Source organism: Panthera leo, chromosome B2 (assembly GCF_018350215.1).
Source record: "Panthera leo isolate Ple1 chromosome B2, P.leo_Ple1_pat1.1, whole genome shotgun sequence".
NCBI lineage: Eukaryota > Metazoa > Chordata > Mammalia > Carnivora > Felidae > Panthera > Panthera leo.
The window spans coordinates 2,588,936-2,661,024 of record NC_056683.1 but is presented as its reverse complement, the minus strand read 5'-3'; the positions used below and the strand labels follow the sequence as shown (position 1 = coordinate 2,661,024).

The 72,089-nt window shown below is 41.1% G+C and overlaps 5 protein-coding genes across 5 annotated transcripts; 4 read left to right on the top strand and 1 right to left on the bottom strand.

Annotated features, from left to right (window-relative positions):
• Positions 1–988: 988 nt before the first annotated feature.
• LOC122219381 (putative olfactory receptor 2W6) lies at positions 989–7,725 on the top strand (the record flags this gene model as incomplete). The annotated part of the gene is made up of 2 exons (XM_042937615.1): positions 989–1,908; positions 7,716–7,725. Coding segments are annotated over exons 1-2 (930 nt in total), but the record flags the coding sequence as incomplete, so codon positions are not given.
• A 4,060-nt stretch (positions 7,726–11,785) lies between these two features.
• On the top strand, positions 11,786–12,329 carry LOC122219400 (peptidyl-prolyl cis-trans isomerase A-like). Its single transcript, XM_042937643.1, has one exon. It carries the CDS (start codon positions 11,786–11,788, stop codon positions 12,266–12,268), a length of 483 nt encoding a protein of 160 aa, XP_042793577.1. The 3' UTR covers positions 12,269–12,329.
• Positions 12,330–36,794: 24,465 nt separating this feature from the next.
• Positions 36,795–37,730, top strand: LOC122219441 (olfactory receptor 2W3-like). The gene has a single exon (XM_042937692.1). The coding sequence runs from the start codon at positions 36,810–36,812 to the stop codon at positions 37,728–37,730; it is 921 nt and encodes a 306-aa protein (XP_042793626.1). The 5' UTR covers positions 36,795–36,809.
• A 12,700-nt stretch (positions 37,731–50,430) lies between these two features.
• LOC122219367 (putative olfactory receptor 2B8) lies at positions 50,431–51,421 on the top strand. Its single transcript, XM_042937598.1, has one exon. The coding sequence runs from the start codon at positions 50,431–50,433 to the stop codon at positions 51,373–51,375; it is 945 nt and encodes a 314-aa protein (XP_042793532.1). The 3' UTR covers positions 51,376–51,421.
• An 8,263-nt stretch (positions 51,422–59,684) lies between these two features.
• Positions 59,685–60,623, bottom strand: LOC122219370 (putative olfactory receptor 2B8). Its single transcript, XM_042937603.1, has one exon. It carries the CDS (start codon positions 60,621–60,623, stop codon positions 59,685–59,687), a length of 939 nt encoding a protein of 312 aa, XP_042793537.1.
• Between the last annotated feature and the right edge of the window lie 11,466 nt (positions 60,624–72,089).

Genomic DNA, 72,089 nt, shown 5'->3' with positions numbered 1-72,089 from the left:
CATCCTCGATTCCAATTATACACCTGTCTTTTTACGAAGCCAGCTCTTTTTATTCTTTTGAGCCTTATGAGGGTCCATCTTTTTCCATCTACTTTTTAAATCACTCTCTTTACCACAGTCTCTTTCCTTCTCTCTCCCTTCATCCCTATGGCCATGCGCCTCTCTTCCACAAGCTAATTATGCTGTTTCAATGTTTCTGAAAGACGACCAGAAGACCAATGTGCCCAAAGTTGCCATTTTATTAGTGGACGTGATATCTCCCTTGATCCTCGCAATTCTACACTACAGAAGTCTTTTTCTTTCAGAGAAACGAATGAAAGAGATTTGACTTGACAGCATTTCACAGGAATCAGTAAATATTTGGCAGATTCAATTATAACCTAAATAAAAAGGTGACATTGACACCATGAAGTAATTGTACGCTTATTCCCTCTTAATAAGGATCTAATCTCCAGGTCATGTTAGTTTCTTGTGTTTTTCCAATCATATCTTGGATACTGAACTCAGCCCTGGCTGTCACATTTCCAGAAGGTCATTGCCAACATTGAGGGTACGTGGAAGATGGTTGCAAGGTGATCATAGACTTGATAACCTTGTTATAGGGAGAATCATTAAGGGAAATTGAATGTCTTGACCTAAAGAAAATTTAGTTTAGTTCAAAACATTTAAATGGCTGTCATATGAAGAGAGATTAGATATGAAGTATATTCAATGAAGTTGAAATTCTTTTTCTCGTGAATTAGGAAGAAAATTCCTCCTTAATAAATGGATGATGATTAGAAGCTGGAATTTTCCAACAATGAAATAATTTGCATTACGTGTTTGAACAAATGATAAATGGCTTCTATAGCTGGGCAGAAGCTATTCTGATATCGGACTTGGTGGCTTATCTGTTCCTTAAAGGCCCCGACATTCAGGGGCTTTAGAAAATATCGATTCGGTGTTTGTTTTATTCTTACAGGTATACAGATGATGTGAAAGGAAGACCATGGAAAAATCCAATGACAGCTCAGAGTATGGTTTTATCTTAGTGGGCTTCTCTGATCGTCCGAGGCTGGAGCTGGTACTCTTCATGGTCAATTTCACTCTGTATTCAGTGGCTGTGTTGGGAAACTCAACCATAATCCTTGTGTGTATTTTCGACCCTCGACTTCATACCCCAATGTACTTCTTTCTGGCCAATCTCTCCTTTCTAGATCTCTGCTTCAGTACGAGCTGTATCCCGCAGATGCTGGTGAATCTCTGGGGCCCTGACAAGACCATCAGCTACGCTGGCTGTGCGGTCCAGCTCTTCTCCTTCCTCTGTGTGGGGAGCGTGGAGTGCATCCTCCTGGCCGTGATGGCCTACGACCGCTTCGCCGCGGTCTGCAGGCCCCTGCACTATCTGGTCATTGTGCACCCCCAGCTGTGTTTGCGACTGGTGGCCGTGGCCTGGGGGAGTGGACTGGCCAATGCCATCGTCATGTCCCCGCTCGCAATGACTCTGTCCAGATGTGGCCGGCGCAGGGTCAACCACTTCCTCTGTGAAATGCCAGCACTGATCAAGATGGCTTGTGTGGACGCCCGCGCGGTGGAAATGCTGGCCTTCACCTTCGCCATCCTCATCGTCCTCCTGCCCCTCGCTCTCATTCTCGTGTCCTACGGCCGCATCGCGGCAGCCGTGCTGAAGATCCAGTCGGCCGCTGGGCGCCGCAAGGCATTCAACACCTGCAGCTCCCACCTGACCGTGGTCTCTCTGTTCTACGGGAGCATCATCTACATGTACATGCAGCCCGGGAACAGCGCTTCCCAAGACCAGGGCAAGTTTCTCACCCTCTTCTACAACCTGGTCACCCCCATGCTGAACCCACTCATATACACCTTAAGGAACAAGGAGGTAAAAGGAGCGCTGAAAAGGGTCTTGGGGAGGCAACCATGAGCAGGAGCGACCATGTGCTGAGTTATGAAGCCGTAGGTGAAACATTTTTTTCCAAACACTGCCATTTACTTTGTGCTTGCGATCAATTCAGCCCGTGCGTCACACACTTGGATTTTTAAAAATATGGGTAAATACTGGGGTGCCTGGGTGGCTCAGGTGGTCTGACTTCAGCTCAGGTCATGATCTCACACTCCATGAGTTTGCACCCCGCGTCGGGAACTGTGCTGACAGCTCAGAGCCTGGAGCCTGCTTCGGATTCTGTGTCTCCCTCTCTCTCTGACCCTCTCCTGCTTATGCTCTGTCTCTGTCTCAAAAATAAATAAAAACATTAAAAAAAATTTTTAAAAATATGGGTAAATACCCTGAAGTGTATCCAGAGTCAGTAGCAATCAACCAGAGCCACACATAGTATGCAGCTACCTTAGCAAAATAATGTTTAGTAGAAAGAATGAAGTCTTGGAAGAGAGGTGAAAAGATTTTATTCAACTCAATTAATGAAGGAATCAGGCAAACATAGTGACCAATTAAAAAAAAAAAAGTCAAAAAGCACAAATTGGTAGGAAGAAGTGAAGGAGTGTCGGGGCACCTGGGTGGCTCGAGTCTTGATGTTGGCTCGGGTAGTGAGCTCACGGTCGTGAGGTTGTGAGATGGGTCCTGTGTTGGGGTCCACGCCTAAGAGCCTGCTTAAGATTCTCTCTCCCTCTCCCTTTGCCCCTCCCCCATGTTCTCTCTCTCTCTAAAATAAATAAATAAATATATAAAAATAAAAGGGAAGGAATGTTGAAATGAATGTACAAATGGAGACAAAACATTGCTGTGGGGAGAGAAGCCAATTCAGCTTCTGCCTGACAGGACTGAATTCGCTTGTCACCGGCAAGGGTTACTTTGCACTGTTGTGAGTTCGCCGTAATTTACAATGTTGCGGAACACCGGCCACAGAATCAGAATCCAGTAAGCTCTAGAATCGGGACGATGCATAATTTTCTACGGAAGCATACATTTTTTCCCTACAAAATAAACCTTGTATCTTATTTACCTTGTAAAGCTAAGTATGCGGTCTCAAGCCTCCTATGAAAGCACGTAGGTGTTTTCATCCTGATTTTTTTCAGACGACAAAACTATGGTTTATAGATCCTGTGTGAATTAGCCCAGGTCACACGGGGGATGCGTGGCATTCAGAAGCGGTGTGTATAAGTCTCAACCTCTGCTGTCGTCTACCGAATGACACTGCTTTTGCTACACAGTGTAGACTGTGTGTACAGCCCCCCCCCCCCCATCCCCATGCTTGCACAGTCGCACCAACATCCTGGATACCCCACACACCCTCCGAGAGAATTCTACCATTTCTCCCCCTTTCCCCATGCAAATCCCCCATCCAAATCTTCCCCATGCGCCAGTGGTCAGCTCGAATTAGCATCACATTTGTACAGTTATCTGAGTTTCTTGGATTTAAGAATGCCCTGGCCCTTCTTTTAACCTTCTGCATTTTTACACCTGGAAATACAGTTTTTCTAGTTAATACTATTATATTTATATGTCTCCTATTAGGCTGTCAATTCCCTGATTGTAAGGCCATTTTTTTAATCCTTCTTGGCATCATTCCAAGTATCAGGTTGTTATTAAAATGCCTCGCAGATAGTAAGCGATCAGTAATAGCTTGGGATGATTTTTCATCTTAGCTGATTAATCACATCCAGAAATAATTCCTTCACTGTATTAAAAAAAATTTTTTTTTTGAGTTTTATTTATTTATTTTGAGAGAGAGAGCACGAGCAGGGGAGGGGCTCTGTCAGTGCAGAGTCTGATGCGGGGCTGAAACTCACGAACAGTGAGATCATGACCTGAGCCGAAATCAGGAGTTGGATGCTTAACCAGTGGAGCCACCCAGGCACCCCAATCCTTCACTTTTTAAAAAAAATTTTTTTAATGTTTATTTATTTATTTTGAGAGACAGAGACAGAGCATGAGCAGGGGAGGAGCAGAGATAGAGAGACAGAATCCCAAACAGCCTCCAGGCTCCGAGCTGTCAGCACAGAGCCCGACGCGGGGCTCGAACTCACAAACCGTGAGATCATGACCTGAGCCGAAGTCGGACGCTCAACCAACTGAGCCACCCAGGCGCCCCCCCAATCCTTCACTTTAATTGATACACCATTCTTCCAGATTACAAGTGGACCTGTCTCAGCAGACTGAGTTTACATCTGCTGTCAAATGTTTTATGCTGTTTTTCTCAATTCAGTATAAATTCTATGATGAGAGAGAAAATAATCCGTTGAGGAATTTCTACATATATCAAAAGTCATCCCCAACTTTTAGGTAACAAAACTTTTTTTTTTTTTTTTTTTAATTTTATTTCCCCCTACATGGGAATCATTAACTCAAGATTGCCATGAATTCTGCCATGGTCTAGAGGCTGTTTGGATGGTAACAACAGTTCAGATGGTAAACCTCTTCAGATTGACCTAAAAAAGCTATTTCTCCCCTCCTCATTAACATTAGTCTCCCTTACAGTGCTCTCCCATTTCATTATTCCTTATTTGTTACTCATGTCCCTTTATTAATCAATTAGTGAGACCAGTGCCTCGTGTTTTTAAAAAAGCTTCTGTAAATGTAAGCGCAACCACATATGTTCACAAGTTGTACATCTGTTGGAAAGTTAGAGGACCACCTTTGCGAATGCCAGTGGGAAGGTCATATTTACATAATGTTGAGTTTTACATTGAAAGTGGCAATTACTTTTAATCAAGGTATTGTAAGGGGTAGGTAAAAAACAAAACAAAACAAAAACGCCTTAAATAAGCATCCATTTTGCCTTTGGTACCGAGGTGTAAACGCCACTTCTCAAGACACGAGAGACTGAGTTAGGGAACACCTAGAAGTCTACTCTTGTGACAGCACGGCTTCCCATGACGGGCGTTGCAGATCTGGTGGTTGACAGAAGAGCCTGCATTTCTATGCTGCTTTTTCTTCTGTATATCAGAAAACATCGATGGCACACTTATTTTGCATAATCCGTATTTTACAGACTATTTGCCTTGACTTTGTTTATTGGGAGTGTACTTAAGACAGAATCAAAAAGAAAAAGGGTTATTTTGCTAGGAGAGGTCTAACATCGGCTAAAATAGTTTTTAGAGGTTATAACAGAGCAAATGTGAATGTGGGATGAGTGTCAAACACCCATTATAAAATAAATTCTATGGATTTTTCATGATGTAGGATCTCCCTTTATTACAGACATATTCCCTGGAGACATGCCCAGGGTTTTTCACAACCAACAACTTACTTTGTCTCTTACTGTGGCACCAAAGCAATTCTTCTGTTGGACTTCCAAAGTTTTTACTATCTTTAGAAGTGCTGTAAAAAAAACAAACAAAAAAAACAAAGAAAAAAGATAAATAAATTCAAGCTTCTTTTCACTGAAGTACTTTATTGTATTAGGGGATCAGGTTTTTTAAACTGCCACTCAAAGGAATGAATCCATAATATGAGAAAATCATTCATCATTATGAAGCTTATTAAAATAATATTTATCAACTTGCAAAGAAAGGAGGGCTCACAAAACTCCACAAAGACATAGGTGTTCACATCCCTTTTGTGTGAAATTAAATATCACAGTTGCAATTGATAGGAAAATTTAAATTAAAAGGCATATTTACTTTTTAAGTATAACAAATAACTTCCTGATTTCTTGTTAAAAATGCCCACATTTTCTTCTTTATGATTCTGAAGACAAATAAAAATTTTATTTTGCTTTGTGTAATTGATAATTTGCAAAATTCCAGGATTGACTGGCTATCTGAAAAGCAAAAATCTACCTCTATCATAATTTTTCTACCATATTTTTTCTGCCATAATTAAAAAAAAAACAAAGTTTACTTATTGACTTTGAGAGAGAGAGAGCAAGCAGGAGAGGTGCAGGGAGAAGGAGAAAGAAAAAAAAATCCCAAGCGGTCTCCACACTGTGAGCACAGAGCCTGATGCAGGGCTCGAACCCACAACTGAGAGGTCATGATCTGAGCCAAAACCAAGAGTTGGACGCTTATCTGACTGAGCCACCCAGGCGCCCCTCTGCCATAATTTTTAGTGCATTGCCTACTGTTATTGCCATGCAAACTATGCCCTATGTTAGGAGAGTACGGCAGGCTTCTTAAAAAAGTCTTATGTGAAGAGCTCTAGTAAAGACAGTCATAGAAGAGTAAAATGAGGAATTTCATTATTCTATGGCATCAAACATGTACTTCCCCAAGATAACAAAGATGTCGAGTTCTTCTAAAAATTTAAAAAAAATTTTTTTAAGGTTTATTTTTGAGAGAAAGAGACAGAGCATGAGGGGGAGAGGGACCGAGAGAGAGGGAGACACAGAATTGGAAGCAGCCTCCAGGCTCTGAGTTGTCAGCACAGAGCCTAATGTGGGGCTCGAACTCACAACTGTGAGATCATGACCTGAGCCGACGTCAGACGCTCAACCGACTGAGCCACCCAGGCACCCCTAAAAATTTTTAGTCAGATGATTTCTTAGGGACTTCCTGCAGGCGTCTTCGTGAAAGCTCTAGATGGTCACCAGGCACCAGAAAATGTGCCCACCGAGGTCTGCCATTTCTTCTGACAAATGTTGTGGGAAAGGGGGTGCTGCTGTGTGGGTTTGAAGGTGCCACACGGCGGAGGCCATTCCTGTCCCCGGGGACTGCCTGCTGGGACTTGCTGTGGTGAAAACAAGCTGCGACTATATTCTTGGGACAGTTTTCTGACAAAGGTGACCTGTGACATCAGTATCAGTCAGGTCAAGGTGGTTGATAGTGTTCAGAACATACGTGTCTTCACTGGTTTATTTTTTGCCTAGTTCTATCACTTGCTGAGGAGGCACCAATATGTGCGTTATAATTTCCAGCCATGACTGTGCAATTGTCTATACCTCCCTTTAGTACTTAAAACAATGACACAGAGGATATGTTTATTCTTGTACAGGTGAATAACAACGTCGCATGACAGATTTTGGCAAAATAGCATAAATTTATTGCACTCAGTTGCTTATAACAGCATATCACATATGTTTGAAATGCTTGTGCTGGTAGCATCCTGAACCCTGTGTAAAATATTACCTCTAGTCCGAATTCTTTCGAGGCTGACCAAATTAATTGCATCGAGGGAGGAATTATCTATCTGTTTGGATACACAGATGGAAATGTCTGGCCACGTTGGTGCAGAAATCCTTTAAGACTGTGAAGAAACAATACAGTTGACTGTTGAAGAGTGTGAGGCTTAGGAGCACTGAGCCCCTGACAGAGTTGAAAATCTGCATATAACTTTTGACTCCCCACCAAAGCTGACTGCTAACAGTCTGCTATTGACCAGAAGCCTTGCCAATAACACAAACAGTCCATTAACGCGTATTTTGTATCTTAGGTGTATTGTGTACTTATCCTCACAATAAAGTCAGCGAGAGAAAAGAAAGTGTGATTAAGGAAATCATAAGGAAGAGAAAACACATTTGCAGGACTGTCCTGTATTTGTTGAAAAAAATCCGTGTATAAATGAACCCACACAATTCAAACCTGTGTTGTTCAGGGGTCACTGTATAAAGATTTCATCATTCTAGCATTTTCTGACTTAGAAGTGTAATCTGCACATTATGCCTCAAAATGATATTCAGGTCACTGCAAATGATCAGTCCAGATGGAATTAGCCTTCAATTTGATTTAAACATCTTTTTAAAAACATTTTTTAAGGTTTATTTTTATTCATTTATTTATTTTTGAGAGAGAGAGAGACAGAGCCTGAGCAGGTGAGGGGCAGAGAGAGAGGGAGACACAGAATCCAAAGCAGACTCCAGGCTCTGAGCTGGCAGCACAGAGCCCAGCACGGGACTCAAACCCAGGAACCGTGAGATCGTGACCTGAGCCGAAGTCGGACGCTTAGCCAACTGAGCCACCCAGGCGCCCCTGATTTAAACATCTTTTGATTAAACTGTCTAAACGCTTCAGTTTATTATTTTTTTTACATTTTTATTTTAATTCCAATTAATTAACATACAGTAAACACCTCAGTGTGATTCTTTGTATGCAGTGATTTCCTTTTCATAGAATATCCATGAAATTATCAAATGCCCCAGAAATGAAGAAAACTTTTTTGCTTCTGAATAGACTCTTGTCATTAATTTCTCATGGTGTATACAGTCATTGTTAGCATCCAGATTTAGCCCTGGTTTCAGAAAATACCCCTTTTCTTTCCATTCTAGCCCTTAACTTTTATTTTCCTTCAATCGGGAGCAGCGGACAGAGCAGAGACCATGTCGTTCCTGCAAGTCAGGATGGAGCCCCAGCCCTGTCATGTTATAAATGTGAGTCCTTGTCTATACCACTTAACCTGTTTGATTCCTGGGTTGTTTAGCTGTAAGATAGGAATTGTCACAGAAGTCTAATGGCATCGTTTACATAGTTGTTAATACCGTGTTTTATTAATGTACTAGTTTGCTTTAACTATTAGAAGGCAAGATGGTTGTGTGGATGTTTGAAAGCGTATGTGATTGAGAAAAGCAACCAGGGAGGGAGGCTTCTGTGTCGTGGGCAGGGGACGGTGGACCAGCCCTGGGACGGGTGGGGGCGTGGGGGGGGGGTGTGCTGCCTGCCGGCCCACCGCCCCTGGGTGTAGTCAGTTGGCCTCACAGTCAGAATGCATCCTTGGATCAAGGAAATACACAGCTTCCTTCCGCTGAATAAGAGTGACTCCCAGATTTTGACTCTTCCTCCTTAAGTCATCAAAGCTCCAAACAAAAGGTTGAATTGCCCTAAAATGGTTCCAGAAAGGTTCAACAGCACTGCCAAATTATGTCCACTGTGAGCCTACACTTTAGTCCATGAACTTTACTAATATTATTTAATTTAATAGTCATCACTTTGGCTAATCTGGTTTTCCTGTCTTCTCAACATAAAAATTGAGGTAGGTAGAAAGCACAGTCAGACTAAATTAATCATGAGAAATATTTGAGCCCTAAAAACCTCCTGAGTCATTTGTGTGAGGAACTGTACATCTTTGAGGAAAGTCTTCTTTTCTGAAAGCTCATCTATATTCTCTTTATTAGTGTCATATCAGTTCTGTGATAAAAGCTAGAAACACCAGACTTTGTAAATCCAGTGGGAGAGACAAAACAGGCCCTGTCTTAATTTTCCCTCGGGTTCAACGAGAACATAGTAACAAGTATAAGAGGTGCTACCACTAATGATCCAGTAATAGCCACCCTAAATGCAATACCACTCTGGAGAGTAGACCCGGGCCACAGCCACTTGTCAGCTTTGGTTCAGAGAGGACTTCCAGGAATAACCATTTCTGTACTAGGACATCTGGGGCCTCAGCTAAGATGGCTTAAGAGACTGAAAATGGCGGTCACAGCTCAGATGGGGCCATGTATCTGGGGCCTCATTTCTTCACATAGCACCTTTTGCAAATAAAATATTCGATATGCTCTTTCACTGACATGCCTGGTGCTTCATCTGTGATGGTTGAAATAGCTGGGAGGTTAATGGGAGCACTCCTCCAGCAGGTAATCTCAGGGTAGTTCGACATGCGTGCTGGCTGCCTCTTGTGTGAGTGTTCTGATAGACCGTGGTGGGCACCTTAGAGGTTTTTATGACCAAACCTCCAAAGTCCCAGAATGTCTACTTTCACAACATTCTGTTGGTCATGTGAGTCACGAGGCCAGCCAATCCGGCTTCGAAAGGAAAGGAAGAATACATTGTTTCTATTATTAGGGGAATGGCATTATGCATGCAGAGGGAAGAAATTGGTAAACCTCATGGAGACCATCTACCACAAGCTTGAAAAAGGGAACACAGAAAAATGTCTTCACGGCCTTGGTAAATGAAGACTTCAAAAGGACACAAAAAGGGGCACCTGGGTGGCTCATTGGGTTTAGCATCCAACTTTGGCTCAGGTCATGATCTCACAGCTTGTGAGTTTGAGTCTCACGTTGGGCTCTGTGCTGACAGCCCAGAGCCTGGAGCCTGCTTCAGATTCTGTGTCCCTCTCTCGCTCTGCCCCTCCCTCACTTATGCTCAGTCTCTTTCTCTCAAGAATAAATAAAACATTAAAAAAATTTTGAGAGAAAAAAGGACACAAAAAGTACTGACAATATATGAAAAAAAAAGTTAGAATTCATCAAAATTTAAAACCGCTCATCATCAAAAGAACCGTTGTGAACATCAAAAGGCAGACCACTGAGTATTGGAGAAAACACTTACCTTACACATAGCTGATAGAAAGACTCATCTCCTGAACTTATAAAGAACTCCAACATGAATACTAAAAAATACTTTAAAAATGGGCAAGCAACTTGAACAAGAACTTAAAAAAAAAAGAGATCCAAATGGCTAATAAACATATGAAAAGATGCTCAACTCAGTACTCATTCAAAAAAGTGCAATAAAACAACTTTTTGTTCATTCAGTGCTGTGATAGCATTTTTATCCTTATTTCACTCATGCTTTATTATCAGCTACCTCAAAACCATTTCAGAAATAAGTAATAAATACTTTATTTTAAAATTAAAAAAAAGTGCAATAAGGTCTTCCTTACTATGAATAGTGGCTAAAAACACAAGGAGGACAATACTAAGTGTTGGTGAGGATGTGGAACAACTTGAACTCTCATCCTTTCTTGGTGGGAGTGTTAAAATGGTACAGCCACTTTGGAGAGCTGTTTGGCACTTTCCATTAAAGTTAATAAACACCATATCAGTTACCTATTGTCCCATTAACTAACCATCTCAAGGTTCAGTGGCATCAAACAACACATCTTTAATTTGTTCATGATTCTCTGGATCAGCAACTTGGACTTAGTTCAACCAGATGGTTCTTCCACTAGTCTTGCTCAGGGAAGACAAGACCGGGCAATGTTACTGCCTTATGGCTTGTCTGGGACCGGATAAAACGACTTCACTCTTATGTTCGGTGGTGGCTGTTGGTTCCCTGTCTTCAGGAAGCTAACCCAGGCTTCTTCACGTGGCAACAGTGTTCCAAGAGGACATACGCTTTTCAGATTTCTGAACATTATGTCACGTTCGCTGATAAGCTATTGGCCAAAGCTACTCGCATAACTAATGTGTGTGGGAGCTAGAAAAAGACATGGCTATAGGGAGGAGGCCACTACTTGACAATATATTCCATACTCTTATTCTATGACCTCAAGGTTCACTCCTAGGCATATATTCAATGAGAATGAATGTATGTGTCCACCAAAAACTTACACTGTATCTACTGTCAAGACCCCCAAAGACCACCATATCAGCTAGTGATCAAGCAAAGCTGAGTTTATTGCACCCACCGCAGAAATGGAAAATACTCTCTTGACAGTCCATTGGTATCTCAAAAAGGGAAAATTAGGATATTTATAAGGTTTTCAGACCTGGTATGAACGATTATGAGGTGAGCCTTGCAAAACAAAGAATTGGTTGAGTTTGGGCAGAGCTTAAAAATAGTAGCTTTATGGGGCGCCTGGGTGGCTCAGTCTGTTGAGCATCTGGCTCTTGACTTCGGCTCAGGTCATGATCTCACGGTTCGTGACACTGAACCCTGCATCAGGCTCTGCACTGACAGCACGGAGCCTGCTGGGGATTCTGTCTCCCTCTCTCTGCCCCTCTTCTGCTTGCTCTCTATCTCTGTCTCAAAATGAATAAAACAAACAAACAAACAAAAACTTAAAAAAAATAGTAGCTTGGTGGGTACAACAAGGTGAAGGTGTTGAAGGAAAGCTTGATAAGTGAGCTGTTCAGTTGGTATTTCCTGGAGCAAGATATTAAGTTATTATTACTTGGTCTCAGTGTTTAAAGTAGGGATTGGAGCTTTGCGGTTGCCAGAGCCCAGGAGCCGCCCAGTCATGACCCACCCCATTATCTTCTTCAACATCACCCTGGACGGCAAACCCTTTGGCCATGTCTCCTTCGATCTGTTTGCAGACAAAGTTCCAAAGACAACGGAAAATTGTTGTGTTCTGTGCACTGGGGAGAATGGATTTGGTTATAAAGTTTCCTGCTTTCACGGCATTGGTTCACGATTAATGTGCCAAGGTGGTGACTTCACACGCTATAATGGCACTGGCAGCAAGCCCACTTATGGGGAGAAACTTGATGAGAATGTCATCCTGAAGCATAGGGATCCTGGCATCTCATCCGTGGTCCGCTGGACCCAACACGAATGGTTCCCAGGTTTCGTCTGCGCTGCCAGCACTGAGTGTGATGGTGAGCAGGTGGGCTTTGACAAGACGAAAGAGGGCACGAATGTTGTGGAAGCCAGGGAACACTTTGGGTACAGGAATGGCAAGAGCAGCAAGATCACCATTGCCGACTGCAGACAAATCTAGTGCATTTGACTCGCGTCACATCTAAACTGCCAGGCTGTTCCTTCTGTCGCTCAGGGGAGCAGTCCTTCACCCCCATCTGCTCGAAACATCCTACAATCTTTGTGCTCTGGCTGCAGTTCTGTGGGTCCCCTAGTTTCCTGATTCCCCTCCAAGTCTAGCTGGATTGCAGAGCTACGTTTATGATTATGAAATAAAAGCTGAACAACAACAAAATAAAAAAAAATAAAATAGGGATTGGAAAATGTGTCTGGGCCCAGTTCAACACAGGGACAGAAAATTATGGCTTCAGTCCTCCCCACGCGATCAAACAGTTTGGTGTTCCTATATTAGTGAGAGTGAGAATGTAAAGCAGCTTGATATTGATTGGTGGGTTTCTTCTGGGTCTTTTGTGTTGTATGTATGCATATATGTATGTATGTATTTGAGAGAGCACAAGTCAGGGAGAGGGGCAGAGGAAGAGAGAGAATCCCAAGCAGGCTCCCCACCTAGCATGGAGCGCAACACAGGGCTCAATCCCATGACCTGAGCTGAAATCAAGAGTCAGATGCTCAATAACTGAGGCCCCCAGGTGCCCCTCTTCGGTGTCTTTGTTAACAGTGTCTCTCTAAATCTCATATGTGTTTCTGCTTGTAAGAAGGAATCAGTCCTGGTAAGTGGGAATTAAAAAAAAATTTTTTTTAATATTTATTTATTTTTGAGACAGAGAGACAGAGCATGTGCAGAGGAGGGGCAGAGAGAGAGGGAGACACAGAATCTGAAGCAGGCTCCAGGGTCTGAGCTGTCAGCACAGAGCCCGACGCGGGGCTTGAACTCGTCAATCGCCAGATCATGACCTGAGCAGAAGTCAGACGCTCAACCGAGTGAGCCACACAGGCACCCCTTAAATGGGAATTTTTTTAAGTCTACATTTCACATTAACAATTTTTTTTTTTACATTTATTTAATTTTGAGAGACAGAGAGAGACAGAGCACAAGTGGAGGAGGGGCAGAGAGAGAGGGAGACACAGAATCCGAAGCAGGCTCCAGACTCCGAGCTGTCAGCACAGAGCCCGACATGGGGCACGAACCCACAAACCATGAGATCATGACCTGAGCCGAAGTCGGACGCTCAACTGACTGAGCCCCCCAGGAGTCCCTACATCTCGCATTTTAAAGCCACATTGTATTTAATCCCAATTCCTTTGCAGTTTCTGAAGTGGCAGGAAAATCACGCTCAGCCGTAACTGGTAGGACTGTACCTGCTCTGTTCTCCTGAAAAGTACTGACCGTGTTCGTCCTTCCGCTTTAATAGCTGAAAGCAAGTGTTATAACTAAGAACTTTTAACCAAATTGAATAAATCACTTGGTGTTGAGGAGAAAAAGCCCCAGTAATGTCATCCTGCTCACTGTCCACAACTTTTCGCCTCACGTAGTCTCTTAAATGTTACCTTGCAGGACATTAACTGACTTTGGAAAGCCAAAATCAGTTCACGATTTTCATGTTAAGTAATTTAGCAGATGTTAATTTATTAGACACTGGTAGAAACACAGCGGAGAGCAATCATCATATTGTCTGCTCTCTCGGAACTACTAGATCGGGTGGGGAGGAAGCAGTAGGCCCAAGTTCACGTGCAAATGCATAGGGACAATCGCCGTAACGACAATATCCTAAAAGCTACCATACGAGTGTACTGCACGCCAGGAACTGTTCTGAGCTCTTCATAAACTGGATTATTGAATCCTCCCCCAAAATAAACACTTCAGTTCCCGTTGTTATTTTTACAGATGAAGCAACCGTGGCACAGAAAGGTCACACGAGCTATGATCCCACAAGTAGGCGGCAGAGTTGCGTCTGACCCCAGGCCACCTGGATCCAGAGTCCACATTCCCAAACAGCACCCTGCCCTCATTCTGTGAGTTCTCTTCATAAGTCTTGCGACTGCTCAATATAAAAGCTATGACCACAAAGTGTAAGACGTTGTAGTAAGGTACAGGTATGGGCTGAAGGGAGACATTATGATTAAGGGAATTAAATTGTCGATTTAAAGGATGAAGTGGCATTATTCAGCTAAAGAAGCAGAGAGAACATGAGTACCGTTTTAGAGAATGACACATTTCAAGAACAGGAGGTGGAAAAACGGTTTACCGTCCAAGAACTTGGACCAGGGCAGTGTGGGTGCAGTAGGGAGAGAGGTGACACTGGAGGAGTAGGTAGGAGTCACATCACACGGGACTCTGAAGACATGTTAAGGAGCTTATATTTCAATTATAACACAAAGCCAAAGCCATTGAGATGTTCTATGCACAGGGATAACATGATAATAATGCATCTGTAAATCTCGCTCCACTTGCCCTGTGGATGTGGGTTCCTCTACATTTATATCTGGGTATTACAGAGTAGAGTTGACATCTTTTCAGGATCTGCTCTAGGGGTCTCTAGACTATTTTCTCATTTTGCTGACTTCCAGGGAGAAAGCCCTCAATGGACCCTGACCTGGATGTCTCAGACAGCCTCAAGTCTCATGCAAGCCATCAGTCTGCTTATTCCAACCATTAGTTCTGGCAGGCAAAGGGGATATTTTGAGGGTAAGAGAGAGATGAAATGTTAAATTAGTAACTCTCCAAGAATCCTCTGTAGACATTAAATGGTTTCAAAGGCACATCAAATTGTGCTAATAATAATAATAATAATAGAGACTTCAAATATAGTTTCAGACAAGTTTAAGATTCTAAACATTAAACAAGATAACAAAGGACATTGTAACAATGGGGTTTTCTCTATACAAGAAAGTTGTGCCATGAAATCATTTAGCATCAGTCTTTACAAGGTACAGTACGAGAATTTAAAAGAGGAAGACATATGAAAACATTCTCAGTAAGAAAATTCACCTAAACCTGCACAGCCATTGGCCAATTAAGCATACAAAACTAATAATTTAAAATGTGGATCCAGGGGCACCTGGGTGGCTCAGTCAGTTAAGTATACGACTCTTGATTTTGGCTCAGGCCATGATCTCACTGTTTTGTGAGTTCAAGCCCCGCATCCAGCTCTGCGCTGACAGTGTGGAGCCTGCTTGGGATTCTCCCTCTCTCTCTGCCCCTCCCCGTTCATGCTCTGTCTCTCTCAAAATAAATAAATACACTTAAAAAAATAAAAAATAAAATATGGATCCAGTTTATAAGCTTAAATATTTATAGGCTAAAAGCAAGCAGCAGAAAAGAAAAATTATAGAGTACAAATCAAGGAAATAAAACACAAGAAAACAATCAAGAAAAATTAATAAAATCAAAGGCTGAATCAATAAAATTGACAAACTTCTAGCCAGACTAGACAGAGAGAGAGGACACAAGTTACCAAAACCATAAATGAAAGAGGGCTCATCAGCACTGACCTCGGGGACCTTAAATTGATAATAAGGGGATACTATGAACAAGTCTATGACCATGAATTTGATAAACTAGATGAAATGGACCGATTCCTTAAAAAAACAAACTAATAAAAGTCAAATGTGGAGAAATAGATAATCTGAATAACAATTTCCATTAAATAAATTATCGATAATTAACACTTTCCTAAATAATAAAGCACCTGGCTACACTGGTAAATTCTAAAAAACATATACCCATCTTCCACAACCTCCTCTAGAAAATTACAAGAAGCAGAAAAATTTCCTAACTTATTCTATGAGGCCAGCTTTACCCTAACACCAAAGCTGACAATGACACACATATATTTGCTCTCTCAACTGAGAGGGTCTAGAAGCATCGATGTCCCAAGAACTGTGAGCAAACCTCACAGTCAGGTCTTGATTTCTAATGCCAATCTCCAATAAAGGAACCTGGGCTTTCTGAAGAAATGATTGATTTTAGGACTAAGGAAGGGGATATACAAGATAATATTGGAGCATTTTATTGGACTGGAAAGCAAGGAAGTGGTCAAAGTGACATGGCAGGCGAGGGAAAAGCCTCCCAGAGGCCAAAGTGCTAGCAATTTGAGTGAAACAAAATAAATAAATTGTATTGAGCTATACCCAAAGTATACAATAAATATCTGTGATCCATATTGATATAAATAAATGAACATTAAATAAATGGGAGAAATAGACCTAAGTCTCATGCAGAAAAATTCTACATAATTTATGCAAATACTCCACCCTCAAGGAATTGGAGCCACAGCTCTTAGTGACTATGGTACATGCGTAGTGATCTACTCTCAAGGTATACGGGATGTATGCCAAGGGGGAAACGGGTAAGTTGACCGTGGAGAAATCTGGCAAATCCACCGCAGCCAGCTGTCCAGAGCAGCACGGACAGGGTGAGTCACGCCGATGGCGTGCGCCCTCGATAGGATTTTATGAGAATGGCACTTTATCTGTATGTGTTTCCTCCCAGAAACATAATCTCAGTCTATTTATAAGAGAAAAAGTCCAGCAAGTATGGGCGGAGGGACAGAACTCCTCCAAACTGTGGGCGTCATCCAAAACAAGGAAAGTCTGAGAGACTCAAAGCCAAGAAAAGTTTAAGGCGCCATGATGACTATATATAAACATATCACTAAATAAGGTGATATGCTGGATAAGATCATGGAACAGAAAAGGGACATTAGGTAAAACTAAGGAAAATATGGACTTGAGTTAATAGCAATGTATTAATATTGGCTTATTAGTTGTGACAAATGTACCAGACTGATATGTTTGGAACAGGGGAAACTGGGTATTAGTGATGTGGACATTCTCTGCACCATCTGTACAGTATTTCTGCAAACTTAAAATTGTTCTAAACGAAAATTTATTTTAAAATTTTCAAGTTAAGGGGTACCTGAGTGGCTCAGTTGGTTAAGCGAATGACTCTTGATCTCAGCTCAGGTTTTGATCCCTAGGTCGTGAGTTCAAGCCCCGTGTTGGGCTCCAGGCTGGGTTTGAAGCTTGCTTAAAAAAAGAAATAAAGAAAAATTAAAACTTACAGGTTAAAACAGAATACGCATTTGTCTTAAATTCCTATGGAGGATTTGCCAAAAGTTCCCATGTATTAGACTGTAAAGAACATTTCAATTAATCCTAACAAAACAAAACTGTTAGAGGCATCATTTTCTTTTATTTGTATTTTTTTTTAATATTTATTTTTGAGAGAAAGAGAGTACAAGTGGGGGAGGGGTTGAGAGAGGGGGACAGAGGATCTGAAGCGGGCTCAGTGGTGACCACAGAGAGCCCAACACGGGGCCCAAACTCATGAACCCTGAGGTGATGAACCATGAGGTCACCAACCGTGAGGTCATGACCTGAGCTGACGTCGGAAGTTCAACAGACTGAGCCACCCGGGGGGCCCCATGAGGCATCGTTTTCTAATCACAATAAGAAGTAAAACCTAATAAAATCTTGAAAGCAAACAGACATAATTCAAACCTAGAATTTTTTACAAAGGCTATGAATGTATTCTTTTATCAATTCTAAAATGTTTAGAAAATACTGACAAAATACTGCATATTATTCTGAGATTTGACTAAGTCAGTGCTTCCATGAAATTCATAGCCTCAAATAGTTAAGGCAGAAAATGATAAAGTTGTATCTTATTCTTCATTTCTAGGATTATTCTATTCTTTTATTTTTTAATTTACTTTTTTGGTTTTGTCAACTCTCATTTGACATCTTCCTGGGCTTTTTAAAAGTGTGTGTACAGTTTTCTTTTCAGTTTCAACCGAATAAATTTTTCCCGTACTTCTCTAAAGTCTATTTAAGCCCATTTATTATGTCTTCCATGTAGAGTATCATGAGATGTTACTTCTCTTTTGGATGAATACACTCTGCTCCTATATTACTGCAAGTTAACCATTGAACAACTGAATTAGACCTTGGAGAACAGCATTTCTTTTATTATGTAACAATTAACTAATTATTCTGTCTTCTCTATTCCCGACACACACGAAGCATTTTCAATTACATTGTTGGAGTATCTCTTGAACTGTCTCTTTTCCTTTAATCCCATTCTATTGATTACTTCATACCCTATGTCAACAGAAAAACTGAACTCTGCCTCCCACATGGTATTAATATATAATTCCTTCTAACACGTACCCCACAGTGCCACCGCAATTCATCTGATAGGTGAAATATGGTAAATTATTGTTTGAATTTGCATCACAATGATTACCATTGAATTTCAGAATCTTCCTGTATTTTATTGGCTAATAGAATTTTCTCCGCTATGAATCACACTTAACCTATTTTTCCATTTCCATTGATGTTTGTTTTGATCCTACTGAATTGTATGGTTATTTTGCATGCTTTATATACTTTCTAAACTCCGTACAATTTATTTTACTGTATTTTCTCGTACTGTTGTTCCTTTTAAAGCTTTAATTAATAAAGTATTTTTGTACTGAGTTTATAAAGCAATGTGAGGATATTTATTAATGTGCTACTGTAATATAATACAAAGAATATATTTTTTAATCTTCGTCCCTGGCTTCTGGCCAAAGCTCCCTAAATTTTTGTAATTTCCTAAGTGATAGGGGTACAAAGAATATCTTTTATTTATTTATTTTAATGTTTATTTTTGAGAGAGACAGAGAGTGTGAGTGGGGAAGGGGCAGAGGGAGCTGGGGACAGCAGATCTGAATCTGAAGCAAGCTCCAGGATCGTGCTGAGAGCAGAGAGCCCCACGCGGGGGCTCGAGCTCATGAGCAGTGAGATCATGACCTGAGCCGATGTCTGACGCTTAACCGACTGAGCCGCCCAGGTGCCCCGAGAATGTCTTTTATTCTAATGCTTGGTCTTTGAACCTAGTTCCTGACACAGAGCTCCAAATCCTTTGGAATTTCCTGGGTCTTCAGTTCTAATGTGGTGAGTCTTGCTGGGTTCCTGGGTAGCTTCAGGATGGGGGCTGGCCACCAGAAATACCACGCAATGACTATGAGCTTGGAACTTTTCAGCCTCCCCACCCATCCTCCAGGGAGGGGAGAGGGGCTGGAGATTGAGTTAGTAATTAATTATACCCACATGAGGAAGCCCCCGTAAAGATCACTGTGCACCCCAAGTCCATAGGGACAGATGCTCGCTAGTGAGGTGGGGCACTTCTGGACTTTGCCTGATGTATCTCTCCATCTGGTTGTTTATCTGTGTCCTTTGTCGTGTCCTTTATTATGTAATAAGCTCGTAAACATAGTGTTTCCCTAAGTTCTGTGAGTCATTCTAGCAAATTATGGAACATGAGGAGGGGGCTATGGGAACCCTGATTTATAGCCAGTCAGTGGGGCTGGTGGGACTGAGCCCTTAACAGGTGGAATCTGAGCCCAACTCCAGGCAGATAGTGTCAGATCAGATTGAATTATAGGACACCCAGCTGGTGTTGGAGAGCTGGTTAGTGTGGGGAAAAACACCACACACCTGGTCACAGAAGTGTTCGGAGTGAAGTGAGTAGGAAAAACATTTCCTTTAGTTGGCGTAGAGGGATTTTCCTTTACAACTGCCTGTTTTCTTTATGACTTTTGTTTTTTGCATTTTTGTTTAATAAAGCCTTACTTCCTCTAAAATTATGGAGATATTCTGCTGTATGTTCCCCTAAAGTTTTATAGGTTAAAAACTGAATTATAAAACCATCTGAAATTTTCTGAGTATTGAAAGACACATTTCTAAATGTACTTTATTTTCCAAAACAGCCGATTTCTTCAAATGCAGATTATTGAATAACTCCTACTAAAATCGACATAGCACTTGTCAGTGTGGACACTTGATTCTGCTCTATTGATCTGCTTGCCTCTTTTTATGTTAATATCACAATTTAAATATGATACATGAAATGTATTCCAAGTCCCTTTTTTATTCTTTCAAGTGTGGTTAGTCAATATTATGTCATTACTTTTTAAATACAGTTTAAATTTAGTTTGTTAAGGATTTTGAAAGGGAAAAAAGTACATTAGGTAGAATTGAAGGCAATGTGAATAAAGCATGGACTTTAGTCAATAATAATGTAAATGCATTTGTTCGTTACTTGTGATCAATATTCCATATTATCGTAAGGTATTAATAACAGAGGAAACTGGATGTGGGTGATACGGGAGCTCTCTGTACTATCTTTGTAATTTTTCTATCAATTTAAAACAATTCTAAAATAAAACATTTATTACAAAGTTAGGTTTTCAGGTTTACTAAAATAGCCTATACTGATTTTTTTACTGAAACTTCCATATATAGTTTAAAATTAGTTTGTCAAGATGATTTTAAAATCTTATAGTAATGTTTTATTGGGATGGAAAGAGATTTATAAATTCATTTGAGAGAAATTGATGTTAAACTAGTAAGACTTCCAAAAATACAGTACATTTCTGTAGTTACTCCAGCCTTTGCTAACGATATTTTTCTTCATTATTTTCATCTTTTTAATATTATTTTCTTATTTGGTGTCCAGTGGTTATTGCTGGTATACAGCCACAAAGAAGGTTTGTCACTGATTTTTCACGTTGATGAATTTATCTTACCAAATACGCACCAGTTGTCACGGTCTGAGTGCTAAACTTCTTAGGGTTTCAGGTATATCACCATAACATTAAACAATATTTTTATTACCTCAAGTATTTTGATTGTTTTATCCGTCACTTACCCATTTGCATGTCCTCAAAGGACACATACGGCCAGGAGTGGCTGGTGTCCTAGTGAGACCCGAGGAGAGGAGACGTGCCAGGGGATGAAAGTGTTATCTAACAGATAATGAAACAGAAATATGGACAAAGTTTGGGTTTTGTGATAACATTGTTGACCTCCTTCACCGAACCTTAACTATAGTTTTGCACATGAGATAAACATCTGATTGTTTCAGTCACTCTACTTGGGTTTTCTCGCAGCTTCCCTGTGACTGTGCTCCTAAATCATGGACCATATACTCTGGGTACTGATCATTGACGGATATTAAATTTAACAGAATGTTTTTTGGTATCTATGTGGTCACTTTATATCCTTTTAAGCCTCTTGAATTATATACCAAGTATGAACGTACTTACATAGAAAGAGGAGGGGAGGGGAGGGGAGCCCGGGTGGTTCAGTCAGTTGAGCGACTAACTCTTGATTTCAGCTCAGGTCATGAGCTCAGGGTGGTGAGGTTGAGCCCTGTGGTGGGCTCCACACTGAGCATGAGGCCTGCTTGGGATTCTTTCTCTCTCCCTCTGCCCCCCTCCCCTACTCGCTCATGCACTCTCTCTCTACAATAAAAAAAGAAAGAAAAAGAAGGGGTGAGAGATAAGAGGTAAATCTTTTCATATTTCTGGGAAAAGTATTCTGTTGGTTGGAAATATCTGTCCCATGATTTTTTTTTCACTTTAAGCTGTAGACGTGGTAAATTTTATTTTTAGATTTCATAATATTAAGCCTTCTTTGCTTTGTTGGAGTAAACTCTATGTGTTCATATTATAAATTTATTTTTCTTCATACTGATTCCATTTACTAAAATTTTATTTGGAATGTTCCCTTCTATGCCCACAACTCAGCCTGACTTTTTTTTCCTTTTACTATCAGTCTGATGACGATATCAGGATGATTCTTGCCTTTTCAAGGACTTGGGAGCTTTTCATATTTTTTGAAATGTTTGGGGAAATTCTCTGTTCTTTGAAAGTTTGATAACATCATTCATAAAACCATCTGTGTGTCTTTGAGACATAGATTTTTTTTATATTTCCAATTATTTTTATGGAATTCTGTATTGAATATTAATATTTTCTCACTGGGAGCCAATTTTGGCACATTGACTTCACAGAATATTGCTCATATTATCCAGTACATCACTGATAAGGAGTTCAACAATATTCTCTAATACTTGTTTTATAATCTTTGTGTACCCTGTTTTCATTCTCCTAATTTTCATTTGTGCTGCTTTGCTAATTCTTTTTTCAAGTCATACTAATCAATTACTTATTTCATGCATCCTTTGAATGGAAAATATTAATTATATGGATTAACTACTTTTCATTTTTACCTCATTTCATCAATTTCTCCTTGAGTCTTCTTTATTCTAGTCTTTCTTCTTTCATTTAACTTTCTGTTATTTTCTTTCCATTTTGAATTGAAACTTTAATTCATTTTTTCCCATTTTGTTTCTGTCAAAAGGATTTAATGCTATAAATATTTCCTCTGTGAATTCTTTTGGCCCTCAACTCTAGATATTCATATATAGTGACTTCTTTGTCTTTCAGCTTTAAATATATTATAACTTTAATTTTTATCTTCAAGCGACATTTATCCAAAAGTGTGTTTCCAATTCTTTTGGGTCCATGACTTCACAGCAGCAATCACTAGCTCATTGTTGGTGACAGGGAGCCCCTATTGGGCCCATACATGGTGCTACTTCTTACCCCTTCTGTAGTTGATGATTTCTTGGATAGTCATCAACATGTGATAGAGATGTATACCGTGTGACCCCTCTGACAGATCCATTCATGTATTTATTTACTCCTCAGACCTCCTTGTCCACAAATTCCCAATCCTGTTCCTTCCAGGTCCCTGATAAACCAGCCAAACCCACTCACCCCTGCCTAGGAATATACTAGATACCTATGTTCGACTTATGTTTTCTTGATATGAAGTGGAGGACGAAGTGGTTGGCCTGAAGCTCTGCCCATTGGGAGGATTTCCTCTCACAAGTGTCTTCCTGAGACACCCTGAGTGGGGGGTATAAATCAGCAGTAGTCTAAAATATTGGCAGGGGGACCTCGTTGGCTCAGTAGGTTAGGTGTCTGACTTTGGCTCAGATCATGATCTCACAGTCTGTGAGTTTGAGCCCCGTGTCGGGCTCTGTGCTGACAGCTCAGAGCCTGGAGCCTGTTTCAGATTCTATGTTTCCCTCATTCTCTTCCCCTTCCCTGCTCGCACTCTGTCTCAAAAATAAATAAACATTAAAAAAAAGTTTAAACCACAATTTCTTTATCCATTCATCAAGTGTGATGCTAAGTGAAATAAGCCATACAGAGAAAGACGGATACCATATGTTTTCACTCTTATGTGGATCCTGAGAAACTTAACAGAAACCCATGGGGGAGGGGAAGGAAAAAAAAAAAGAGGTTAGAGTGGGAGAGAGCCAAAGCATAAGAGACTCTTAAAAACTGAGAACAAACTGAGGGTTGGTGGGGGGTGGGAGGGAGGGGAGGGTGGGTGATGGGTATTGAGGAGGGCACCTTTTGGGATGAGCACTGGGTGTTGTATGGAAACCAATTTGACAATAAATTTCATATACTGAAAAAAATATTAAAAAAAATAAAAAAAGTTTAAAATATTGGCTTTCACCAAAATACCAAGATGACTCATCTGTTAACCAGGTCTGTGTTTTTCCTCTTGTTTCAGGTGGTCCCAGTAAACCCCCTCTTCCCCCCACCTTAGTATATTGGTGTGAGTCAAGAGAGGCATTGGTAAAACTAAGGTAAGTGACACAGCAGTCTGGACCACCTATCCCCAGACCACTTAAAAATGTCATTGTTGAAAAAGAAAACCAAAGCAGGAGGCATCACAATCCTGGACTGTAGCCTCTACTACAAAGCTGTAATCATCAAGACAGTATGGTATTGGCACAAGAACAGACACATAGAACAATGGAATAGAATAGAGAAACCAGAATTGGACCCACAAATGTATGGCCAACTAATCTTTGACAAAGCAGGAAAGAATATCCAATGGAATAAAGACAGTCTCTTTAGCAAATGGTGCTGGGAGAACAGGATAGCGACATGCAGAAGAACGAACCTGGACCACTTTCTTACACCAGACACAAAAATCAACTCAAAATGGATGAAAGACCTAAATGTGAGACAGGAAACCATCAAAACCCTAGAGGAGAAAACAGGCAATAACCTCTTTGGCCTCAGCCACAGCAACTTCTTACTCAACATGTCTCCGAAGGCAAGGGAAATAAAAGCGAAAATGAACTATTGGGAGCTCATCAAGATAAAAAAGCTTCTGTACAGCAACGAAAACAATCAATAAAACTAAAAGGCAACCAATGGAATGGGAGAAGATATTTGCAAATGACATATCAGATCAAGAGTTAGTATCCAATATCTATAAAGAACTTACCAGACTTGACACCCAAAAAACAACTAATCCAGTGAAGAAATGGGCAGAAGACATAGACACTTTTCCAAAGAGGACATCCAGATGGCCAACAGACACATGAAAAGATGCTCAGCATCACTCATCATCAGAGAAATACAAATCAAAACCACACTGAGATACCACCTCACACTGGTCAGAGTGGCTAAAATTAACAACTCAGGAAACAACAGATGTTCGTGAAGATGTGGAGAAACAGGAACCCTCTTGCACTGTTGGTGGGAATGCAAACTGGTGCAGCCGCTCTGGAAAACAGTGTGGAGGTTCCTCACAAAATTAAAAATAGACCTACCCTATGACCCAGCAATAGCACTGCTAGGAATTTACCCAAGGGATACAGGAGTACTGATGCATAGGGGCACTTGTACCCCAATGTTTATAGCAGCACTTTCAGCAATAGCCAAATTATGGAAAGAGCCTAAATGTCCATCAACTGATGAATGGATAAAGAAATTGTGGTTTATATACACAATGGAATACTACGTGGCAATGAGAAAGAATGAAATCTTAACATTTGCAACAACATGGATGGACTGGAGGGTATTATGCTAAGTAAATAAGTCTGTCAGAGAAAGACAGATATATGTTTTCACTCATATGTGGAACTTGAGAAACTTCATGGAGGACCATGGGGGAAGGGAAGGGGAAAAAATACTTTTAAACGGAGAGGGAGGCAAACCATAAGAGACTCTTAAATACGGAGAACTGAGGGTTGATGGGGGTGGGGGAGAGGGAAATGGGTGATGGGCATTGAGGAAGGCACTTGTTGCGATGAATTCTGGGTGTTATATGCAAGCGATGAATCACGGGAATCTACCCCCAAAACCAAGAGCACACTGTATGCACTTATGTTGGCTAACTTGACAATAAATTATATATATATGTGTCATTAATGTGATAGAACTCTAAATCTTATAGAGTTTATCTCCCATTCTCTGCAGTACATGTATCCTAAAGGGAAATCGAGAGTAGTGGTCACTTCCTGCTGACCAGGCCAATCAACGTAATGTCATCAACATAGTGAAGAGTATGATGTTCTTCACAATGTCCAGATGACCGAGGTCCTTTCAGGCTCTACTGTCAGTGAGGACAAAAAAGTCAACATTATCTCTAAAACACATATCCAATCTAATTGTCCTTATTGTTCGGTGTTGATAAGAATGCATTCTTATCAAGATCAATGAGTGCATAATAATGGCCAGTGTGTGTGTGTGTGTGTGTGTGTGTCTGTGTGTGTATCTGTTTTATTAAAGATGCTCTATCCGACCGCACAGGGGCAATGGTGCTGCCATTTGGTGAGTTTCTAGTAAGCCGCTGTCACCCACAGCAATCCATCTGATGTTTGCAGGAGCCAGACTGGTGAATGGAATGGGGATATGATGGAAACCGCTATCCCTATACCTTTAAGTCTTTGAGGGTAGCATTAATCTGCCGCTTTAGCCGTAATGTGGTATTGATTCTGATACACTATTGTGGCTGGGAATTCGGGGCAGCTTAATGGGCCTTTTAGCTTTTAGACAATGGATCCCAGTCAACAAGTCAAGAGACACTGTGAGAGAGCTTCTTGGTTAATCAATGTGTGGAGATTTGGGGACATTGGTGCCCCTGGAGAAGGTGTGGAAGCTCCATACCCTTTTCCCAGATCCTGCCCTACGCCTCTCTTCCACCTGGCCGTTCCTGAGTTATATCCTTTTATAATTAACCAGTAATCTAATAAGAAAAAAAGGGACCAATCTGAAAGCTTTACCAGCTGCCAAGAATATTCTTCTCAGTTTTGCTCTGAGGCATGGCAGGTAATGACCACCACACAATCTGTGGATCCACTGAACTCTGGCAGGCACAATAACAGCTCCTCAAAGATGTCATAGAATCTGTGAATGCTCCTTTATGTGACACAAGAGATTTTGAAGACATGATTAGGGATATGGAGTTTGAGATGGGGAGGTGACCCCGAATTATCTAGATGGGGCCCAATCATGTCACAGGAGTCCTTAAGAACTGAGAGTTTGTCCCAGCTGTGACCAGAGACAGTGCAAGAACAGAAAAAAAGTCAGAAGGACAATATGAGAAAAACTCAGCCAGATGGTGGCTTTGCAGATGGAGCGAGAGGACATGAGCCAGCGGGCACAGGCCTCCTCTAGCCGGTGGACCCAGCAGGGACACACATTTTCCGCTGGAGCCTCCAGAAAGAAACAGAGCCTCACCAACACCTTGATTTCAGCCCAGTGACTCCCATGTCGGGCTTCTGACCTCCAGAACTCTCAGTTAATTAACTTGCAGTATTTTAAGCCACCGAGTTTGCAGTGATTTGTTAAAGCCACAATATAAAACTAATATAGACCAATTTTGAGATGGACCTGGGCCAGGACTCCATGCATCCATTGGCCTGTATGTGTCTTCACTCTAACAGAGGGCCCACAATGGCATTTTGTGCCTCTTGGTATCAATGTTATCTCGGCCCCCCCCATAGCCAAAAATCCTTGAAAACTCTTGAGAGTTTCCTTTTGCCCATATTCAGTCAATCTGGTAGGTTACCACTCAAGTAACCCTGCCATTCAGGGAGGGACCTGGGACACTGCTGCTGAAGACCAGACAGACCACAGTTCATACAAACGCCATAGGGGGCACTCCCTTCCTCAGTGGGAACCCATCTCTTTCTAGTCCCGTGAGCTCTCATTCTGCGTGCTGGGTCGTATCCGCAAACTGGCAACCGATTCGGATTTCACCAAGTGGAGGCAAAGTGCCACTACCAGTCCCTGGGGGTTAAGGGCCCCTTGCCAAACCAGCTGAGCCCAGAGTTGGGACAAGAGAAGTATGAGTCTGGAATAATTGTGTTAAAATGCAAGAAAGTGTTGGAAGAATGATAGGGACAGGTCAAAAAGACACAGAGTGGTTATGACGTAAAATTTTAACATTAGTGGAAGGTGGGTGAAGGCACACAAACTCTGTACTATTATACTGCACCCCTTCTCCAAATCTAAAACTTTCCAAGTAAATGTTTAGGGGCGCCTGGGTGGCTCGGTTGGTTGGGCATCCATCTTCGGCTCAAGTCAGGATCTCATGGTTCATGAGTTTGAGCCACACGTCAGGCTTTGTGCTGACAGCTCAGAGCCTGGAGCCTGCTTCGGATTGTGTGTCACCCTCTCTGTGTGCCCCTCCCCCGCTCACGTTCTGTCTCTCTCAGAAAAAAATCAACATTAAAAAAAAAAAACAACTAAAAAACCAAAGTAAATGTTTAAAATGGACACAGAAGCCAGGCTGGAGGAGTTCCTGCTGTACAAACCTGGTGTAATTTTAGCATTTAAGTAAATAATGACATTAACATGTTGTAACCAATTGAATAAATAGGAGTCTATATTGAATAGAAGAAAGAAAGGGGTGGGGGGGGGGAGAAAGATGATAGAGAGGGAGGGAAAGAAAGGGGAAAGAAAGAGAGAAAGGAATAAAGAATGACTTTTTACCTTAAGTAAAATGTCAGCTCATAACTGTTGAAAGAATAATGGAATTAGAAAATCATAGTTGTAATTAATTCAGCCAATTATAAGTATTAAATAATAAAGTAGAGAAAATAATGAGGAATGGGATATTTACATTTACTGTCCCATAAAATACTTCCTTTATTTATTTAATTTTTTTTTTTTTTTTAGAGAACCTGAGTGAGGGAGACGGGCAGAGGAAGAGAGACAGAATCTTTTAAAAAAATTTTTTTAAATGTTTATTCATTTTTTGAGAGAGAGAGAGAGAGAGACAGAGCATGAGCAGGGAAGGGGCAGAGTGAGAGGGAGACACAGAACCCGAAGCAGGCTCCAGGCTCCGAGCTGTCAACACAGAGCCAAAGTGGGGATCGAACCCATGAACCATGAGATCATGACCTGAGCCAAAACCAAGAGTCAGATGCTCCACTGACTGAGCCACCCAGGCCCCCTCAAATACTTCTTTTTTTTTAAGTTTATTTATTTATTTGGAGAGACCAGATGCTTCTTAAATTACAGTGAGAAAGAAGCGTAACTTTACAGTGGAGAAATCTTGAACATACTACCTTAATCAAAGGATCAAAGTTCATACACCTGTTATGAGCCACACTGACACCATGTGCCTTCCTGATAAGATGCAGTGAGAACACAGCATCAGCTCTATGATATTTCTGCCAAAGATGTGGAAACTACCTCATCAGAGGAAGTATCAGATAAGTCCAATGTGAGGAATTGGGGTTATTGTAAAAACTAACCTGTGTACTCCTCAAAGGTGTCAAAGCCATAGAAGTCAAGTAAAGACTGAGGAACCTTTCTGGATTGAAGGAGACTGAAGACAAACGGGAAATAAACGCAATACACGATCCTGGATTGGATCCTTTTGCTACACACACTACGGTTGGGACAACTGTTGACACTTGGAGTGCGTGAATTAGGTCATCGTAACGTGTAGATGTAAGCTTCATAATTTTGGTGTCTGTATCGTGGTTATGTAGGAGAATGGCCTTGTTTGTGGGAAGTACACGAAGGTTCTCGGGTGTGACGGAGCAAACCACTCTCAAATAATGCCGGAAATAAAGTTATCTACTAATCTTACAACTCTTCGGTAAGTTCGAAATCATGACAAAACTTAAACATCTAACACCTAAAAGAGCGCTAAATCTTTTGGGATGGTCTCAGGCTTAGTTGGGTCTCTCGACCTCAGAGATGAGCTACAGGAACTTGGGATCTTGCTCAAAGTGAACACAAGGCCCCCTCCCCACCCCCCACGCAGAGTCTGAAGGAAGCACAGATGGGCGTTTTCTCACACGTGTCCCACTGGTCTTGCTTTCTGGACAGAACATCAAACTTCTCTAATTGCTTCAGTGGAACTTGCATTCCCAAAGGCTTTAGTGACGATTACAAAATATTTTAGATCTCCAATCTGAGCTATTCAGTAAGAATTTAATGTATAAATGGTCTTTATTACTTCAGAAGAGTCCTTTAGGAGTCTGAAGATGTGATCTCAGACTCCTGGCGTGAGATGGACCGAAGCCTCAGGATGGCTTCACAAATGGCAAGGGTACCGATTTAACAGGAATCCTGGAACTGTGTTTGGGCTCAACACAAGTCGAGGGTCAAAGTGACCGAGGTCAGGGTTGTAGATGTAAATTGTACACTTGTCTGGGGCACAGTTGCTGTCTCACGCTGATGTCCTCGTAGAATTCATCTGCAAGTTCAGAAGTTACAAGGCAAAGTCACAAAAGGGCAAATACCTTCAAGAACAGAGCCCAGCAATCAGCTTCCTAGAACTAAAACTGATTTGCAGGAGAGAGAAAAGAATAAGAAGACAAGAATTAGAACAGAAGTAAATCCTGACAATATTTCCTCATGGATGCTTTCAGAGGAGGCAGGTAATATTTAAATTCTATATTTTCTAACAGTAAATTAACGTTTTTACCCTGATCTAGTTTTCTGTTAACCATAAAAATATGATTGGCAGGCACACCTACTGATTTTGTTAATGGTCGTGTTTTCCTTTGACAAACTTGGAAAAAGGAGGGCAGTGTGGATAATTACCGGAGGAAGGAAATGATGGACCTGACTTTCATTACAGTTGATAATGTCAAGAAAACAGATAATCGTAGAAGTAGAATTCATGTAACAAATGAAGGAGTAAAAATTCACGCTTATAAAGTTCCAGACAAAGTTCAGATTTCTGGATTCTGACACAGAACTTCTACTCAAACTTCCAGAATTCTACATACTCATCAGTTGTTAATTATGATGTCAGAGATGTATAGGTCTACTTACTTAAACCCCTTAGCTTTCTTTATTTGTAGGCCATGTTTAGATATTGCTAATAATTTATAAAATTCTATCATTTTTATATAACCTGTATGGACAAAATATGTTTCAAAATGTTTCCTTTACCATGGAATACTATTAAAATATTTAAAAACTTCCCATAAATAAACTTCCTATAAATAGATATTTGAAAAATCCTTCACTAATAACCAATTCATCACATTGGATTAAATTTCCATCAGGCTAAGATTTCACTAATTCAAACTACAGTGGAATCTGTTTCTTACTTGCTACTGGAAAATTCTACTGATTTTCTCGGACCTCATTATTCTTACCTCTCAACATGGGCTGGTATAAGTTTGTCCGTATCAGCCTCAGTTTTGAGAACAAGCTGACTATCTTAAACCTCTTAAATAGATTGATAATTCATGCGCCTCATGTGATCAGTGACTCTAAGTACAAACAAATGCAAAACGAAATGTTAATAAAATAAACGGTTTCCCAAGTCTTTATACCACGTTCTATGTGCCATATTGCCTTAATTTGTGCCTGGATGGATTAGTCCCTTTAATTTATGCCAAAAACTCTGAAAATTCCCTAGAAGTTTTTTTCCAGATACACAAAATTGTATACATTAGGTACATATGTATGTATATATCATATTTGGCAGCAACTGAACGTGAGTGATTTGATAAGGTGGGGAGGTTGCAGATGTCCATCCGCCTGACGGACCAGCTCACTATGAGGTCCCCTAGAAACTTCGCGCTCTCTTAGTCCCCTAATTAAACCCAGATCTCCCCCTCCCCCACTTCCCAGAAGCGCTTCCTCTCCTTCCGTCTCCCCCGCCACCCCCACCCCAGGCAGGCCCAGACTGTCTCCGGCTGAATCTCTCAGGCTGGGCCGCTGTCTCTCTCCCCAGAGCCGGTGCTCACATTGTTCTGACCAAGGGGGGCTCACCCATTACTCTGCGCTGCCTTCCGGGGAACTGGGACCGCGGAGGCACATCAGCGGTGGGAGAGCATCACCAAGCAGCGTCGTCCAACCCACACTCCCAAATTTCAGACCATATTTCGCCTCCAAATTTTCAAAATTTGTCACCAGTTCTAAGCCTGACAATTTCCCACAGCCGTAACAATCTGTTTGATAACTGAAGCTTTATCGGCCCTGGAACTGGCATGTGTCTGTGCATGTCTAGAGTCAGTCTGCTTGATAAACTAAAAAAGTCCTGGTAAATAATTCAGCAAAGTAAAAGTACACATTTATTTTCTTTGGTGTCTGTCTTCTTAACCACATATAAACAAATTAACTCATTTGATCCTTCCAACAGCTCCCTGAAGTGGGAAAGTTATTATGCCCATTTTACAGATGATAAAGTTGAGGCACAGAGTGTTTAAATAACTTGCACAAAGTCTCTTATACTCACTAAGGTTTACGAGGATATGTAACCATGCTCGAGACTGGGCTCCTTGCCACTATGTTGACTCTCAACTAACTGTTGGTCACTGAAGTCAAGATATTCAGAAGTTGAAGGCACAGATCTATACATCAGAATAAAAATTTAAGAGCTAGTGACTTAGTAATCATCAACGTATGAATGGCATGTAAGTCAAGTGTAAAGAACATATCACTCAGAATAAGTGTTTGACGTAAGTGGGGTCCAAATGAAAAGAAATACTAACACCCACCCGACCCTTGTGTTGGGCAGTATGAGTCGTTGTTGATGCTGTTGTTGTTACTTCTTTTGTGTGACATATTGGCAGCATTTGATGCTTTTGTCCATATCAATCTTGAAATTCTTGGATTCCATTTCACAGTGGAATAGACAAGACTTAACAATGGAGTATAAAGAAAGATAACAATTGAATGAAAATCATACTAATAATCAGAACAAAACAATAATAGTCTCTATTACATTGTTAAGATATGGTTCAATATGCTATTCAATATAATTACATACATGACTTCATCCTTACAATATTCCTACGAGGCATACGTTTCTCTATTCCTATTTCACAGATAAGAAAACTGAGAACAGCGTGGTGAAAAATCTTGACTGATGTTATGTGACTGGTAAGGGTAAAGCCAGGACTTGAACAATTGTTGTAATATATTGCTTTGAGCTGTATGTTTGGTATTTATATTTTTTAAGTAGTAGATTGTAAGTTTCATTTTAAAAATATACATTTGTATCGAAATAATATACGCAAAAGTTGAAGCGATAAAAAGTACAAAAAGGTCTCTCCTAAAGAGCGAAAATAGTTTCACATACTATTTTCCAGCACGAAAGTCCATGGTCCAAGATGGCGCTCTTAACTCTTCCTACGTCAGTTTGTTCTAATCATTCTGAACACATACTTGTATCTTGAATCCTTGATCTACCAATGTTCGTATCTGTTGATGGTGCTTTAACTGATATTACTGGCTCTCTTGAATCGTTATTGTCATTCTTCCATTGATTGGGTGACTCTTAGGAAAAACTCAGACCTCTGTACTTTGTTTCACTACATTTGCAACTATTTCTTGTTCCTCTTGCCTTCCTTCGACCTCTCCTCTATCCTATGCCTCCCAGCTCTTTCCAGCAACTAACTCTTGCCTGTCAAATTTGACTTAAGTTTTCTAACACCTCCAAGCCTGTAATAGGTGAAGGAGGATCAGATTAGCAAGATCACTGAGCTCAGACAGAAAATCACAGATCTTCCCAGGTGTCCAGGCATGTTTCCACCCACCTGACACCTAAAGAAAATTAATGCTCAATAAGTAAGAAAAAATAAACACATAAAGCACCGTATGTTTAACGACATAAAATAAAATAGTTAAAAATAGAGTATCTGTCAATATAGATATAAAATAATAACTAAAAGTATAGATATAGAGAGATATAATATATATATAATATAACATATATAATGTAGATAGATGATAGATAACATAATATATTCTGGCTATAATTATTGATTTAAATATTTGCAAAATGCATCTAAATTTTTTTGCATGTTTAACTTGTTTCTCTGTGATCTTGGGAAAATAAATTGTCACATTGTCCTAATAATTTCAATCATAATCCTTTCTAAAAATTGTTTTAGGTTATATTTGCAAAATCTGGTTTACAAAAAAGGTTATTTTTAACTATTTATATTGGACAATAATACAGTTATGTTTGAATTTATCATTTAATTTAAAATCTAGCAACTTGCGAACTAATGAATAAATATGTACTTTTTATTTGTTTAAGAAAACTGAGTTTTGGTGACATTTCCTTAGCTTGATTTGTCTTACATTGACTTCTTTGACATTCTCCTTCAGTTAGGACCAAACTAGTCAATTGCATCAAATGGAAGGTTACTGAGGTCATGGGCTAATGCATTATGTTTCTGTTTCAGTCCCATGGTGTTTAGAAACTTGGCTTGACAGTCAAACAGGCCTGGACCCGAATCCCACATCCATAGCTTCCTAACTTTGCACCCTTGGTAAGTTATTTAGTACCTATATCCTCAAATTCAGGTATGAGGATGAAATAAAACAGCCCCCCCCCCCCCAGAAATACTTAGCACAGTGCTTGGCACTAAGTCAATGCTTAATAATATTGTTAGTCATTGTACTTTCATTGTGAGTTTTTGATGAATGTCTGTTTCTCCCACTAGACTATAAATCAGTGCGGTAAATTGCTATCTAGTTGCTTTTCTTTTTTTTTTTTTTTAATGTTTATTTATTTTTGAGAGAAAGAGAGAGACAGAGCATGAACAGGGGAGGGGCAGAGAGACAGGGAGACTTAGAATCCGAAGCAGGCTCCAGGCTCTGAGCTGTCAGCACGGAGCCTGATGAGGGGCTTGAACTCACAAACTGCGAGATCATGACCTGAGCTGAAATCAGACGCCTAACCAACTGAGCCACTCAGGCACCTCACTATCTACTTTCACAAGCAGTGTATCTCTAGGATACAATCCAGTGGGTGGCATATAATAGGGGCTCCATGAATATTTACTGAATGCAGAATTACTTTAGTAATTTTTATTTTACAGATGATAATGTTAACTTCTCTGACTTAAGGTTGTATCAACATACAGATCAGCAGAGCTCTCCTCAAATCACTTAAAATATGACGTCCAGTCAAAAGTTTGTTTCTCAAATCATCTATACAGCTATAATTGAGACTGTTTGGTCTTTGCTGATAATACTGCTAAGATATTCCAAATAGCATGGGAGAAGTTCTCGTCTTGATCATATATAACACAGACCTGGTTTTTCCTGCTTATAATAGTAATAACTAGTACCTATCACATGGTTTACTAAATGCAAGGCACTTGACAAACATGTGATGGTGTGCAAGACATCAGTATGTCTGAGCTACTGGTGCAGAGGTGGAGGCGGAGTTGTGGCTCCTTCACTCTCCCCTGCCTCTCCTGGATCTCCCTGGACCACCGGCTATAGTAGGAACTAGTTGTGTAACTAAGCAGTAACTGGCAGAGTCACAAAGCTCTTTATGCACCTGAGCAAGAGGGTGGCTCACAGGACGATCCACAGAGCACCAAGTCAAGGTCTTCTGACTCCATTTTCTGTAGATCGAGCACCGGAAGCATCTCTAATAATTCAAGGTGCTGAGAAACGTCCCTTACGTGACAGGCCATAAAATCATCTTTGAATGTTTTAAAGTATGTAATTTCGGCAGTGCCTTTGACACATTAAAATGAACCTAAAACTTTTACTTCTTTAATTACATAATCAAGGGAATCTTTGGGTCCAGGAAGTATTGAAAGGATTTTGAGAATTTTCTTGTGCATAGAAATGTTTTTATAAAGAACCCATTTATGACTTTTGAATTGATCAATCAGTTTGAAATATGAGAAATTGTTTCACTTAGCTTTTTTTCTTCATTGGCATTTGGCTCTTTCTTGGCTATTAAAAAAAAAGCAGATTTATTTTTAAAACAACATGATAGCCTTCCGTGTCAATGTATTAAAATTTCTAAATTGTATAAATAAGCATGTATATAAATTTCTAAATTGTATAAATAGAATTAAATCATTTTGTGTTTATGTCATTCATAGTTTTATCACATCATTTTAGTGTTATATAAATGTTTTATGTTTATGAAATTATTTTTAATCATTTTCTAATTTATGTCATTTTAGAATTTGATGTGATTAACAACTACAAGTCTGTCTCAATTATATCCAGTTAAAAAGTATAATTATGAACATCACTCGTACAAGGAAGAAATTGTTAAAATGCCATTGACATTGAAAACTTTACATAATTGGGCCCTTCATACAAGGAAACTTTATGAACTATGTGGATATATTTGTAGGTTAGGAAAACCAGAATTTCCTAGAGGGGACACAATAGAAGCAGGATGTTGTCATCCACAAAGGATGTTATAGGTCGTTATAGATTCAGTTGTCCAGTACAAATGGAAAGGTTGTGCCTCGAATTCCAATGACTAAAAGAGGATCAGCCTTTACTCCTGCTTTCGTTCCAATGCAAAAGGTCATTTTCTAATTCTGTTGGAAATCTTTTCTATGATCTGGACAATGTAGCTCACAGACAAAGAAATGTTTTTGCGAATGTGAAAAGCTCACGAGCATCAAAAAAATGAATCAATTCCATGGCTAATAGCTTCAAATTTAAAAACATATGAGATTTTTGTTTGTTTGTTTTTGAGCAAACAATTGCCAAAGACTTAAGGAAAAACATGTCAGGGTGCAGTAGAAACAGATGTTTCCACAATCTCTCTCAAGACCTTAAAAATATTGAAATATCCTTAACGACTAAAGGGAAATGTTTGGGGAAAATGATGACACAGCTATAGGCATATTATGCAGACATTCATGATTAGTTTTTGTAAAATTTTAAAATCTAGGCGGGGCACCTGCGTGGCTCAGTTGGTTGAGTATCGGACTTCAGCTCAGGTCATGATCTCATGGTTGGTGAGTTTGAGCCCTGCATCCTACTCTCTGCTGTCAGCCCAGAGCCCACTTAGGATCCTCTGTCCCCCTCTCACTCTGCCCCTTTCCCACATTGCCTCATTCCCTCTCTTTCTCTCTCTCTCTCTCAAAAATAAACATTAAAAAAAAAAAAAGTAAGGGGCGCCTGGGTGGCTCAGTTGGTTGGACATCTGACTTCAGCTTAGGTCATGATCTCGTGGTCCTTGAGTTAGAGCCCTATGTTGGGCTCTGTGCTGACAGCTCGGAGCCTAGAGCCTGCTTTGGATACTGTGTCTCCCTTTCTTTCTGCCCCTCCCCTGCTCTCTGCTCGCAAAAATAAATAAAATATAAAAAAGGTAAATAAAAATGCAAAACCGAGGCAAATTTTCCCAATATAAAATTGAGTGAAAGGCAATCCACAATATAATATTTATAAACATACTGAGATTTAGGTTGTATTCAAGAAAAGGCTGAAAGGAAATAAATCAATATTACAGTAGTGGTTGTTTCTGGGGTGTGGGTAATCTTTTCCTATATTTTATATATGTCTGTGTTTTCCAAAAATTCTACAATGATCTGTACTTTTTTTTTTTGATATCCAAAAAGAAATCGAAGAGGCCAATAAAAAGAGATATCCTTCCTAAAACATGCAGTCAGTGTCTGTACAAAATGTTGGAATTTACGTACTTATTTGCACTTGCTCTGACCCACGTCTCCATCAGTTCCTTAGCCTACTTTACTAAGAGAGCAGCGTGCACCTGTCTGCCTCCTTGCGGGCCTGTATTGATGGTCCGTGGTCATGACCAACCAGAGCTGCCAGGAACAGTTCGTCTTGTTGGGTTTCTCAGACAGACCCCAGCTAGAGCAGACCCTCTTCGTGTTTGTGCTCATCTTCTACCTTGTGACCTTGGTGGGCAACACCGTCATTATCTTGGTGTCCTGCCTGGACCCCTGCCTCCACACACCCATGTATTTCTTCCTAACCAACCTGTCCTTCCTGGATCTCTGCTTCACCACCAGTTCTGTCCCCCAGCTGCTCTTCAACTTGGGTGGTCCAGACAAGACCATCAGTTACACAGGTTGTGCCATCCAGCTCTTCATGTTCCTGGGGCTGGGTGGCACAGAATGTGTCCTCCTGGCAGTCATGGCTTATGACCGCTTCACTGCCATCTGCAAGCCCCTCCACTACTCCATCATTATGCACCCTCGGCTCTGTTGGAAGCTGGTATCCGTGACCTGGGGGGTCGGACTCCTCAACTCCCTGGCTATGTCCCCAGTCACCATGAGGCTGCCACGATGCGGGAACTGTGAGGTTAAGCATTTCCTGTGTGAGATGCCAGCTCTGATAAAAATTGCCTGTGTGGACACTGTGGCTGTGGAGAGCACTGTTTTCATCTTATCGGTAATGATTGTCCTGGTGCCCCTGGCCCTCACCCTCGTGTCCTACAGCTGTATTGCCATGGCCGTGCTGCACATGAAGTCAGCCACGGGAAGAAGGAAGGCTTTCAACACGTGTGGCTCGCACCTCACCGTGGTCTCCTTGTTCTATGGGAATATTATCTATATGTACATGCAACCAGGAAATAATTCTTCTCAGGACCCAGGGAAATTCCTTACCCTCTTCTACAACTTGGTGACCCCCATGTTGAACCCTGTCATCTACACACTGAGAAATAAGGATGTAAAGGGTGCCTTGAGGAGACTTGTGTCCAGAAAGTAAGGTGACGGTGACTTTTCCTGTCTGCTTCTTTTACTTAGTTAACAGAAATAAATAATTCTTGTAGTGTAATTTTAAGATTCATTTAAGCATTCCAACCTACCCAATAGAAATGCGCAGGAATGGAGTTTGGGGATAAGTATTATAAAGCCCCAGTAAGATTCTGATGATAAACTAGGTTAGACATAAATTTTAATTTGCATAATATCTTATGTCTACCTTAGAAATCATCCTTCCTTCTCCTTTCCAAACTGGTCACATCTAATTAAAATCCAACAAAACTGTGAATCAATGCTTCAGTACTGTGGATTGGCTGACTGAAGTTACGCACACATAAAATCATCTGATGATTTTTTGCTTACTGGTATTTTGTATAATTGTCATTTTTATCACGGAATTGAGCTGACGGAGTGCCAAATACAATACTTTTGTCTTCTCACATCTTTAAATTTCACTGCCTGGAGAAGATAGAGCCATTAGCCTCGACACAGCCTATATACCATTTAAATAATTTGAGCTGAACACTGTTTCACTCAGCTGTATTAAAATCACCTGGACACACTTCCAGTTAGGAGAGGGAGTCAGCATGGAGGAGAAGTAGGGGGACCCGAAGTTCTCTCGTCCCTCAAACAGCTATGTTGAGGCCAGACAGCTCGGAATTCCAGGCATCTTGGCTACAGAGTGACAGAGATGTTTTCAGGGACCCATGGGGACAGCCTGGTGGGCCTAGGGGCACGACTGCGAACTAGGGGAGATAAAACAGGCGGTGTAGGCACGGAGGGGAGGGACCTCTTCTGCAGAGAGAAACAGGGAAGAGAAAGAGCGGCGGTGGAAGTGCAGGACTGGGTCTGGACGAGAGAAAAACCACAGGTCTGGGGAGCAGAGACTGGGGTGGCACCATTCTTCTCCCCATCACCACACGCCGGGGCTTCAGGGATGGGGCAGCAGGGCCACAGAGGGGGTGGGACCCCGTACACCAAACCCTGACCGCACCCCACCTGCTAACCGCAGATCCACAGGAGTGGCATTGACACTGGCCGAACTTGATGGCCCCTCCCCCAGGTCAGCGCTGTCACCGGCTCCATGGCGCCATCGGATATCTGTCCAGCACTTTTGCATTTTCTGATTTGATTCTTGATCAATTCTTATTATATATATATTATACATTATTGTTTTCTTCCTTTTCTTCCTCTTATTTCTTCCTTTCTCAAGTCTAGCTGTTGGTTTGTTTAAGCAGACATTTTTAATCTGTTCTGTTTACACCTCTTCTGTATTACCTTCTTTATTTTCCTCTCTCCCTGGATTAAGCTATATAGTTTCCCTGATTCTCTGCTGGGTCAATTTTTTTTTCTTTTTTTACTTTTCTTTTTCCCCACCCCTGTCATTTCTCTCTTTGTATGGGATAAGGTTTCTTCCACCCTCCCCATCCCCCCCTCCCACCTTTTAAATTTTTTCCAGGGTTACTTTAATGAACAAATCACACTTGGTGGAAGGTTCAAAACGCCACTACAAGTAGGGACATAAAGCAACCAGAGTCACAACAACAGAGCACACAATACACTCCAAAAACACCTCCTGAAGGGCCAGGCCTTAGATAGCATTATGACCCCTTTTTAATATAGTAGTGCTCACAAGTGCAGGACACATAACAAGCCATTAAAACAAGTAAAAGACAGAAAACTAGCCAATATGAAATGTAAGAATTCTCCTCAAAAGAAATTCCAGGAAGAAATGACACCTAGAGAATTACTAACAACAGATGTAAAACAATATATGTGATCAAGAATTTAGAATAGTAGCCATAAGATTAGTTGCTGGGCTTGAAAAAAGCATAGGAGACAGCAGAGAATCTATTGCTGCAGACATCAAGGAACTAAGAGTTATGATGAACTAAGAAATCCTGTAAATGACATGTAAAATAAACTAGAGGCAGTGACAGCAAGGAAGGAGGAAGCAGAGGGGAAACTAAGTGAAACAGAAGGTAAAGTTATGGAAAAAGATGAAGCCGAGAAAACCATAGATAAGAAATACGAGACCAGGAGGGGAGAATTAGACAACTAGGTGATTCAATGAATCGTAGTAATATTCCATGTCATCAGAGTTCCAGAGGAAGAGGAAGAGATTGAGAAAGGGGCAGAAGGTTTACCTGAACAAATTATAGCTGAGAACCTCCCTAATCTGGGAAGGAAGGAAGACATCCACATCCAGGAGGCACAGAGAACTCCCTTCAGATTCAACAAGAATAGGCCTTCTCCATGGCATATGATAGTGAAAATGGCAAAATACAAAGATAAAGAGAGACTTCTGAAAGCAGCTAGGGACAAACGGGCCTTAACCCACAAGGGTAGACACATAAGGGTAGTAGCAGACCTGTCCACTGAAATTTGGCAGGCCAGAAGGGAGTGGAAGAAGGAAATATTCAGTGTGCTGAGTAGGAAAAACATGCAGCCAAGAATCCTTTATCCAGCAAGGGATTCTGTCACTCAGAATGGAAGGAGAGATAAAGGCTTTCCCAGGCAAACAAAAACTGAAGGAGTTCATGACCACTAAACAAACCCTGAAGGAGATCCTATAGGGGATTCTGTGAGTGGAACACTGCAAAGACCACAAAGGACTAGAGACATCACCAGAAGCATGATACCTACAGATAACACAATGACACTAAGTCCATAGCTTTCAATAATAGCTCTAAATGTACATGGTTAAAATGCCCCAATCAAAATACATAGGGTATCAGAATGGACAGAAAACAAAATCCATCTATATGCTGTCTACAAGAGGTCAATTTTAGACCTGAGGACACCTTCAGCTTGAAAGTGAGGGGATGGAGAACCATCTATCATGCTACTGGAAGTCAAAAGAATGCTGGAGTAGCCATCCTTATATCAGACAAACTAGATTTTTAAATAAAGACTGTAACAAGAGGGGAAGACAGGCATTATATCATAATTATGGGGTCTGTCTATCAAGAAGAGTTAAAAATTTTAAATGTTTATGCCCCAACTTGAAACTCCCAAATATATATATCAGTTAATCATAAACATAGCAATCTTATTGGTAAGAATATGGTAATTGCAGGGGACTTTAATACTCCACTTACAACAATGGACAGATCATGTAGGCAGAAAATCAATAAAGAAACAATGGCCTTGAATGATACACTGGACCAGATGGACTGGACAGATATATTCAGAACTCTTCATCCAAAGGCAGCAGAACACACATTCTTCTTGAGTGCACATGAAACATTCTCCTAGATAGGTCACATACTGGGTCACAAAACAGCCCTCAATGAATATAAAATAATTGAGATCATATCATAATCTCAATGCTAGGAAACTTGAAATCAACCACAAGAAAAAATTTGGAAAGACTCCAAATGTATGGAGGTTAAAGAACATCCTAGTAAAGAATGAATGGGTCAACCGGGAATTAAATACGAAATTTAAATATATATGGAAGCAAATGAAAATGAAAACACGACCATCCAAACCCTTTGGAATGCAGCAAAGGCAGTACTGGAGGAAAATACATTGCAATCCAGGCCTATCTCAAGAAACAAAAAAATCCCAAATATAAAACCTAACTGTACACCTAAAGGAACTAGGAGCAGAAGAGCAAAGAAATCCCAAAGCATGCAGAAGAAGAGAAATAATAAAGATTAGAGCAGAAATAATAACAATATGGAATCCAAATAAAGCCACTAGAAGAAATCAATGAGTCCAAGAGTTATTTTGGAAGAAATAAACAAAATTGATAAACCCCTAGCTGGAGTTCTCCAACAGAAAAGAGAGAGAACCCAAAGGGATAAAATCATGATTGAAAGAGGAGAGAGATCACAACTAACACTACACAAATACAGACAATTATTAGAGAATACCATGAAAAAGTATATGCCAACAGATTGGACAACCTGGAAAAAATGGACAAATTCCTAGACACCAACACACTACCAAAACTCAAACGGGAAGAAATAGAAAATTTGAACAGACCCATAATCAGTAAGGAAATTGAATCAGTTATCAAAAATCTCCCAACAAATGAGTCCTGGGCCAGATGGCTTTCCTGGGGAATTCTACCAGACATTTAAAACAGAGTTAATAACTATCCTTCTCAGGTGGTTCCAAAATATAGAAATAGAAGGAAAGCTCCCAGACTGATTCTATGAAACCAGCATGACCTAGATTCCCAAACCAGACAGAGACCCACTAAAAAGGAGAATTACAGGTCAATATGGCTGATGAACACGGATGCAAAAATTTTCAACAAGATGCTAGCAAATTGAGTTCAACAGTATATTAAAAGAATTATTCACCATGATCCAGTGGGATTCGATCCTGGGCTGCAGGACAGGTTCAATACTTGCCAGTCAATTGGTGTGATACATCAGATCAGTAGAAGAAAGAATAAGAACCATATGATCCTGACAATCGATGCAGAAAAACCACTTGATAAAATACAGCATTCTTTCTTAATAAAAACCCTCAAGAAAGTCGGGATAGAAGGAACATACCTAAACACCATAAAAACCATATATGAAAAGCCCACAGCTAATATCATCCTCAATGGGGAAAAACTGAGAACTTTCCCCCTAAGATCAGGAACACGACAGTGATGTCCACTCTCACCGCTGCTGTTTAACATAGTGTTGCAAGTCCTAGCCTCAGGAATCAGACAACAAAATGAAATAAAAGGCATCCAAATTAGCAAAGAAGATGTCAAACTTTTACTTTTCACAGTGGACATGATACTCCTCATGGAAAACCTGCTAGAGCTGATCCATGAATTCAGCAAAGTTGCAGGATAGAAAATCAATGTACAGAAATCAGTTGCATTTCTATACACCAATAGTGAGGCAGCAAAAGAGAAATCAAGAAATCAGTCCCATTTACAACTACATCAGGAACCATAAAATACCTAGGAATAAACTTAACCAAAGATGTAAAATGCCTGTATGCTGAAAACTATAGAAAACTTATGAAAGAATCTGAAGGATACTTGAAGGAATGGAACAACATTCCATGCTCATGGATTGGAACAACAAATATTGTTAAAATGTCAACTCCACCCAAAGCAATCTACACATTCGATGCAATCCCAATCAAAATTGCACTGGCATTCTTCTCAGAACAGGAACAAACAACCCTAAAATTTGTACGGAAACACGAAAGACCCTGAATAGCCAAAGTTATGTTGAAAAAGAAAACCAAAGGGGGAGGCATCACGATTCCTGACTTTAGCCTCTACTACAAAGCTGTAGTCATCAAGACAGTAGGGTACTGGCACAAAAACAGACACATAGACCAATGGAACAGAATAGAGAACCCAGAATTGGACTCACAAATCTATGGCCAACTAATTTTGACAAAGCAGGATAGAGCATCCTATGGAAAAAAGACAGTCTCTTTAGCAAATGGTGCTGGGAGAACCGGACAGGAACACGCAGAAGAATGGACCTGGAACACTTTCTTATACCATACAAAAAATAAACTCAAAATGGATGAAAGTCCTAAACATAAGATAGGAAGCCATCAAAATCCTAGAGGAGAAAACAGGCAACCTCTTTGACCTAAGCTGCAGCAATTTGTTGCTCAACTTGTCTCTAAAAGCAAGGGAATTAAAAGCAAAAATGAACTATTGGGACCTCATCAAGATAAAAACCTTCTGCACTGCAAAGGAAACAATCAACAAAACTAAAAGACAAGCAATGGAATTGGAGAAGATATTAGGAAATGACATATCGGATTAACGGTTAGTATCCAAAACCTATAAAGAACTTAAGATAATCAACACCTCAAAAACAAATAATCCAGTGAAGACAGGGGCAAAACACATGAACAGACACTTTTCCAAAGAAGACACCCAGATGGCCAAGAGACACATAAAAAAATGTTCAACATCACTCATCATCAAGGAAATACGATTCAAAACCACACTAAGATATCACCTCATGCCAGTCAGAGTGGCTAAAATGAACAAATCAGGAGACTATAGAGGCTGGAGAGGTTGTGGAGAAATGGGAACCCTCTTGCACTATTTGTGGGAATGCAAACTGGTGCAGCCACTCTGGAAGACAGTGTGGAGATTTCTCAAAAATTAAAAATAGATCTACCCTATGACCCAGCAATAGCACTGCTAGGAATTTACCCAAGGGATACAGGAGTGCAGATGCACAGGGGCACTTGTACCCGAATGTTTATAGTAGCACTTTCAACAATACCCAAATTATGGAAAGAGCCTAAATGTCCATCAACTGATGAATGGATAAAGAAATTGTGGTTTATATACACAATGGAATACTACTTGGCCATGAGAAAGAATGAAATATGGCCTTTTCTGGCAACATGGATGGAACTGAGAGTGTTATGCTAAGTGAAATAAGTCATACAGAGAAAGACAGACACCATATGTTTTCACCTCTATGTGGATCCTGAGAAACTTAACAGAAGACCATGGGGGAGGGGAAGGGAAAAAAAAAGTTAAGAGAGGGAGAAGCAAACCATAAGAGACTCTTAAAAACTGAGAATGAACTGAGGGTTGATAGGGAGTGTGAGGGAGGGGAGGCTGGGTGATGGGCATTGAGGAGGCACCTGTTGGGAGGAGCACTGGGTGTTGTATGGAAACCAGTTTGACAAGACAAGAAATTTCATATTAAAAAAAAGAACCATTATAGCAAAGTTTATATATGGGGGATGTGGAATTTTTGCATAATAAAAACCACTTATTAAAAATAACAGAGAAAAAGGACATGATCCTTGAGCAACGTCTTGAATTAGTAATGGAACATGGTGTATGGGAAAATAGGACAAGAGAGTACCTTTCAAATGAAGCAAAGTAATAGAATCATAAATGCATAATAGAATGCTGGCCCCAAGCTGATATGGTGTATCCAGTGATTAATACATTGTGGGTTTGTTCCCACAACTAGAGGGTCCATAGAACAAATACACCTTCGTATGTGTATGTATAAAAAGGTGTGCCTTTTATTTAATCTTGCAGACAATGGTTGCCAAAAGTATTTTTAAACAAGGAATGATGTGGTTGTGTTGCTTTGAGGAAAAATAATTCAGATAATGCTGTAGAAGTTTAGAGTTGGTTTGGTTACAAGATCTCTTAAGAGATAAATGGTTTGGCAAGGAGAAAAAGATCTTACTGACACACTGATAACAAATGGAAAATGTGTTCTGGAGAGTGAATGTATTCTAAAAATATGTCAGAGAAAATGAACAAGGCTTAGGTTCCGTGTTAGGATGAAAACAGAGGGAAGACTCAAGAATAATTAAGGGGAGGGCACCTGGATGGCTCAGATGGTTAAGTGTCAGACTCTTCATTTCAGAACAAACAGGTCATGATCCCATGGTTCACGATCGAGCCCTGCATTGGGTTCCGTGCTGATGGTATGGAGCCTGCTTGGAGTTCTCTCTCTCCCCCGCTCTATCTCTGCCCCTTCCTAGATAATGCTTTATCTCTTTCTCTCAAATTAAATAAATTAATTTCAAAAAATAGTTCAGGGGGTTCTCACTAAGGTTGCTGTCGGTTTGGTATTGAGATTCTGAAATTCTAACCTGTAGAATAGCAGTTGTTTTCAGAACATGAAACATCAGAAATTTTACAGTTCACAAATAATCCATATGTATATAGCCAAGATTCCATTTGTTTTAGGATGGAACTCAAGAGGGGGTCTAAACTGTGGATGTGGATTGCAGATTTATCAACAGAGATTTCTAGATAGACGGTAGTTCAAGCCATAGAAAAGACAAAATATCTCAGGAACAGCATAGAGAGAGAAGAGAAGCAAGGATAGAACGTTAGGAAAGCAAAACATTGAAGTTTGTGCCCAGGGAGAAAGAACTGAGAATCAAGGTCCCAAGAAATAATAGGAAAAGAGAGAGAAGCCAATGGACAGCACAGTTTCATGAAGGATGGGACACCATATTACACCAAGTAAGACAACGGTGAGCTCATCTGCTTTGTGCAATGGAAGAACAGTAAAGGTTTTACAGAAAACCGCTTCAACAGAGTGGTAGGGGGAGAAGGAACAAAGAACATTTGGAAGTGATGATAGAAGGAGAAAAAGCATGAATACTTTGTGTCCAGTCACAAAAAGATGAAATTAATGGAAGACAACAGCTAGAAGAAAATGGGGCAGAGAGAGGGTTTTAAGTCCAATTTTATTTTTCTTATAGGATAGAGGAGCATATGTTTAGATGATGAACAAACAGATAGTGGGATATAAGAAGTTGAAGAACGAAGAGAGATAACAGGGTAAAAAGGTCTCATAAAGTTGGAAGGTAATAGAGTTGATTACACCATTGGAAAATAATTTTCTTCAGTGACTCAGTAACAAAGAAAGGATATGACTAACATGAGGGGGAAAGGCTCAGGAATTTCCTCTTCTAAGTAGGAAAAGATGACAGTTCTGAAAACAAGGGGGACTCTAAAGACTGGCCCTGGGGATATAATGTACAGTATGGGAGCTACAGTCAATAACACTATCTTGTATACTTGGAAATTGCTAAGAGAAGAGATCTTAGGAGTTCTCCTCACAAGAACAAAAGGTCACTATGTGCAGGAACAGATGTTACCCAGACTTCTTGTGGTGATCATTCCACAATATATACCAGGATCGAATCATTATGTTGTATGCCTCAAACTACAAGTACGTTGTATGAAAATTGTACCTCAACTTGTACGTTGTACCTCAACTTGTACCTCAAAATTGTACCTAACAAAAAGTAGTGTACCCAATGGTATTAAATAGTACTGGTAAATGGAAGTTAGGAAGAGACAATCGTTTCACTCCTAGTCAATTTGGTGGGAAAAGATTGACTACCTGCTCATCTCCAGCGTCTTCCTTCCTCTTTGGCTGCCTCTGGGGAGCCAAATTCTGTATACTTCGACTGAGGCTAATGACTTACATTGGGCAGGACCCTCCTGGGGCCACTAAAAATACACACATCCTCAGTCCCTAGAGCACATACTTTGACTTTGGTGGCTTACAAAAAAACATCCCTCAGATTTAATATTAGCCCTTTCGTTCATGGGCAGATTCCAAAGTGTGTTTAGCTGCAGGCCCCACCGTCCACGCTAAACTACACCTCCTCGCATGTGCCAAAACACTCTGCAATGAGTGGACGATCTTCCAGGTAAACCCTGGGGATGACAGAACCTATGCTAACACTAATGATGGAGAGAAGCATTACTACCTTGAACAGAGCCTGAGCAGTGAGTAATTGTGTCTGCCCTTGCCTCTCAGAGTCACCATTTTCAAGGTTTGTCCTGTTGAAAGTTGCCATATTGTAAATTCACGAATCTGTTTTTATTCTAAGGGTTCTGTTCTACCTATTAGATCCCCTAACACTTTCCTACAGATCAATGACCACACACCACTGGGAAGTGTCTAAGTGTCCTAGCTTTCATGGGGACAGTGGTCATATACTTTCATCTGCAGGACCTTCCCTTTCCCATCCATATGCCAATCTCTTCACTTCATACAACTGTAGTGGTTCTTCAAAGACCAGTGGCTGCTTCCAAAAGTCAGGTGGATATCTGTAATCTCTGTTATTCTTCCTTGGAAGGAGAGGCCATGCTCTTACTCTAACACTCATTCAAATGTTACTAAGAAGATGTGAGATTCTTTCCTTTGCTGCTGATTCCTTACACCCAGGAAGTTGATGGTGCTACCTGCAGAACTGGTGTCTGTGGGTGAGTTGCTCTTTCCTGACAGTAAGTTCTAGATGGTAGAGCAATGTGACCTCCAGGTTAGCTGATTACCACTTCACTGGAGAGTGAAAGACTGTAAGTGTTTTCTCTTCCAGCACAAACCAAATGCTCGGTGGCAGATCCCACAAGCATGGAATCTGTGTTTATGTTTCAGATCTGTGAGTGTAACAAACAGGTCTGTAGGACAATTGGCTTCATTGGATATTCATGCCAGATACGGGGAGTCAGTGTTTCCCACTACTGTAGGCTTCTGCTTTAGGAATAAGAGAATATGAGAACTTGAAATCAGATAGAACTCATAGCTGCATCTTGGTCTTACCACTGCATGCAGGTATTTATTTATAATAAAGAACTGTTATCATTTCACAGGCATATGTATATTCTACTATTGCAATTCGGTTGAATTGTGACCCTTGCAAACCTCCCCCACCAGAAAAGTGGTTGAAACCCTAAACCTCAGTTCAGATTAATATGGGACTTTATGTGAAAACAAGGTTCCTGCAAACATATTCAAGTTCAGATGAGGTTACACTCAATCAGGGCATGCTCTAACACAAAGTGACTGGTATTTCTATAAGAAGGACAGAGTAGACAGGTGAAGGAGAATGCCATCTGCCTACAGAGGCAGTAGTTGAAATCCTGCAGCCACAACTCAACGAAACCCCAGAACTGCCAGCAAAAGAGCCACCAGAGACTAGAAAGGTCCAAAGATGTATATTCTCCCCGACAGGTTTCAGAAGCCCTGCCAGTATCTTCATGTTGGACTTGTGTCCTCCTGACATATGAGACAGTGCATTCTTGCTGTCCTGAGGACGGACCTGGTTAGTGGACCTTGGTTATCAAGACTAGGAAAATAATACAGCATATGGAAATTCATGTGAAAATGTTTATGTCAACTTAATTCTTCCCTTCTAGGCACGATGCATTTTACACACTTCCTAGCAGAATATATGTTTTCTCGGTTCCGATCACTTTCTCTGCATCACTGAGAAGAACAAAATCATTGAGAATCAAGTTCTTGGCTGAGTGATGAGCTGTTTTGTTGATCTCCCAGAAATATTGTAAACCCTGTGGGAGCCTTCTTCTGGGCACCACGATGGCCTGCAGAAGCCCCTTCTCTCACCCTTACAGCATATGGATAGAGGGAAGACGCAGAGGTAAGTCCCAATAACATGTGACAAATTCTACTGACTAGTGCCCTTTGTATGATTCTGGATATTTGGGACCAAGGCCTGATCATGTGGAAGATATAGACGTTAAGAGCCAGGCTGTTGCTACAGACAAGCAAGGACTGAGGAGGCTTCTTCAATATGGGACAATGGATCTTTTGGAACATAAACCTCCCAGGGTTCGACAAAGAGCTAAAATCATCATAACTCCTATTTCTCATTGAAAGCTAGAAACATCATGTCGTTTATTTGAAGGGGGCAGTTGGGGTGGGAGTGTAGTCTTGAGAATCTCAAAGGTTATTAGTGGTAGACTTATACTTATGATCCTGGTATTCTGTCTCTTACTTTACTGCATTTTTAAACTGATTTTCTCAAATTCATTTTACCCTTCAGCAACACAGCAACAACAGCCAAACAAGCAGTGAGAGGATTTAGGAATAAAAGGATAAATGGACCAAGAATCCTAAAGGAAGCATAGTAGAGAGGTGACTGAAGCTCCGCTTGGCTCGTCATTGATTTTGCTACTGGAAAAGTTACATTTAAAAATATAGAGTTCTGCAAGGTTCCATACAACCTAGCTTTTGGGGAAAAAAATCCTAGAATTTGAATAATCAAGACTATCTACTTGTTGTTCAGGATTTGCTTTGCTTTGCTATTGTCTCTGAGTGTCTATAAACCCTAGACTCACATTCAATAGCCTGTTCAAGTTCATAATCTTCTTTCCTATTGTGATTCATTCAACAAAGACTGTTTGGGACTCTAGTACATGCCAGATTCTTTTCAATCTCTTCATGAGATATTACTCTTGTCCAGGTTGTATTTACTATTAAACTTGCCTCACATGGCATAGGGGGAAGGGAGGTTATTTCTAAGAGCAAGCCCAGTTATTTTGCTGGAAACAGAATGATTCACGTGACGTTGGCATTTATAGGAAGTACAGACTGAGATGCTGTAAAAAATATTTCTCCACTACACTAAAAAAGTTTGAAAGGGAGTTGTAATGTGAGACAAAAGAAAATGAAACATTGGATTGATGATTTCCTGCTATGTTACTGAAATTGCTGTCAGTGATAATTAGTCAGGATTAGTCATCCTGCAAAGTGAACACTGGGCGTGATGAATTCTTCAATCATTTCCAAGATGCTTCCCAATCAATAACCACGATTTCAGGCTCCATTCCCAGCGTTCATTAGTTTATGCATCAAAATGTATTGTTCCCCTTCTATAAAATTGGTAATGGTAAATTTCTCTATCTAGGCACTTTCAGAAAACACATTTTTTCTCCCACAAATTAGAAGTAAGGGAGCGAGACGCACGTATTTCAATTCTTGATGGCAAACAAACATAGAGGGAAGGGACAGTGCAAATTTGCAGCTTACTCAGAACGACTAGATTAATTTTTTTGAGAAACTACAGTTACCTTCAGTGTTCATGCATTCACGAAAAGACAGTGTCCCTGCTGGTCAAAAGCCCAGGTTGTGGAGTCAGTCTGAACCCTGGTGAGTGCCCCTGGGAAACTTACTGAACCTCCTTCACACTCACTTCGCTCATCTAGTCAACAGAGATCAGGAACGTGCCAACCTCAGAAGTCATTGGGAGAAAGTGCACCCACGTCTAGGGCAGTGCCTGAAACACAGAAGATGCTCCCATTCAGTGGCTGTTTATCACCCCATGGCTCCCCAACAAGGAAGGGTGTGTGCAAACTCTCAGGCCTCCACCCAGACTCCACGTGCCCACTCTGGGAAAACAGGGCTGGACTGAAGCTGCAAGAGAAAACAGGGGAGTCCTGCTAACTGTGCAGACTGAGTGCCATGGAAAGAGCGAATGGCAGCACCTCCTCAGGATTCCTCCTCCTGGGCTTCTCCGACAGGCCTCAGCTGGAGACGCCTCTCTTTGTGGTCATCCTGATGGGCTACGTCCTGAGCTGTCTAGGCAATGGCACCATTATACTCCTGTCGCTGCGGGACCCTCGCCTGCACACCCCCATGTATTACTTCCTCTCCAACCTCTCTTTCATGGACCTGTGTCTGACCACCTGCACCGTCCCTCAGACTCTGGCCAACCTCAAGGGGCGGGACAAGACTATCACCTATGGCGGCTGCGTGACCCAGCTCCTCATCGCCCTGGGGCTCGGGGGCGTGGAGTGTGTGCTCTTGTCGGTCATGGCCTATGACCGCTACGCCGCCGTGTGCCGCCCACTGCACTACCTGATCATCATGCACCCGCAGCTCTGCCTGCGCCTGGTCCTAACTGCTTGGCTCACAGGGTTCGGCAACTCGGTGCTACAGACGGCCCTGACCATGACCCTGCCCCTGTGCGGGAGAAACCAGGTGGACCATTTCTTCTGTGAAGTGCCGGTGATGCTCAAGCTGGCCTGCGCCGACACCTCCATCATCGAAGCTGAAGTCTTTGCGGTCAGTGTCTTCTTCCTCGTGGTGCCTCTGTCGCTCATCTTAGTGTCCTACGGCCACATCACCAGGGCCGTCCTGAAGATCAAGTCGGCCCGGGGCAGGCGGAAGGCCTTCGGAACCTGCGGTTCCCACCTGATGGTGGTGGTCATCTTCTTTGGCACACTCATCTCCATGTACCTCCAGCCTCCCTCCAGCTACTCGCAGGATGTCAACAAAAGCATTGCGCTCTTCTACACTCTGGTGACTCCCCTACTGAATCCCCTCATTTACACTCTGAGGAACAAGGAGGTCAAGGGGGCGCTGAGGAGACTGCTGAGAGGAACCACAGGCTCCAGAGGGAGCTAATACAGGGTTTGCAGATTCTGGGTGACTACAACCCGGTTGTCACTGAAGTCAACAAATCCTTATAAAGCACCTCCTCTGTCTAGGCCATTGTTCCACTGACTTCGACCGTGATCAGCAATCACAACACTCAGCCCTGTCTCCATGGAGCTCAGTATTCTAGTGGGGAGAACATGGGTTCAATAAAAGAATGTAAAAATGACTATGATGTATCCTCTTTGGAATGTATACAATAATGAGAATCAACAAATAATAGCTACATACATCAGCATGAATGCCTCTTGCAAGCACACTGCTGAGTGAAGGAAGCCAGCTGCAGAACAGTTCATACTGTTCGAATTGAATGGTATAAAATTTACTTTTAATTCATGTGAAATTCAAAAGCAGGCACAATGAATCTGTGGTATTGGAAGCCAGAATGGTGGTTGCCCAGAAGAGTCACGATTGGAAGGAGAAGTGGGGGAGGAGAATTCGGGGTTCTGCTTATATTCTGATGATGGATTTCAGCGCGGTTGATAGAAGGTGTACAACATGGGAAATGTCATCAGACTTTACCCTGAAGCTACTTCCACTCTCGTGTGCATGATGTACTTCGAATCACTTAATTTTAATCAGTTTGAAGCAAGCCTGATATGATCAGAATAGTATGATACTGAATAATCACATAAAGATTTGTGTTCCTTTCACACGTGATTGGCTTTGTATTGCAAATGAGCCATGTTACTTCTTTCCAGTGTAGTGAACCAGTGGACTATATAGTGCTTATGACCTTAATAATATTTAGTCTAGTAGAATGAGCCTTACCTAACTTTCCTTTGAAGACCTCAATCCAAGATCATTTGTACAGTGAGTTCTGGTTCTCTTCTTCCTTCTAAGTTGATTTGCAATTGTTTTATGGTGTCCATTTCATTTATTTCAGCTCGATCTTGGTTATTTCTTTCCTTCTGCCAACTTGGAGCTTATTTTGGTCTTTTCCTAGTTCTTGGAGGAGTAAAGCCAGGTTATTTGTTTAAGAATGTTTTTCTTACTGTAGTCCTTTAAATGCTGTAAACTTTCCTTTAGCATTGCTTTAGCAGCATCCCATAAATTTGGTAAATAGTGTTTTCTTTTCGTTTTTTCAAGATGTTACTTGATTTCCCTTTGATGTCTTTGACACATTGGTTTGGGGGAGGTATGTTATTTAATTTTTACATATATGCAAAATTGAGCTTTCCTTTTTTTTTTTTTTTGGCTTTCCTTCGTTGTCGATTTTCATTTTCATAGGGATATGATCAAAAAAGACACTTGCATGAGGGCAATTTCCCCCAATTTGCAAACGCTTGTTATATACTTTATCTTACGGTCTATCCTGGAGAATGTTCCTGGTGTGCTTGGTAAGAATATGCATTTTTGCATTTTGCATTTTGCATGAATGATTTGTCCATTGTTAATATTAGAATATTGAAGTCCCTACTGTTATTATATTGTTGTCTATTTTTCTCTTCATAACTGTTAGCATTTGCCTAATTTATTTGGGTGCTTCCGTGTTGGTTCCCATATATTTACCCTTGTTATATCTTCTTGATGAATTGACCCCCTTGTATACTGAAGTTTTTTCACTTGTTTTCATTTTTAGCTTAAAGTCTATTTTGTCTGATACAAATATAGTTACCTCTTCCCTCATAAACATTTATAAAACAACTAGCACCAGTCCTTCTCAAACTCTTCAAAGAAATTGAAGGGGCAAAACACTTCCAAACACATTTCACAAGATTAGCATTAACCTTATGTAAAACACAGATAAATCATACAAAGAAAAAAAGAAGGAAACCTATAGACCAGTATCTCTGCAAAATACAGATGCAAAATTTTCAACAAAATATTGATAAATCAAATTCAGCAGCACTTTTAGTTTCAAACACCATGATCAAGAGGGGTGTAGTAGGGATACAGGACAAAGAAACATACACAAATCAGTCAATGCAATATATCATATGAGTAGAGTGGAATAAAAAACGTATGTTTTTCTCAATAGAAGCAGTAAGGCATTTGAGAAAACATGATATATTTTCATGGTAAACACTCTCAACAAATTAGTTGTAGATGGAATGTGCTTCAACATAAGAAAGGCCATATATGAGAAACTCGTGGTAACATACTCAGTGGCAAAAGTTTGAAAGCTTTTCCTCTAAAATCAGAACAAGACAAGGATGCCCACCCTCATTACTCTTACAGAACATAGTACGGAAAGTCCAGGCATTTGCTGAAGAGACTCTCTTTTTTCAACTGGATATCTTTCCTGGTAGGTTGAAGATTAATAGGCCACTGATTTGTGGGTCCATTTCTGCATTCTCTAGTTGGGTGCATTGATCTGTATGTCTGTGTTGGTGCCAGTACCATACTGTCTTAATGTTAACAGTGTTGTAATACAGCTTGAAGTTTGGAATGGTGCTGCCTCCAGCTATAGGTATCTCTTCCAACATTACTTTGGCTATTTGGCATCTTTTCTGGTTTCACACATTTTGGAATTGTTTGTTCTCGCTCTGTGAAGAATGCTGGTGTAATTTTGATAGGGATAGCATTGAATGTGTAGATTGCTTTGGGTAGTAACTACAGTTTAACAGTATTTGCTCTAGTAATTCACAAGAATGGAATGTTTTTCCATTTCTTTGTGTCTTCTTTAATTTCTTTCCTAAGCTTTCCATAAGTTTCCGTAGATTCAATAAAGCAGGAAAGAATATCCAGTGGAAAAAAAGTCTCTTCAGCACATGGTGTTGGGAGAACTGGACAGTGACATGCAGAAAAATGAACCTGGACCACTTTCTTACACCATGCACAAAAATAAACTTAAAAAGGATGAAAGACCTAAATGTGAGACAGGAAACCATCACAATACTAGAGGAGAAAGCAGACAACAACCTCTTTAACCTAGGCTGCAGCAACTTCTTACTAGACATGTCTCCAGAAACAAGGGAAACAAAAGTAAACATGAACTATTGGGACCTCATCAAGATAAAAAGCCTCTGCACAGAGAAGGAAAAAAAATCAACAAATCTAAAAGGTAACAAACAGAATGGGTGGAGGTATTTGCAAACAACATACCAGATAAGGGGCTAGTATCCAAAATCTATAAAAAACTTATCAAACTCAACACCTAAAATCAAGTCATCCAGCTAAGAAATGGGCAAAAGACATGAACAGACACTTCTCAAAAACAGACATCCAGATGGCTAAAAGACACATATAAGATGCTCATCATTGCTCATCATCAGGGAAATACAAATGAAAACCACAATGAGATACCACCTCACACCTGTCAGAGTGGCTAAAATTAACAAGACAGGAAACAACAGATGTTGGCAAGGATGTGGAGAAAAGGGAATCTCTTGTACTGCTGGTGGGAATGCAAACTGGTGTAGCTACTCTGGAAAACACTGTGGAGATTTCTCAAAAAGTTAGAAATAGAATTACCCTATGACCCAGTAATAGCACTAGTAGGAATTTATCCACAGGATGCAAGAGTGTTAATTTTAGGGGCATATGTACCCCAATGTTTATAGCAGTGCTATCAACAATAGCCAAATTATGGAAACAGCCCAAATGGCCATAAACATTTGCATGAATAAAGAAGATGAATGAATGGATAAAGACTGTGGTGCTTATACCTGTCAGAATGGCTAACATTAACATCTCAGGCAACAACAGATGTTGGCCAGGATGCGGAGAAAGAGGATCTCTTTTGCATTGTTGGTGGCAATGCAAGCTGGTGCAGCCACTCTGGAAAACAGTAAGGAGGTTCCTCAAAAAACTAAAAATAGAACTACCCTACGACCCAGCAATTGAGCTACTAGGCATTTATGCACGGGATACAGGTGTGCTGTTTCGAAGGGACACATGCACCCCCATGTTAATAGCAGCACTCTCTACAATAGCCAAAGTATGGAAAGGTCCCTAATGTCCATTGATGGATGAATGGATAAAGAAGATGTGGTATATATATATACAATGGAGTATTCCTTCACAATCAAAACGAATGAAATCTTGCCGTTTGTAACTACGTGGATGGAACTGGAGGGTATTATGCTAAGTGAAATTAATCAGTCAGAGAAAGACAAAAATCATATGACTTCACTCATATTAGGAATTTAAGAGACAAAACAGATGAACATAAGGGAAAGGAAACAAAAATAGTATAACAGCAGGGAGGGGGAGAAAACAGAAGAGACTCATAAATATGGAGAACAAACTGAGGGTTGCTAGAGGGGTTGTTGGTGGGGGGATGGGCTAAATGGGTAAGGGGCATTAAGGAATCTACTCCTGAAATCACTGTTTCCCTATACCCTAACTAATTTGGATGTATAGTTAAAAAAAATGAAATTAAATTAAAAAAAAAGAAACTGTTGTGTGTGTATACACACACACACACACACACACACACACACACACACACACACACAAACACACACACAGACAATGGAATAGTACTCAGCAATAAAAAGAATTAAGTCTTGCCATTTCCAAAAACGTGAAAAGATTTTTTTCATCCCACATTCACAATAGCATCAAAATCCATAAAATACATAGGATTAAATTTAACCAAGGAGGCAAAATAACTCTACACTTCAAACTACATAAGTTGATGAAACAAATAGAAGAGAATTAAGACATCCCTGTGTTCATGAATTGGGCATTGAGAAGGGCACTTTTGGGATGAGCACTGGGTGTTGCATGTAAGCAATGAATCATGGGAATCTACCCCTGAAACCAAGAGCACACTGTATACACTGTATATTAGCCAACTTGAAAATAAACTATATTTTAAAATACTAATACTGAACAATTTTCCCAGTATTCAAAATCATCTCTAGATTCATTGCAATCCCTATCAAAATTTGAGCGGCATATTTCACAGATAGAGTAAAAACCAATCCTGAAATCTGTATGGAGCCACAAAATCCCAATTGGCAAAGCCACTCCAACAAAGAAGAACAAAGCTGGAGGCAGCCTACTTCCTGATTCAAACCATATTATAAATATTTAGGAATCAAACAGCATGTTACTAGCTCAAGAAGTGGACACATACACCAATTAAGAGCACAGAAATAAACCCATCCACATACGGACTACTAATATTTGAAAAAGGAGTCAGGAATATTCATGAGGAAACACAGTCTCTTTAATAAATCGTCACGAGAAGGTGGGTAAATACATTCTGAGAAATGAAATTGGAGCCCTATAGCACAATGCTCAAAAAATTAACTTGAAATGGATTCACATGTAAACTAAGACCTGAAATTGTAAAGCTCCTAGAAGACAGTGTAGAGAAAACAATTCTTGACATTGGACACATTGACAGTTACTAAGTGAGGCTGTTCTAGTGTTGTCCCATCCGCTAACACAGCTACCCTTTATGATCCAAATTTCAGTGTAAAGACTGAAAGACTGTGACTTCTAAATTTTTTAGCTAATTGTGTCTATAGGGGTATAGTTTGTTCCATGGAGCTCTAGAATGGTACAAGATTCTACCAACAGCCATTACTCCTCCCACCTCCTGGAAAGGGTTTTTTTTTCTCCATTCAATGTGATCTGCAGGGATAAACTGTTACCACATACACTAGGATGTATTTGTATTTCAGAACATATTGGAAGTACATCATGTATGAGCCTGGCACTTCTGAGTAGGATAAGCTCAAGGAAACATATTTTCTGGTAGTAATCATCTTCACAAGAGGGTTCAGAGACTGGCCTACAGGAGATCGGACATGGAGCACATTTTGTGCACGAGCATATCTGTGGGGGTGTGTGTCTAATAATATATGAATATATATGCTGCTTCCACCTAAATGCAAACGAAAATGTAACACGTTGTGGCAGACTGTGAGGAGAATCATTCTGTGGGAATAGACATGGTTTTTCTAAGAGGGGCATTGAAACCTGGGAGAGATTGATTTCAAGCTAGAAAGAACACGTTGTTAGCCAACATGTTTCTTTTAAATAAATTAAAACCGCTTGAGATAAGTTACTAAAGAAGCTTTCCAAAGAGAATCTTGCAAAACCGTTTCATGTTTCCAACTGCTTGAAATGACGACTTACAAATGAGAGAAAGCATTATGTGTGCCCTGCTACCACAGATTCAGGGGAACGGGGCCCTGTCAAAGGCTTTGACCACTGATCAAGACAGGCCATTGATCATGGAAATCCCAAATAACCCAATCAGTAGAAACGTCCACGACGCTTCTCTGAGACTCAACACACAAGTACAACAACTGAACAGACTCATCCTGAAAAGAGGTTGAAACCATTCTCATAAATGGTTCACGAATCAGAAGAACTTACACTTCCTAGATACCTCGTAGATTTCATTCCCTCCAGGGGTTAAAATAAATCCACCCAACAATGTAAATCAATAGAATTAAATTTTTTAAACGGAGCAAGTGTGGGAACCCAGGGAGGCCCCCCAACATGGACCTCAACAGCATATTGATCACCGTGAATAGAAGCTACTGGGGAAAGAGCAGGTGTGAGGACACCACACCCTCCTCTGTCCCCCTGGAAGCAGGAAATATCTCCCGAATGAAAGTCTCCTCCCAGGTCTAAGAAGGAAAAACAACCAGTTATCACCACAGGTAGGGACCTTAGAGCTGAGAAGGCCGTAGAAATAGACCTGCTACTTTTTACTAACCCACCACCTCAGCCCACATTCCCCTTCGCGTTCCCTGCCAACTGCAGCTCCAAACACTGGTTTTCTTTCTCCTGTCAATTCCACGCTCATCTGTTGTCTCTCTGTAAACAGGGTAAAAACCACCTGGTTGTTCATTTCTTTGGGTCTTCATGTCCAGGTTGGGCCTCCGTGTGGTGGTAATAAAACTTTGGGTGTTTTCTCCTGTTACTCTGTCTCATGTCAACTTAATTCCAAAACAGCAGGAAGGGCCATGGGGAAAGAAGGAAATGTCTCCTCCCAGAAGCCAGTGTCCTGTCTCTGAGGCCACCTAGGGGAGCCCTTCCCCTGACCCCTCTGATCTCCAGTCATCCATCCTCTCCTTTCCCCATCTACACGCAGCCCCCCTTTCCCCTGCAAGCCACGAGTCCACACACAGTGGTTCCCAGTCTGCACCATCGGGGCTCAAACATGCCACAAGACCACTGCGGTGAAAGAAGGCTCTCACCCGTATCACAAAACAAGCATCCAAAAAACAGTCACCTGTGAAGGGTGGAGTTGGCAGGGGTCTGTGACCTGTTCCTGCCTCCTCCGTGAGCCCGGTCAGAGCGGGACTCTGGCAAACAGTAGCTGCGAAAGGTGCAGACTAGGAGGTACAGGAGGGTCTCACAGGGGTGACTGCGCTCTGATGACTGACCCAGGAGTGAGTTTAGCAGGATGCAGAGGGCGTGTTCAGAGTGCAGTCACCCTACACCGCACACCCTGCCATTATGCTAACGTGTGACAGCCCTAAGGCCAGGACAGGGCGACGAAGGTAGGGACGCATGAAACTGAGAATCTCCCTTCCCTTCTCTGGGCTCACTGGTGCCACAGGGGAGGGCCTGGGGGGAGGGGTTAAAAAGGTGATGGAGATTAAACAGAGTACATGTGATGATGGAAATGTGGAATCACTGTATTGTACACCGGAAAGAATATAAAACTGTAGGTTAACTCTAATGGAATGACAATAAAAATTTAATTGAACACTAAACTAATAAAAATGAATTCTAAAGAAAAAAATTTTTTGAAAAACAAAGAAGTGTGTTTCAAAATGAAAGCAGTATCACAATGGCAACATGATACCATGGCCTGATATCTGAACAGCTTTACCAGGATAGATGTTAGCAACTTTGTCCGAGCTAAAGTTTCTTTTTCCTACATTTGCCCTCCTACTTCTAGGAACAAGTTGTGATCCAGTCAGGCTGCAGCCATTGTCATAGAGCCGTGAGCTACTTGAGAGTATCAGCAATAGCCTCCAGGTTTTGTGTGAAAATGTTACAGTGTTAATATCTATTACAGTGTTCTAGTGGTTTTTATTCTTATTTTGCTATGTATTATGGTGTCTTGTAACCGTCCTTTGCAATTAGCAATGGAATAGTGTTCTCTAAAAGGGGATGAAATGAGAAAATCCTGTGAAACTTTTTACAATATTAATATGATGCAGATGGTTTACGAACACTAACTCAGCATCTCTGGAGGCTGCAATGCGTCCATGAACTTAGAGTTTGAACACTCACTTGCATGAAAGAATGAATTAAGGAAGCTCCCTTCAGAGTTGTCAGGGGAAATGTTGAGGACACAGAAATCTTAAAGGTTCTGGCATTCAAAGTCTTCCATGAAAGGGTCTTCCCCCCAGTCATCTGGAGTCATAGTCCCTACACAACACCTTCTTCATTGCACCTGTCACATCCTTGTTCCGCAGGGTATATATGAAGGGGTTGGCCATGGGGGTGACGATGGTGTAGAAGAGAGAAATGAACTTGCCCTGATCCTGGGAGTAGTTGTTGCTGGGCTGGACGTAAGCATAGATGGCCGAGCCATAGAACAGGGAGACCACCGTGAGGTGGGACCCACATGTCCCAAAAGCTTTCCTCTGCCCTGTGGCTGACTTTATTCTTAACACTGCCTTGACTATCCGACCATAGGAGAACGTGATTAATGCCACAGGTATGAGGAGAATGATCACACTGGCAAAGAAGATCTCATTTTCATTCCCAGTGGTGTCAACACAGGCAAGCTTGAGCAGTGGGGCGACATCACAAAAGAAGTGGTCTATTTTATTTCTCCCACAAAGTGGTACAAGAAAGATGAGCACCGACTGCAATGAGGAGTTGGCAAAGCCAATGAACCACGATGCAGAAGCCATCAGGGCACAGAGACGGGGGTGCATGATCACTGTGTAGTGCAGGGGCCTGCAGACGGCTGCGTAGCGGTCAAATGCCATCACCCCTAACAGAATGCATTCTGTGGATCCCAACCCTAGAGCGATGAACAGCTGAGCTACACAGGCAGCAAAGGAGATAGACTTGTCTGGTCCCCTGAGATGGACCAGCAGCTGAGGAACAGTGCTGGTCGTATAACACAGGTCCAGAAAGCTTAGGTTGGAGAGGAAAAAGTACATGGGAGTCTGCAGGTGTGGGTCCAGGCGGGACAACGCAATGATGGTTGTGTTTCCCAGGAGGGTGAGCAGATAGAAGATCAGAAGAACCACAAAGAGGACTCGCTCCAGCTGAGGCCGGTCAGAGAAACCCAGCAGGATAAAGCCAGTGAGAGAACTTCCATTTTTCGGGTCCATCTTTTCTTACTATGTGTTTCCTGTCAAGACCAAGCATTTAGCAATTTATACAATAAATCTCAAAAAAAAAAAAAAGCACCAAATACAATATGTGGTTGGTGGATTGATCATATGAAAAGACATAGCCATGGGATTTTATGAAAACTATTTGAATAAATGATGCACCCATGAAATTGCCATAGTTTTACGAATTTAGTTCCACATTGTCACAAAAAGTAAATCATTGGGTTTTTAGATTAAAAAAATAAAATAATGGACCTGTTTTTACCTCAGTCATAGGAAATACGGTCTTTCAGTCTGTGCTTACTAACTGTAAAATGTACATACATCTCACTAAATGTAAATGGAGTGAATTCTCCAATGAAAAGACATAGGGTATTAGAATGGATAAGAAAACATGTCCCATCAATATGCTGCTTACAAAGACCCATTTTACACCCAAAGACACCTACGCATTGAAAGCAAGGGGATGGAGAACCATCTATCATGCTAATAGATGTCAAAAGAAAGCTGGAGTAGCCATACTTGTATCAGACAAACTAGATTTTAAAAGAAAGACTGTCACAAGGGATGAAAGAAGGGCATTATATCATAATTAAGGGGTCTATGCATCACGAAGACACAATGATTGTGAATATTTATGCCCCCAACGTGAGACGCTCAAATATATGAATCACTTAATCACAAACACAAAGAAACTCATTGATAATAATACCATAATACTAGGGGACATTAACACCGCAATTACAACCATGGACAGATCATCCAAGCATAACATCAACAAGGAAACAATGGCTTTGAATGACACACTGGACCAGATGGAGTTAACAGATATATTCAGAACATTTCATCCTAAAGCAGCCAAATATGCATTCTTCTCCAGTGCACATGAATCATTCCCTAGAATGGATCACATACTGGGTCACATTAGCCCTCAACAAGCACAAAAATACAGGGTCATATCATACATATTTTCAAAGTACAATGTTATAAAACTCGAAACCAACCAGAAGGAAACATTTGAAAGACCATGAATACTTGGGTTTAAAGAGCATCCTACTAAAGAATGAAAGGGGTAACCAAGAATTTAAGGAGGAAATTAAAAAGTATATGGAAGACAATGAAAGTGAAAGCATGACTGTTCAATTCTCTGGGATGCTGCAAGGGTGGTCATAAGAGGGAGGTATATAGCAATCTAGGCCCTCCTAAAGAAGGAAGAAAGGCCTCAAATACACAACCTAACCTTACACCTACAGAAAATAAAGCCCCAAACCACCAGAAGACAGGAAATAATAAAGATGAGGGCAGAAATCAATGATATCAAAACAAGAAAACCAGTAGAACAGATCAATGAGGCCAGGAACTTGCTTTGTGTAAGAATTAATGAAATCAATAAGCCCCTAGACAGACTGAGGAAAAGAAAAAGGAAAGGACTCAACTAAACCATGAGTGAAAGAGGAGAGGTCACAGCTAACACAGCATAAATACAAACAATAATAAGAGAATATGATTAGCAATTATACCCCAATAAAATGGGCAATCTGGAAGAAATGGACAAATTCCTAGAAACCTATCAACTACCAAAACTGAAACAGAAGGAAAGAGAAAATGTGAACACACCTGCAATCTGTAAAACAATTGAATCGGTAATCAAAAATCTCCCCAGGGAGTGTCCAGGGCAGGATGGCTTTCCTGGGGAATCCTAGCAAACATTTAAGTAAGAGTTAACACCTATTCTTTTGAAGCTTCTCCAAAAAATAGAAAGGGAAGGAAAACTTCCAAACTCATTCTATGAGGTCAGCAGTACCTTGATTCCAAAACCAGACAAAGGCCCCACTAAAAAGAGGAATTAAAGACCAATTTCCCTAATGAACATGGATGCAAAACTTCTCAAAAAGATACTAGAAAACTGGATCCAACATTACATTAAAAGAATTCTGCACCACAATCATGTGGGATTTATACCTGCGATGCAGGGCTGGTTCAATGTCCACAGATCAATCAGTGGGATACATCACATGAATACAAGAGAGGATAAGAACCCCATGATCTTCTCAATACATGCAGAAAAAGCATTTGACAATGTAGAGTATCCTTTCTTGTAAAAACCCTCAAGAAAGTAAGGATAGAAGGAATAGACCTCAAGATCATAGAGGCCATATCCAAAAACCCCACAGTTAATATCATCTCCAATGGGGAAACACTGAGGGCTTTTCCCCTAAGGTCAGGAACACGGTGGGGATGTCCACTCTCTCCACTCTTATTCAGATAGTATTGGAAGTCCTAGGCTCAGCAATCAGACAACAAAAAGAAATAAAGGGCATTCATATAGGCAAGGAGGAAGTCAAGTGTTTACTCTGCACAGACGACATTATAGTGTACATGGAAAACCCAACAGATTCCACCAAAAAACTGCTACAACTGATTCATGAGGTCAGCAAAGTCACAGGATATAAAATCAATGCACGGAAATCAGTCACATTTCTATACAACAATAATGAAGGAGCAGAAAGAGACATAAAGAAGTAGATGCCATTGCAATTGCACCAAACCCCTTAAAATACCTAGGATTAAACCTAATCAAACAGGTGAAAGATCTATATGCCGAACTGTAGGAAGCTTATGAATAAAATTGAAGAAGACACAAAGAAATGGAAAAACATTCTAGGCTCCTGGATAGGAAGAATAAATATCGCGAAAATGTCAATACTACCCAACGCAATCTACGCATTTCTTGCAAACCCTACCAAAATAACAGCAGCATTTCTCACAGAGCTAGAACAAACAATTCTAAAAATTGTATAGAACCACAAACACTCTGAATTGCCAAAGTCATGTTGAAAAAAAAAAACCCCAAAAGTGGAAGCATCACAATTCTGGACCTCTAGCTGTATTACCAAACTGTATTCAACAAGACAGTATGACACTGGCATAAATACAAACACATATATCAACAGAACAGAATAGAGAACCCAGAAAGGGACCCACAAACCATTAGGTATGGCCACCAATCTTTGACAAAGCAGGAAAGAAGATGTAATGGAATAAAGACAGTCTCTTCAGCAAATGGTGTTTGAAAAACTAGACAGAGACATGCAGAAAAATGAAACTGGACCACTTTCTTACACCACACACAAAAATGAACTCTAAATGGATGAAAGACCTACACTTAAGACAGGAAGCCATCAAAAATCTCAAGGGGAAAGCAGGCAAAATCTCTGATCTTGGCCGCAGCAACTTCTTTCTGGACATGTCACCAGAGGCAAGGGAAACCAAAGCAAAAATGAACTATTGGGACCTCATCAAGACAAAAAGATCCTGCACAGCAAAGGAAACAATCAGCAAAGCTAAAAGACAACTGATGGAATGGGAGAAGATATTTGCAAATGACAGATCAGATAAAGGGTTAGTATCCAAAATCTATAAAGAACGTAGCAAACTCAACACCTCAAAATCAAATAATCCAGTGAAGAAATGGGTAGAAGACAGGAATAGATGCTTTTCCAAGGAAGACATCCATATGGCTCAGAGACACATGAAAAGATGCTCAACATCGCACATCATCAGGGAAGTACAAATCGAAACCACAACGAGATACATCTCACGACCGTGAGAATGGTTAAAATTCACAACTCAGGCAACAACAGATGTTGGCGACGATGTGGAGGAAGAGGAACTCTTTTGCACCGCTGGAGGAAATGCAAACTGTTTGCAGCCACTCTGGAAAACAATTGGAGATTCCTCAAAAAATTAAAAATAGAATTACCTTATGAGGGCATTTATCCAAATGCTCTCCAAAAGTGCTGATTCTAAGGGGCACATGCGCCCCAATGTGGATAGCAGCACTATCGACAATAGCCAAAGTGTAGAGAGAGCCCAAATGTCCACCAACTGATGAGTGGATAAAGGAGATGTGGAATATATATATACAATGGAATATTACTGGGAGATCAACAAGAATGAAATCTTGCCATATGCAAGAACACGGATAGAAATAGAGGGCATTATGCTAAGCACAATAAGTTGGTCAAAGAAAAATAGTATGATTTCACTCATATGTGGAATTTAAGGAACACAACGGATGAACATAGGGGAAGGGAAGGAAAACTAAGATAAAAACAGAGAGGGAGGCAAACCATACGTGACTTAAAATACACACAGCAAACTGAGGGTTGCCGGAATGGGAGGTGGGCAGGGGATGGCTAGACGGGTGATGGGCATAAAGGAGGGGACTTGTTGGTATGAGCACTGGGTTACAAGTTATAAGTAGGTGATGAATCATGAAACTCTATTCCTGAAATCAAACTAGAAGACATACAACTTAGAGGAAATGGGGATGAGGGAAAAGAGGTAGAGCCATCAGAAAGAGGAGCAGAGAGGGAGAGACGTTCTTAGAAATACGTACCTCATGATTCCACACCACTGGATTTGCACACATCTTACGTGTTTTAAAACATAGTACAACAGAATCTCCAAAATGCATTCAGATATAAGGATTTATGACCTAGAATACACTTATTCGAAGAATTCAGTTACATTCAAAATCTCACTACTAGTTCTGCAAATAAACATTTCGGCAACATTGCCTCTGGAACTAAAGGATTGTATTTGTGAAAGCTACACCAGGTTTTTCTTCTTCTTCCTTGTAGTTGCTGTTGCTGTTATGGTAGTAAAACAAGTAAAAATCAATCAGAGAGACACTGAAAACACCACCGTTGAATGACAGTGCTTCCCTTTTGACCCACAGATGCTTAAAAATACCAGTTTAATGGGGACATTTTGAATGCCCCTAAGACTTTTGAAGTCTAGCACAAAAGCATTCCTAATACAGTGGATTAAAACGGTATTTGAGACAGTCTCAATGTGCAACGACCTCTCACATTGGATGCCAGTTCCCTCACTTATTAGTGTCAAATAGCATTTTGTGAGATGTCACTTCAATTATGTTCTTTTTTGATGGTAATTAGTATACAGAATGGCATTTTTTTTGTTTTGTATATTCTGTTTATTTTTATTTTACTGAATAACATTTTCTCTCTCTATACAACCTGAATATCCCTTAACTCACACCTGGTCAGAAGAGGGAATAGAAACAAACCATGTTTCCATCTCATGAACACCCGTAAGAATAAAATAACGAGGGGCTTCTGGGTGGCTCAGTCAGTTAGGCGTCCAACTCTTGATTTGGGCTCGGGTCATGATCTCACAGTTTGTGAGTTTGAGCCCCTCATTGGGTTCTGCACACAGTGGAGAGCCTGCTTGGGATTCTGTCTTCCTCTCTCTCAAAAATAAATACATAAACATTACAAAAAGATACATACCTGAAAACAATATGTGTATATATATATAGAGAGAGAGAGAGAGTGAGACAGAGACAGAGAGAGACAGAGAGACAGAGATATAGAGAGATACAGACAGAGACAGAGAAAGACAGAGACAGAGAGAGACAGAGAGAAAATATTAGGTAAAATAAAAATAAAATATACAAAACAAAAAAATTGTCATTGTACGTACTAATTACCATCAAAAAGAACATAATTGAAATGACATCTCACAAAACACAATTTTACAATAATAAAGAGAACTGCCTCCACTGTGAGAGGGTAAATGCTTGACACACCTAAGGTGATAGACTAGTAGTTTCCAATTACTAGATTAGGTCCATGCTGACATAGAACTCTCAAAGCTTTAGTGGAAGAATATATATGTCCACACAACGAGATGCTAAGTATGCAAACTACACATTTCAAAGCAAAAGATCACAAGATACTGTCTCTATCTAAGACATTTCAAATGTATAACATTCACTGATATGTTTGACATACACACGCTGCCCTATCCGATTCCTGAATGAATCCTGAAAATGCGTGGGCAAGATTTGCGCAGCCTGAGTGCTATGACTGAATCGCTGTTGCTTTCTTGATGCTTCTGTCTCACGGGTCTGAGCTGACCTCAGACACATGAGAACAGGTCCCCGATGATGAGGAAGGATGAGCAAATGAGGGGATACGGCCATCACTACATAGGAAATGACAGATGTGATGAATACTGACAGGGCTCTAGGGTAGGTTCTGTGCAAGAAGACGATGAAGTAGGATTTCCACTGCATGTTGTTTATTCAGGGAATGCTCTCGGGATAAACGGGGTGAGGGAAGGAAGACAGCAGAGAATGTTGCTAAGCAAGGATGTGGTCTCCAGTGGAACAGAGCAGGAGCCTGATCCCATTAGATGCTGGACAGGACTGTCCAGTAGAAGCATCCATCTGTGATGGTAGAAATTCTCAGTCCTCACTGTCCAATATTATGCCCACTCTCCACTTGCCATAGCTAACCATTTAAAACATTCTAGCTAAACAAGTGAATTTTATTTATGTTTTTAGTGGGAAAAACCTTTCCTTGTTCTTTTTGTTTAGACTAAGTTACAGAAAAGAGGACCTAAAGTGAATGTCCGTATGCCATCGCCTGGATTCCAGACTTACCAGCATTTTGTCACACTTGGCTTAATTTTTTGCCTCGTGTCCTCCGCTTTTGTTTGCTGGAGTTCTTGAGTGGAAGTCCTAAAAACAAATTTGCATCCAAATACATTTCACTAGCAATCTGTAAAATATGGACATTTCCTGAATCATAATTTTATCGCACCTAAAACAATTAATAGGTCCCTGATAATCACCTACCACCCTACTGCACTCACATTTCCTGTACTGAGCCAGGAATGTCTTTTTCAGTTGTTCAACAAGTCAGGCTCCAAAAAATGATCGCCACGTTGACTCTATCTATTTTCTTCAAAAATATAAAGATTTATGATGGAAGACAAAAAAACAAGGGGAAATGACCTCAATAACCAGTGGAAATAAGAGGCTAAGGTGTCAAGTTCTATTCAAAATAGGAAAAGATATGAAAGGTAACTTTGGAGCATAGGCACACACGTATATAATTTCATCTTCATGGAAACAAGTGTTACTACATTTTGCAAATTAGTTTCAGTCCACCATAGAAAATGAACTGAACCTGGGTCCTTCTGGTGAAGTCAGCGTAGCATCCCAGAGTTTAGACATGCACTCTTGTGAGCCTCTTTCATTAACGGTCTCGAGCTTTCCACCCAGTATTTGCTTTGAAAATGCTAGAACTCCTGGGACACAGTTAGGTCTCAGTAAATGTCAGCTATACTGGTACGAAAATGTTGACTACAAATAGATACGCCGTCATGCCCTAATCATTTTTACTACCTGGTGATTCCTCTTGTGTTTTCTGACACGGCGTCTAACTGCAATGTCTGTTATTAATAAGCCTTTCCAATTGTCTACAACGCTACAAGTGACATGCTAGAAAATACAGCGCAGAATAACAAAGAATTTAGGATGAGATGAACTCCGTTTCTAAGAAGGCAGGTGCGGTGAGGGCCGCCAGTGGCTGGCCACTTTCAGGGGAGGGAAAAAACACTCAAACCCTGATGCGCTAAAGGCTTTCTCTGATGTCCCCCGCATCCCTTTCAGTTGTGCCCTTCGGTAAAACTAAGGGCACAGCTTGCTGCTGTCCGCTACATAACCCATACGAGGCAGGAACAGCACCGTATGTTAACAGCACGGCTCTGAACCAGCACAGGCAAAGCTGAGCGGTTCTGTTTTGGTGAATCCCCTGCAAACTCCATCTGCGCTTTTGGGCCAATGGAATCTCCCTCACACCCAGCAACCCCCTGCGACACTCCTGGAGAGAAGCTCTGGTTTCTAGATAGTTGTTGAAACGAAACAAAGCCTTCTTGTGCGATGAAGGAAAAAACTCGGGAGAGAGAAGGAGTTCGCTTTCCTGGCACATGAATACAGGAGCCTACCCACCTTCCGTTCTTTAAAACAAACAATGAAGATGGCTCAGGGAGTTTTCACTCACAACCTGGACCCGTACACATTCTGAGAGGCTTCGAATCGGGTCCTTTGCAGAAATGAGGCTCAAGAGGTCTAGTAAAAGTGTGAGATTTCTGAGTCATGTTATGAAATGAGAGTTCACCCAGCTCACGGTCCAGGACAATGCCAATGTCTCTGGGTGTCACGTCTGACAGTCCCAGGCTGGCACTGGGACCCTCCTGCGGGCAGCACCCCACCAGACTGACCGAGACCTCCTGGCCTTCGTGGGAGGAGAGTCTGTGCCATCCCTGGGAGCCCGTTCAGACTTGTGTCCCACTTCTACCTCCCAGAGATGCCGTGATAGAACCATGGAAAACCCAGGACAAGAGTGTTGGCTGCAAATATTTTTGGGAAAAAAAGGAACATTTTGTTTTCTCTCTGAAAGAAATCTTACCTGGTTCTTGTCCTCGGAGAAAATCAACAGAGGGTGTGCGGTCTCAGTGTTCAGAGAGTGTCTACTCGAAATTTTTAGAGACTTTTCTGGCAAGCAGGATTCGGGGGAGGAAACCTGCAGCCTCCTCCTCATTCAAAACACACGTCATTAGTGTTGAATGGGTGACAGCCGGTCCCGTTCAGACAGCACACTGTCCTCTGCTACTTTACTCAGCAGACCAGTGGATGTGCAGATGTCCTTTGAAAATGCTGGTAGGTTTGCACCGCGTTTCCACTGAATGTCCTTCTCTTCCTGGGCTATCCTCGGAAGAAACGCTTCTTGGCCACGTTCTAGAAGTTGCTTCCGGCCCTCAAATTCAGAGGGTAATTCCAGCCTTCCTTTGCACCTTCCTTCTCCACTCTGAGGGTGTTTTGCTTTGAATGCTTATTAATCTCTGACATATCAGCCACCTGCTTTTCAGGGACCTGGGAGCCTTGGCCTGCGGCAAGGGGCAGCCTGCTCTGGGGCGTCACCAGCACGTAAGCGGGTCACCTCTGGGTCCTCCTCATGGAGCAGAGTCAGGACCTGGTTGTGCTTCTCACACAAAGGGCACTGCCCGCCCCTTCTCCTTGCTCCTGGTGGATGGGAAGGAGCTGGGCAGTGTCTGTCACCCTTCCAGGCTGCCCCTGGACAGGGGTGATGGCAGAGGGGCGACGGGACCTGTCCTGTAGGTGAGCCCAGGTCGGCCGGCTGCAGCCGCCACGCAGGCTGAGCGCACACGCGGGCGTCCCCGCTCGTCCAACACATGGGGCACTTGGCTTCTGCCTGGGGTCCTGCCAGGCTGGGCCCAGCGGGCTTCCTGCAGGAGGCTGGGCTCCCCAGGGACAGGTGCATACACCCTCACATCTCAGTCCTCACCGTGCTGGCGCCTCCTAGAATCCTGGGAATCTTTGGGCCTTTGGATTGCAGCTGCCGGGAGGCGCCCTTCCTGGGCCCAGGCCATGGCTCAGCCGGACAGATGCTCCCACCTGGATCAGTGGCCTCTGCCGACGCCCACTTATCCAAACAGGCAGCAGAAAGCTGGGTTTAGAGTTTATCTAATTTTGATGAGTTTAAATTGACAAAGCTTCCTGTGGGCACTTTCTACTCTCTTGGACACCACTGCTTTGGAACATGAATTGCATCCGACTCAGGCCTGCCTTGGCATTGGCACCTTTTGTACATCCCACAGTCTGTCACTGGCTGTGAGCTTCCCCCAGTGGGTTCCCCAGACCACCTGGCAATGTGGCTCCTTTTCAGCTGAGGGCAATTCTGTCACGAAGGGAATGGCTGTGAACCTTGGAGCCCACACTCTTACCAACTAGGGTTTGGATTGGAGCCCCAGCACATAAAGAGCGTGTGGGCAGGTCACCAACAGCATCCATACAAGAGTCCGTTCATGATCGTGTGCAAGGATAGAAGGATGGGACCTAGTGTACTTTACACAAAATCTCAGTGCAATCACACATGCGTGCGCGCACACACACACACACGCACATGCACACATGCACATCACACACACATAAACATATACAAACATCATGTCATTTCCCTAATTCTTCAGTTAAGTAAACATTCAGGTTTCTTACTGCTTTGTCGTCATCATATTGCTATTTGTACCACTTGAAGGATCATCATTTCTTATTAACAATAAATTCAAATAAAGGTGCACCAACACAATATTCATTACATGTAACTTCCCCCTTGTAATTTTCAACACAGGGTTTATAAAACGCCAGATCTATTTCAGATAGTTTGGTAACTCCCAAGAGACAAAATGAACAAGTAGTATAAATACTGACACTGTGTTTTAAGCATAGAGCACAAATAGAATCTAATTTCACAGATAATAAGGAATGAAAGGAGGGAATTAAAGCATATATTGTAATATTTTTACGCATATGCATACTCTACTGTTCTAATACTGAAGGGCATATTTTATTACCACTAAATATGAATATTTATTTTCCACTTGTGCATACAGAGGAATAATGAATGTATACCATAGAATGGATATCTAGGAATGACCTGTTGACATCTATATCAACAAGTAAATTCAGTTCTTCTATTTGGTGAATATCCACAGTTTGTTATTGTAGACAATAAACCATGTATGCAAATCAGTACAGATTTGCTTCTTTCAAGAACAATTGCAACTGGAAATAAACTGACTTGCCCATTCCTAGAGCAACACAGAGACCAAGTTACATTTCACTCACCTTTATTCGTCTTCCCTGTGGATTCAAAGCTATTTCCCTACCTCCACTGCAAGTTACTGCCTAAATACAGCTCTGGGGATAGGAACGCAGACATGTAGGATCAGTGCCTGCAGGAAACGCAAAGGTTGACTCGACCAGCACTGGGGCATCTGTACGTTTTTCTTAAGAGAAAGGACACTTTCTCAGGGTGACTTCACAGGTCCTCGTGTGACACCAGAGATCTGCACGTTGGCTCTCAGAGGTAGAAGATGAAGGCAGTCACAGACTCTAAGTATGGTTTCCTGAGAACGGTGACCTGCCTGTGTGTCTATGAGATCCTTTCAACCAGGCGAGAGGGAGATATGACTCTGAGCTGTGGCTGGGCTGGCACACAGAACCAAGTCCCTTCCCCTGCTGACGTCTCTGGGGAACGGATGCCCCACGCTCTTAATTAGCCCTTGTCACTGAGCTGCCCAGACGTGGCAATCCTCAGGGACAATGACTGTGGAGGACAATGCCAGACAGACCTAATCTGTCTCTTCTCTTAGTTCACGTATCTCATAGAGAACAAGTAACTCCCTACCTCACCAGATACCTTAGCTCCCATCTGTGAATGAACCACATGTTTTATAGAGCCCTGGAGATTTTTTCCTCATAACTGACCAAAATATTTACATATAAATATGTAAGGAAGAATCCATTCCCTTACTTAATTTTAATTTTAAATATGTGAATAAATTCTTCATTCAATCTCATTCATAATGATCTTATATTGGATCACAGAGCTAATAATGAAGCACACTCTAATCTTTAGCGTGAATATAAAGGAGGGCAACCAAATTCTACCAAACTTCCAATATAGTTATGGGGAAAAAGTCTTAAATCCTCTAAAACACTGTTCAGTTTGTACCCGCGGGTTTTAACAATTAACTGAAATAAATTTTTACAGTATCTATTTT

Excerpts from the sequence above, each read along its gene's own strand:
- LOC122219400 (XM_042937643.1), top strand. The coding sequence starts at position 11,786 with ATGACCCACCCCATTATCTTCTTCAACATCACCCTGGACGGCAAACCC.
- LOC122219441 (XM_042937692.1), top strand. The coding sequence starts at position 36,810 with ATGACCAACCAGAGCTGCCAGGAACAGTTCGTCTTGTTGGGTTTCTCA.
- LOC122219367 (XM_042937598.1), top strand. The coding sequence starts at position 50,431 with ATGGAAAGAGCGAATGGCAGCACCTCCTCAGGATTCCTCCTCCTGGGC.
- LOC122219370 (XM_042937603.1), bottom strand. The coding sequence starts at position 60,623 with ATGGACCCGAAAAATGGAAGTTCTCTCACTGGCTTTATCCTGCTGGGT.